A 72,089-nucleotide genomic window follows, 5' to 3' on the forward strand; every position below is an offset into this window, starting at 1 on the left:
GCCTGTTACTAATTGAGCTAACACACAAACATAGCAGGCAGCCAGCGCTGAAGAAGAAGGCACCGGACATCTGCAGAAGAACCGGGGTTCGCCGAGTCAACAGCGGAAGAGGGGAGAAGATGGAAGAAGCCCCCCGGAGAGCGGAGAAGCCCCCCCCGGAGAGCGGAAGAAGAAACCCCCCCCGGAGAGTGGAAGAAGACCCCCGGAGAGTGGAAGACCCCCGGAGAGTGGAAGAAGAAGCCCCCCTGGAAATAGAGCTAATAAAGAAGACAGGGGGGGCATCCGGAGCAGAATAATAAATTATTTTAAAAAGCCTTGTGTTGTGTGTTTACTAACTTTTACTTTTTGCCTCCAGGTGAATGGATAGGGGTACGATGTACCCCATATCCATTCACTTAGGGTGGGGGGCTGGTATCTGGGGGCCCCCTTATTAAAGGGGACTCCCAGATTCCGATAAGCCCCCGCCCGCAGACCCCGACAACCAACGGCAAGGGTTGTCGGGAAGAGGTCCTGTCCTCATCAACATGGGGACAGGGTGCTCTGGGGTGGGGGGGCCCGCAGTGCGCCCCCCTGCCCCAGAGCACCCAACCCCCCCATGTTGAGGGCATGCGGCCTGGCACGGCTCAGGAGGGGGGCGCTCGCTCGTCCCCACTCCCTTCCTGACCGGCCGGGTAGCGTGCTTTGGATACGGGTCTGGTATGGATTGTAGGGGGACCCCCTACGTCAATTTTTCGGCGTGGGGGGGTCTCCTTACAACCCATACCAGACCTAAGGGCCTGGTATGCTCCTGGGGGGGGAACCCATGCTGGTTTTTTGTTTGAAAATTGGCATGGAGTTCTCCCTCTCAGGAATGCATGCTGAGCGACGCTGTCATTTTTTTTTATAATTATTTGTTTTCCCGGCGCGTCTTTTTTTTTTCACCCGTCGCAACTTTAGTGTCCCGTCGAAATTCTCAAAGCCGCCCGGCGTTAATTACGTTCGCGCGCTGCACGTCGGGAAAATGACGTCACACGCATGCGCAGTACGGCCGGCGCGGGAGCGCGCCTCATTTAAATTTTAAACGCCCCCAGGAGAGGAGGACCGCCTTACGACGGCGGCACTTAAGTTACACGGCGTGTAATTTCTAGGTAAGTGCTTTGACGATCAGGCACTTAGGTAGAAATTTTAAGTCGGTGTAACTTAACTGCTGAAATTTAAGTTACGCAGCTTTTTTGAGAATTTGGCCCTTAGTGCCTTAACCACTTAAGGACTGCCTAACGCCGATATACGTCAGCAGAATGGCACCGCTGGGCACAATCATGTACCTGTACATGATTGTATAAAGCCCAGCGGTGAGTCGCGGGCGCGCGCCCGCGACCCGGTTCGAAGCTCCGTGACAACGGCCGTGGGACTCGCGGACCCGATCCCTGCTGGAGTCCCGGGATCGGTCCCCGGAGCTGAAGAACGGGAAGAGCTGTGTGTAGACACAGCTTCCCCGTTCTTCACTGTGGCGGCATCATCGATCGTGTGATCCCTTTTATAGGGGGACACAATTGATGATGTCACACCTACAGCCACACCCCCCTACAGTTGTAAACACACTTCAGGTCACACATAACCCCATCAGCGCCCCCTGTGGTTAACTCCCAAACTGCAATTGTCATTTTCACAATAAACAATGCATTTTAAATGCATTTTTTGCTGTGAAAATGACAATGGTCCCAAAAATGTGTCAAAATTGTCCGAAGTGTCCGCCATAATGTCGCAGTCATGAAAAAAATTGCTGATCGCCGCCATTAGTAGTAAAAAAAATTTTTTTTATAAAAATGCAATAAAACTATCCCCTATTTTGTAAACGCTATAAATTTTGCGCAAACCAACTGATAAACGCTTATTGCGATTTTTTTTACCAAAAATAGGTAGAAGAATACGTATCGGACTAAACTGAGGAAATTTGTTTTTTTTATTGTTTTTTGGGGGATATTTATTATAGCAAAAAGTAAAAAATATTTCATTTTTTCCAAAATCGTCGCTCTATTTTTGTTTATAGCGCAAAAAATTAAAACCGCAGAGGTGATCAAATACCACCAAAAGAAAGCTCTATTTGTGGGAAAAAAAGGACGACAATTTTGTTTGGGAGCCACATCACACGACTGTGCAATTGTCAGTTAAAGCGAACGCAGTGCCGAATCGCAAAAAGGGGCCTGGTCTTTTACCTGCATTTTGGTCCGGGTCTTAAGTAGTTAATGAAAATTAATTTAGCTTGAAGATTACAGTAAGTTAGAAATTCAATGTCAATCTATCGTATTTGTGAACCTAATGTTAATATCTGCAATGTATTTTTTGGATTGTTATAAACTAAACTCAGGTAATACATTAGTAATAGGGATAAGCCAAACACACCCAGGTTTGGCTTGTGGAGGTTTGGGCAAACATCAATAGATGCTGAATTCAAACACTATTGAAGCTAATCAGAGACAAATCAGTTTTTTCTATATGTCACTATAGGTGTGGCTATACATATAAAGAAAATACACATAGAGTGCCCCCCCCCCAAGTCCATACCAGACCCTTCAGGTCTGGAGTGGATTTTAGGGCGTTCTCATGCAAAACAACACAAACATTACATAGCGTCCCACCAAAATCTATATCAGACCCTTCAGATCTTGCATGGCATATTACAGTATATTCATTTTTCATAAAACTGTGATACATCATGTTAAGCAATTCATTGTTTTTATATGGTGGCCTTGTGGGTCACATGATCTGCTCTATTAAAAGCATGGGGTTATAATTCTTACCCTTGATGAAGTGTTTTAGTTGGGTTGCTCTTGCCGCTATATGTGCAGTTTCTAATAAAACATAATGTAATTTTCAGCTGTCCTCCATTTGTTCCTCTATATGGTCGATGGTAAGCAGTAGTTTCCTTTTACTTCAGGCCTGTTGGTTAAATAAGGAATCAAAGAAGGGACATTTACATGTAAATTTGCATATATATTTACTGTTTTGTGAATGTACTCCAGCAACGGAGCATTTACTTTAATCCTCTATCATCATTTCCATATCTGTCTCTAATTTTATCGTATGTCCGTGTTTCGTCTTTATCCTTATGCCTTGCTCACACTCTGCATTTCTGGGTCAGAGCACAAGCCCTGACTGTTTGGAAATCAATATCAGTAAAGCCATGTTGGGAATTCTCAGTTCTCTAAATGCTATATTTTTTTTTTTTTTACTGCCATGGGGACTTCCGCATACATGCTATAGTAAATTGATTTTTTTTCCTTAAAATTCTCAGTAAAAAAAAAGCTAACACAATGATGTAATGCTTAGTGTAAAAAGAAAATACTGTTCTGTTATCCAGAAATACATAACAGAATTTAAAAACCTGTGTAAAACACCTTTATTTGTATGTGTATATATTTTGTGTTGATCTTATCCGAATAATTACTGCTACTACAACTACTACTACTATCATTACTGTTCTGTTTATGATAGTTGTGAATGTTACTAAAGCTGAAGTTGCGCTCAAAAAAGTCCTACACGTTTGGTCACAACACTTACCAGTAATGAAGCTTGTTTCACTTTGTACAGGCAGCTGGATCCTGGAGAAATCTTCCCTGCATAGATGCTTGTCCTCTTCCTTTCTCTGAACTTCCAGCACTGCAGTGGTTAACAGTTTTGGGTCCTCAGGCAGAAGAGCAGTACACACTGTGTGATCTGATGGAGACGTGCTTCCTCCTTCTGGATTAAGAAAGCTTAAAATCTTTTTTTATTAATTACACTGCTTTGAACAGTATCTTTGAGTAGGAGAGAGAATCCTGTGATTGATCAGACTCTTCACTTTCACAGATCATGTTACAATCAATGTAATCAATGAAAGAACTTTTCTCAATGGAAGTGGAGGATTGAGAGAGTGTGTGCCTGTCAGATCAAATGTACTGCTGTCTACTTAAAGTTGTTAACCATTGCATACCTCCCAACTTTTGAACTTTAGAATGAGGGACACTTAAAAGAGGACGTGACCGATGGCTCGCTACATGCACTGCGGCAAAAGTGGGTGTGGTGCCTCACTGCCCATGAATGCAGCTTCACTGTGCCCATGAATGCAGCCTTACTGTGCCCATGAATGCAGCCTCACTGCCCCCAAAAAAGTCTCACTGCCCATCAATGCAGCCTCACTGTGTCCATCAAATGCAGCTTTACTGTGCTCATGAATGCGCACTCACCATTGCCTGGATCACACACACACAGCGGGCATCTTACACTGTATGTCATGGAGCTGGGTCTGTGTGTGTTTGGCGGCACTGAAACAAGGTCCCGCCTCCTACACCAGCTTGCATGATAGGCAGAACCCTGATTGAATGAGTGTTCCATCGAGACTATCACACGAGCCAGTGTAGGAGGCGGGACCTTGTTACAGTGCTGCCGAACACACACAGACCCAGCTCCGTGACACACATCGGGAGATGCCCGCTGTGTGCGACACACAAGACTCAGATCTGGCCACACCTGGAGTATGCCATCCAGTTCTGGGCTCCAGTTCTCTTGAAGGATGTGCTGGAAATGGAGTGAGTACAGAAGGGTAACAAAGGTAATACAGGGACTAGATAATCTTAGTTATGAAGAGAGATTACAAGCATTGAACTTATTCTCTCTGGAGATGAGACGTTTGAGAGGGGATATGATTACAATGTACAAATACCGTACCCCACAATAGGGATACAACTTTTCCGTGAAAGGGCATTTAAAAAGACTCACGGGCATTCACCAAAATTAGGGGAAAGGCGATTTAACTGCAAACTGCGTAGAGGGTTCTTTACGGTAAGAGTGGTAAGAATGTGGAATTCTCTTCCACAAGCAGTGGTTTCAGCAGGGAGCATCGATAATTAAAAACAACTATTAGGCTCCAAAACGACCATAACATACAGGGATATACTGTACAATGTAATATTGACATAAAAAGCGCACACACACACACTGGTTGAACTTGATAGACTTGTGTCTTTTTTTAACCTTACCAATTACGTAACTATGTAACTATATGCAACTTGGGACATCCTTTATTACAGGTAAGTGATATTACTAAAACTGTAGGATTTTCTTTTCTTTTTTTTTTGTAGTTAAATGTTATCTTTAGAGTAAAATTCAGCTTCAAATGATCATAATGTAGCTTGTCCTCCTCTAGTGCTGACAGCTCTGCACTCTCTGTCGCTTTTTCATCATTGCTGCTGCCAGTGACAGCCAACCATTAGGGCGCAGGGGCGCCGCCCCCCTAATCCATTCATCCAGCACTTAATCGACATGGAGTTGGACGCATGGATTTCAATGTTTTTCTTTTTAAGCACATGATTAGAGCCTGAGGCTCTAATTGGCTTACAAGAAGGGTGAGCTTGGGGTGCAGAGCATTGCATCCTGAGCCCACCCAGTTGTATGACAATAGCAAATTAATATTTTCTATTGTCTTCCTGATTCCTCCCGTCCAATCAGAAAGCGGTTTCTGAGACCCGATTGGCCAGGGAATTAACTGCAGAGATAAAACGATAATTCTCCCACTCTTCTCCTCCCAGCTGAACAGGACCCACTTCCTGTTCAACCGGGAGGAAAAGCCCAGACTCTTCCCTTGAGTACTCTCAATCTCATGCTGCCTGGGACCAGCAGTCAGGGGAACCGGGTGAACCTAGCTGCTAAGGTAAGGCCTCTGACCGCTGCCTCCTTCCTGTCCATCTCCTGCCACTGGCTGCTGCCATATTCTCTGATTTCTCTTCAAGACTTAAAGTGGAGGTTAACCCAAAAACCTTTTTTTTTTAACATTAGATTGAGGCTCGTTTTGTCAAGGGGAATCGGTGTTTTTTTTTTACAATCAAAGCCGTACTTACCGTTTTAGAGCTAGATCTTCTCCGCCGCTTCCGTGTATGGTCTTCGGGACTGGCCGTTCCTATTTGATTGACAGGCTTCCGACGGTCGCATACATCGCGTCACGAGTAGCCGAAAGAAGCCGAACCGCTTAAATGGGGTTGGTTTACTAAAACCGGAGAGGGCAAAATCTGGTGCAGCTGTACATAGAAACCAGTCAGCTTCCAGTTTTTTGTGAAAGCTTAATTGGGAACAAGCTGAAGTTAGAAGCTGATTGGCTACCATGCACAGCTGCATCAGATTTTGCACTCTCCAGTTTTATCAAATCAAGCCTCCTTTCAATAAGCAGCCAGAAATCATCCAACTATTTTGCATGTGCACTGGAGTTATATTATCTTGGTACTCGAGATGATACGACACTGAATTCTTCAGCATCTTTCAACTGTCAAGAGTGTATTTCACAATGTACTTAAATTTTTTTTTTGAACAAACAGTAAAATTAGGTTTTTGGTAGAAAGACTTTATGCGTAAGCACTTAGCACATAGTGTGAAAAAGGTTTCTTTGTTGTTGTTCAGCTGTTAGTGCTTTTTATCTGGTTATTAAACCTCCAATTGAGCAGAAAGCACTGTGAACCCACCTAACTGTTACTTAGGCCTGATTCACACATGTGCAGGTTGCAGTTTGCATATTGCAGGTGCATTTTGAGTTTTTTTCAATACACATCTTTAAACCAATGAAGTCTATGGAACCAAAAACCAGAAAAAAAAACGCTGGCCCTTTCCATAAAATGCACAGATGTGAACACCATCCATAGCAAACCATGTTAAATGGACTGTAGTGTGTTTCTGCAAAACTGAAAATGCACTTAAAAAAGCATAGGTGTGATCCAGGCTTAACTTAGAAAATGGTCCAAACAGGCAAATTCCAGAATCAGAGTGTTTCTTCTGGAATAATGGATAGGAAAGATGGCTTCCTTGGAGGGAAACAACACTACAACACTATAGTTTAAGGTAAAACACCTGACACCAGAACCAATAACGTATATTTATGTGAAAATACATACACTGTGTGTAGTCTATTGACTATGCAAAGACTGTACCATAGTGCTGTTAGTCTAATATGTTTAAAAAACGAAGCCTATGTTTAGTTAGGATTACAGAAGTTTTTATATATATATATATATATATATATATATATATATATATATATATATATATATATATATATATATATATATATATATATATATATTTGACTCAGATAAAATATTATAACAAGACACAGTTTTTTGTAAAGTGACAAGTTTGAAGTTGTAAAGTTTCCTCAGCTTTTTGTTTCATAATTTGTCCCTCATTATTACTTGCCAGTCACTTACAAAACTAATAATTTATTAGTTATATGATAACTTAATTTGCATTTTATTATTAAAAACTCTTTATTGTTTTAGCCCTTAAATTAACTGCAAATCCTTGAGTAGGAAATATGTATTAGAAGCTACAGCTATTTTATTAATATTTTGCTCCACTAATCTTTTATAAAACCATGTAGAAACTCTAAATGAGTTTGAAGAACACTATTAATTGTCGTTCTATTTTAGCATGAGAAGGTTTATTTAGTGCTAAAGAAACTCAGTTTCCAATTAATGAATAATACTAGCAAATGTGCATCTGTTCATGAACAGGTTAATTTAGACTGAATGGGTTTTGGCCTCTGAGTGATTCGTAACACACTAGCATGCGTTTTATGTCCAATTAGATTTTTTTTAGGAAGAATACATACTATTTTAGTACTCACCAGATAATACATGGTGCCAGCCAGATTAAAATGTCTCCATCTCACTGGGTAGATTTTGGACAACAAGTTTTCAAACTTTTACATATTTTTTTCAACTTTCCCTTTCCCAAAGACCCTTGTTTTGCATCCCTCCATCTCTAACACCCCTTACTCACTAAACTTTAAACAACTAACTAACAATGTATGTGCTGTTGGCGGCCAAACAAACCAGTGCTAATGTTGCACCCTCTAATGTGCTAGAAGTGTAAATAGTTTTTTTTGTAGGTACATTTTTAGGCTTGGCTGGCAGCCAAACCTGTGTATGTTTTTTTCTGGATCAGGGTTAAAGTGACTCGGGAGGGCTGGGGGATTCACAGGCAGCATCACTAAGACCTCCCACTTATTTCTAGAATGTTCTGGAAAAATAGGGGAGAGGTGAGGTGGAGCTGCCTGGAGTATTCTGAGGGCCCTGACCAATCCCCAACTTGGATTAGCAGAGGACAGGCTTCCTCAAATACTCAGGGTCAGCCCAGCTGGGGAGGAGTTGTTCGGGTGGAAGCTGGAGATGGAGTTTTAGGCTGTCGGTAGCCTTTGAGGGAGCTCCCCAGTCTGGGGGGTAGTGGCCTTGGGTCTGGGCTCAGGTGCGGACAGGACCTTTTTAATACCGACAGAGGTGTCCTGCACAGGAGGCATGGAAGCAAAGAGAGGACAGCAGGAGAACACTGTCAGACAAATCTTCGGGAGGAACAACAAGTTGCAGTCAAGAGAGCTGGTAAATGACACACAGTCAGGAGGAATGGGAGGCATGCCTGAGAGGACTGGGAGCAAGCAGTCTGGGATGGGTGCAGAGCTAGTAAGGAGAACTGTGGTGGCATGGGCAGTGGAAAGAGGCATCTGCAGCCAGGAGGCTTGGCAGGGCCTGAAGAGGTGGTACTGGGATTAGTAGCACTAGGACTACCATTTTTGCTACACCATAGGGGCCTGCGGTCCTTGCCTGCAAAGGGCCTTTTTGCTTTGGGCCTGGCTTTGTCACATACACAGTAGTGACTAAAAGATATTGGGGGATGCACAGGTATGCAGAGGGCACAGTGGGGTGTTTTTACATTTTAATGTGGGGGGTGCCAGATATAGGATCCGCCCTTGGTGCCAAATGCTCTAGGTATGCCCCTGGTCACAGAAAAATACCAGGTAATGAATATTGACTGTAGATCTTGTATTGCTCACTTGCTAGGTACAGGCTTTACCTGTGGGTGAGTTCTCTTCTATGGCTGCACTGTATCCGATGCATACTCCTCCCAGAGATGGTTGTGGGTCAGACACTCCGTGTTTCTCATTCTGGCCTGGGAATGTACTAATGGGTACTCAAATACTTAATTAATATTGCCTTATTCGAATATGTTTATGCATAATAAGAACGTGTATTTTTGATGCATATGTTTGTATTTGACTATTTGCAATCACACATTAATTATGATACATCTTCCAGTACCAATAAGACCCCTGAAGAAGCTGGTGGTGAAATGCGTAGTGATCCATTGGTAATGGTACATTGATTCAGTTGTTTGGCCCTGTACATGGAAGATTACTGTATATTTATCTCTCCAGTCACTTAGTTACTATAGTTATGGGCCATCTGAATATGTTTCTCTGTACAGCTATACTATTAGCCATTTGATACATAGGAGATTTCTGTATCTATGCACACTTCTTCCTGATATGTTTTTATGCCATTTTTTATATGTTGTTATAATAAATGTTGTATTTTATACATACATGAGTACTCTTTTCCTACTTGGGGTTATAGTGACAACTGTTAAAGTCCTACACTATCTTTGCCCTCTTTGATTCCCGTATTATTTTGGATGTGGTGCCACACATGACGGGTTATGTCTTTGCATTCCTTAAGTGGAGGATAGCAGTTTACAAGATAATGTATTATTGTCCCATATCTTTGGAGAATGTTTGACAGGGTTTGAAACTCACTGTCTTTGATAGGGTGGGAGCCAAAGAATAGTAGCAACAGCGATTGACGTTGTAGACTATGCTTTAATGCTTACCAAAAAAGGGAAGGGAAAAGCAGAAGGGTTTATAAGGAAAAGAGGAGAGAGAAGGGAAGGACTAAACATTTGTAATAAACTTTACAGGCTGAGATTAACAGTTCCACAAGAACACATATTTTAGCTGGAGCTCTTAAAAAAAACATCCCATAAAAGTATTTTGTAATAAAAAAAAAAATTCCTCCCTCTGACTGGTGTAATGATACTACTTCAACAGTACATTTCTGGTACCATTGTCTGCAACCGTGGTGGCAGTTTTGTACAGTATTAATGTACGGTATCTGATTTTCAGGAATCCAATATGTAATTCATGGCTCTTTTAAGTATTCCCCTATTTGTGTTATTATATGGCAAGGTTTGCATTAAAGCATTTTCTGCATATGTTTAGCAAAGAAAGGTCATGTAGTTCGTCCTTTTCAGCACTTCGCTCCTTATGTGTTGCTCACACTTTATTTCACACCTTTCCTCCAGAGCTCTAATGAAGTACTTAATCTCCCCTCTCAGCCTGCAATGCACCTCAATTCTCGCTATAAAGAAGGCTGTTAAATAACTTTATTTGTTATTTACCAGCTCCAATTGGAAATTAATTGCCTTTTGATTAATGAGCGTTTCAAACGAACACTGAAGCTGTCAGGGGATGCAGTGGGAGCGAGAGTGAGATGAAGTAAAGAGAGATGAAAGGGGACAATAGTAAGCACAAGATAGAAAAATCAATATTATGAAAAAGGGGAGCTTAGGGTCAGAGTGAAAAAAATAGATATATATGGAGTAATGGGATAAATGTACTAAGAAAAAAATCAAAAATGAACGAATAAAGAGGGAAGATTTTATACATTTCTTCACCAAGTTAGTAATAATGAAAATTCCAGATAATGATTATATAATGTTTTCTAAAATGACGCTTAAAAATAAACTATAGTATTTTGTCAGCTTTATATATTTAGGCCCAGATCCACAAAGAAATTACGCCGGCGTATCTATTGATACGCCGCGTAATTTCTACGATGCCCCGTCGTATCTTTGTTTTGTATCCACAAAACAAGATATGACTGAATGTGGGCTCGATCCGACTGGCGTACGTATTAGTACGCCGTCGGATCTAAGGTGCATATTTACGCTGGCCGCTAAGTGGCGTTTCCATTGATTTCCGCGTTGAGTATGCAAATTAGCTAGATACGCCAATCCACAAACGTACGTCCGCCCGGCGCATTTTTTTACATAGTTTATGTAAGGCTTTTTTCGGCATAACGTTACCCCTGCTCTATGAGGCGTACGCAATGTTAAGTATGGACGTCGGGCCAGCGTTGAATTTTCCGTTGTTTACGTTGTTTGCGTAAAACGTTCGCGAATAGGGCTTTCCGTAAATTACGTTCACGTCGAAAGCATTGACTATTTGCGACGTGATTTCGAGCATGCGCACTGGGATACCCCCACGGAAAATACGCTGTAAGTTACGGCGGCGTGTTGTATCTGAGATATGCTACGCCGAACTTATAGATGCGCCAAGATACGTGGATCTGGCCCTTAGTGTATAGGTTTATATGATATTGTACATATTTGTTTATTTGTACATATTTATTTATCGGTATAAAGAGAAAAGGAGAAATTCTTGATATCTACAGATTTTTTCTTTACTATCAAAGGAAAACTGACCCAAAATAGTAAACAAAAAAAAGGAAATTAAGCTGTATATTTCTTGCTACTATCATAACCTTCCATCAAAGAGCAACCCAAATAAAATGTTCCTGCTGCTGACGTTCAGAGCGATGCCACATATGTGTATGTTAGTTGTTGTTTGTACCCATAGTACAGCCCAAAATCAGTGCACATTTTGCTTTTTTCTTTACCCTACCTAAGACACACAGATACTGACACTAATGTATACATTACACACGATCCGGCTTTTGCCCAGCCAAATCACATCGGAATTCTGACGGAATTCCATGGGAGTAAAATATAACATGTTCTATATCTAAAGTCCGACGGAATTCATCGGAATATCTGATGAAAAAACTCAGATGTGGCTACACACGATCGGAATATCCGATGGAAAAAGTCAGACAGACTTTTTCAATCACAAATTCCGATGGTGTGTACAAGGCATAACGGACACTGATACTAATTTTAAAAGAAAAAACAAATCCTGTCCAAACCAATACTGACCCTGACATTGGATGGCGTGATCACGTGGTAAAGGGCCGCTGTCATTGGCCCTTTACCCCGATTCGGGACACGCCGAGTCTGGGACACCTGACGGTTACGGACATTCCCGGGTGCACGATTCTGTGAGGACATCATAGTACGCTCTCCCAGAGTTATCCGACCGCGATGTAGCCGTCATTCATCTATGGCCTGGTCGGCAGGTGGTTAAAGCCCCAGGGTAATGTAAATTTATATGTATAGATTTAGAGATGGATGCACATGACCACTAATGATGCTCCAGATCACAATTTTTATTTTTATATGTATATATTTCCAGGTGGAAATCACCTTTTCCCATTATGTGGTCTGCGGCACCTTATATGTCAATTACTTTGTGTTGACTTAATGTCATGCTTCAGCAACATGTTTTGCATAAGATATATATTTTCCATTTTTTTTTTTCATGTGGTACTTTTGGAGTCTTGAGGCTGGCTAAGGAGCTACAATGGGCATTGTGAGTTCTGCCTCTCCCAGGTTGTGGGGTTTGGGCAGGTTTTTGCCTTGGTGTTCATTGGCACCACACCTGTTGCAGCTACGTGAGGTGTTTTTTAGCACCACTCTACCTGACGGCATTCGCCGCTTGGGTGAAAACGCCCTCTCCCTTTCAGGTAGCACCTGTGCGACGATTGGAGGGACCCATTGATTTAGTCTTAGGTATAAGTAGCAGTGTTAGCTGGACTAAACTTCTTCTTTATCCTTTGGATCATTGTGGACACAGTTCTTTCTTTTTTATCCTTTGGGTCATTGTGGACACACTTTGGAGTACAGCCCCAGTATGTAGGACTATGAGGTATTAGCTTTTGCACATCTTAGAACACCTTTTGGGAAAATGTTCACATTGGTTTTATTTCATTACACTTTATTTTCTCCTCCTATCCTATTTTCTATCTTTATCTATGTGGGATGTGAGCTATACTAGCACACTATCTATCACACATCTTGTTTTGTTTCTTGTCTCTTTGACTCACTTAGTTGCCATCTGGCTACTAGTGTTGCTCACGAATATTCGCATTGCGAATATTCGACTCGAATATAGCATATTCGAGAAATCGCGCTATATTTCGAAATTCGCGGTGAATATTCGCAATTCCGAATATTCGATTTTTTACAATTTTTTTTTTGAACCAGATCACATCCTAGATATCTCCATCGACGTCTAAAAGCATTGCTGGTATCATTAGAGACCCTGGGCCGAGTAGCTGAAGCGTTCATTGAATTTTCCAGAAAGATCGCAATGCGATTATTCGGCAAACGCAATATCGCGCGATTACTTTCCTCGCCCCGATCTTCCGCATCAGAGCGATTTTTACAGTTTCATTTGTAAAACAGATCACATCCTAGTGATCTCCATAGACGTCTGAAAGCATTGCTGGTATGATTAGAGCCATTGGGCCGAGTAGCTGAAGCGATCATTTTATATTGCCGAATATTCGCAATGCGAATATTCGGCAATAGGAATATTGCGCGATTATTTGCTCCGCCCTTTTGCATCAGAGCCAATCAGAGTTCTCCTTCCACACTCGTCACAGGTTAGCAACCAATAGGAACCTGCCTGCATGGACATTATATAAGCTCACTCCCAGCACCATTTCATTGCAGATTCAGAAGCTGGCTATAGAGTGTGGAGGCTGTTTCTGTGTTCCTGGTTTCCTGTGTCTTTGTTCTTGATTGATTTAGATCATCACCAGCATTGCTATTTAGTGATTCCAGTGGATCTTTTCCAGTATATCAACTGCTTTTTTCAAAGCAATAGACCCAAGAGCTTTTTTCAAAGCTACGTTTTGTGCTGTTTTGTGCTGTTTTTTTCATTTGTGTTACTGTTTGATCCTGCAATCCTCCCTGTTCAGTGATATTTGCAAGAGATTTCAGAACACATTTTGCTGAGCTTTATAAAAGAGCTTTTCTAAAAGCTAAGTTTTGTTCATCTTGTGTTACTGTTAGATCTTGCAGGTTCGCTGTTCAGTGATATTTGATAGGCATCTCAGTTCACATTTTGTTTAGTTTTCCCTAAAGAGCTTTTATAAAAGCTAAGTTTTGTGTTCAGTTTAGTTAAATTTTGTGTAGTAAGTGTACACACTGTTAGTGTACATTTATTTCATCTAGCTTAGCTTAGTGTGTGTTTAGTGTCTGTGTTTTGTGTTTAAAAAAAAAAAAAAAAAAAAAAGTTAGTGTTTGTTTAGTGCTTTTTTTTTTTTCTTTAATTTTGTAGTCCTTGTCTGGTGTACTACTTTTCTTATAGTTTAGTAGCTGTCTGTGTACGTCTTTGTCTGCGTGCCTGTCTTGTAAAAAATACACAAAAACACATTTTGTTCACATTTACCCCCCCCAATAAAGTTTACCCCCCCCCACACACATATCAGCAATAATGAGCGGCATCCGTGGCCGTGGCAGCAGGGGTAGGGGAGTTACTCCCAGTGCTGGATCGCTGCCAGCACGGGGTACCTCTCGTGCCCCTACTAGTGGTAGAGGATCGGGTGCAAGGGGAGTACGCCTGATCCGGGAGTTCTTCCCATCGGGCAGCCGCCCGATATTGCCATCTCAGGCTCAAGTAGTGGTGGACTACATGGGGCACAGCAGTGCCACTGAGTCGTCGGTCCCGACTCACAGTAGTACCACCATTACACCGGTGCCTGTACTACCCCCCCCCAGCCCCCAAGAGTCCAGCATCTTACTGTTCGACAGCGACAGTGAGAGGGATCTCTTGGGGGAGGCCATGCATCAGGCAGACCTCCAGCTCTGTCCTGATGGTCAGGACCTTTTTGAAGGGATGGATGAGGAGGATGGGATACCTGCTGGCAGTATCCCAGAGACATCCCTTCAAACTGGTGCTGCTGTTTTGGTGCAGGAAACAGCAGCACCTAGTCAGACCCAGGCGTGGGTGAGGGGACAGCGGAGCCAGGCTAGAGGCTCCATGTCACGTGGTTCCCTCAGACCAACACATCTCAGCCCTTGGTCTGACATCTCTGGGGGCGAAGAGGGTGACCCATCATGGTTGCCATCTGACGCGTCGGCTCACTACGTCAGTGACGACGGGGAAGGTAGGCACCCTGGTGAAACGGTGCGCCAGGTCACCACCAGGGAGACCATCGTCAGGGTCTCCACTGGTGATGGCAGCAGGAGGTGTCAGGAGGAGGAGCAGCAGCAGCAGCAGCAGCAGCAGGCAGCTCCACCTGTGCGCACCGAGTCCCAGCAGGTGCAAGTAAGCGTCACCCCATCTGACAGGAGGGCGGTGCTGAAGTCACCTGTCTGGAATTTCTTTACCCTGGTGGCAGACAACCCTACCGTGGCCATCTGCCGGATTTGTAAAGTGAGGGTGAAGAGAGGGAAGTGTTTGGCTCGGGTGGGTACCACAGCCCTGAACCAGCACCTGAGGATAAACCACTGGGCGTTGTATGACGAGATGAAGCGTGGTGGTGGTAGCAGCGCCACCACCACAAGTGAGCAGGGTACAGCAGCCCCTGCCACATCTTCATCTCTTTCCAGCAGGTCATGCCCCCCCGCTCCCTCTAGTAGAGGTACTGGTACCGGCAGCCAGACCTCTACTTCCACAGCACCCTCCACGTCTGTGTCCCGCACTGCCGTCCGGCGCCAGGCGTCGATTTCAGACGCCTTTGACCGCACCACTCCCTTCCCCCCTGGAGACCGACGTGTGCGTTCCCTCAATGGGCTCCTGGCAAGGGTTATTGCCCAACATCTGCTGCCCTTCAACATAGTTGACAGCAACCCCTTCAGGCAGATGTTGGAGCAGGCCCAACCCCAATGGCGTGTCCCCAGCCGCCATTTCTTTGCCAGGACTGGTGTCCCTGCCCTACACCAGCACATTGTGCAGAATGTAACCCTGTCGCTGGATCACGCTGTCAGCGACAGGGTTCATCTGACAATGGATGGCTGGACCAGCAGGCATGGGCAGGGACGCTACATCAGCTTCACGGCCCATTGGGTTTCCCTCCGAGGCGTCGGTGAGGGATCGTCGGCAACCGATCTTGTGGTGCCGCCCCGGGGTGTCCAGGGGAGAACTGCTGGTCTCCCTCAAGCCACTGTCTCCGCAGCTGCTGAGCCTCCCAGCAAGCGCCCCCGTAGCTACTCAAGTGTGGGGCACGTGCGCTGTCAGGCCGTGCTCCAGCTTGTTAGTTTAGGGGACCGGAGACACACTGGAGAAGAAGTGCTGAAAGCACTTCAAGCTCAGGTCCAGAAGTGGCTGACACCCCGAAGGCTCCAGCCAGGTATGGTTGTCTGCGATAACGGCAGCAACCTACTCGCCGCCCTCCATGCTGGCAGTCTGACGCACGTGCCCTGTCTGGCACATGTCCTCAACCTGGTGGTGCAGAAGTTCCTGCGCACTTATCCAGGGTTGAGTGACATTGTGGCAAAGGCGCGTAGGATTGCCAGCCACTTCAGGCGCTCCCCAACCGCTACCGCGTCCCTGTCCAAATTGCAGCGGAAGTACAATCTGCCCCTTCACAGGCTGATTGTGGACAGTGTGACGCGGTGGAACTCCACCCTCCACATGCTGAAGAGGTTGTGGGAGCAGCAAAGGGCGGTGAGGGAGTACCTGATGGAACTAGGCACTGAGAGGGCTTCACCACAACTCCCTTTCATCGCCTGTGCGGAGTGGGGGCAGATAAACCAGGTCTGCCAAGTGTTGTCCTCCTTCGAGCAGGCGACCAAGATGGTCAGCAGTGAGCAAATTGGCCTCAATAGCGTGCTGCCAATACTGTTCATGCTGGAGAGGACACTAGATCGCCTGCTCGAGGCTGGGGAGAGTGCCTTGGTGGAGCAGGAGGAGTCAGCAATGCTCCACCGAGACCAGGGCCAGGACGAGGAGGAGGAGGAGGAGGATGATGATGAAGAGGAGGAGGAGGTGGTTGCTGGTGTCGTCCCGGAGTCAGGGCCTGGTCAGGAGGGAGAGCCGGTGTTGGGGGCACCGATAGTCCGGGGGTTGGGCATGTCTGAGTTTGACCAGCAGCGCCTCAGGGATGAAGAGTCGCACCTCATTCACCTGGCCAGCATTGAGGAGTCACAGCGGGCTGTGCTCTTCCCCATGGCTGCCCACATGCTGAGATGCCTCAGGAGGGACCCCCGGGTTAAGACCATCAAGACGAGGGATGATTTCTGGATGGCCACCCTTTTGGATCCCAGGTGCAAGGGGAAACTGGAGCAGTTCATCCCAGCCAGCCGGAGGCAGCACCGGATGGAGGAACTGCAGGCAGCCATTGTCAGACGGTTGGAGCAGGCAACTCCCCGGCCTCCAGTTGTCCCCCCTCATCTCACCCAGCAGGTGGCTGCACCCAGCTGCAGCCGAGCAGGGGACCTAATGGAAGAGATGAGGATGTTCTTCCAAACCGAGCGACCCAGTACCACCACCAGCAGCAGCAGCAGCAGTCACCACCAGCGGCTGGCCCACATGGTGGCAGACTACATGGCGTCCGTCGGTGCTTCTGACAGTATGAGCACCGACGACCCCATGGAGTACTGGGTTGCCAGATTGGACACCTGCCGCGAGCTCGCTCAGTATGCGCTGGAGTTATTGTCTTGCCCCCCCTCCAGCGTACTATCTGAGCGGACATTCAGCGCGGCAGGTGGGGTGGTCACGGACAAGAGGACCCGTCTGTCCACAGACTCCGTGGACAGACTCACATTCATAAAGATGAATGAGTCCTGGATCGGCAGTGACTTTCTGGCACCCGTCGTCGGTTCAGGGCGCTGAAGGGTCCCTTGCCATGCATTCCCTGATGAAGCCCCGGACCTGATGTATTTACAGTGCTGAATATAACTATTTCAACATCAGAGAAAATCAATGTTAATATTTGGTACAGTAGGCTTTCTTTGCAATTACAGCGGTCAAACATTTCTTGTAGTTTTACACCAGCTTTGCACACACTGGAGGAGGGATTTTGGCCCACTCCTCCACACAGATCTTCTCTACATCAGTCATGTTTCTGGGCTATCGCTGAGAAACACGGAGTTTGAGCTCCCTCCAAAGATTCTCTATTGGGTTTAGGTCTGGAGACTGGCTAGGCCACGCCAGAACCTTGATATGCTCCTTACAGAGCCAATCCTTGGTTATCCTGGCTGTGTGCTTTGGGTCATTCTCATGTTGGAAGACCCAGCCTCGACCCATCTTCAAAGCTCTAACTCAGGGAAGGAGGTTGTTGCCCAAAATCTTGCAATACATGGCCCCGGTCATCCTCTCCTTAATACAGTGCAGTCACCCTGTCCCATGTGCAGAAAAACACCACCAAAGCATGATGCTACCACCCCCATGCTTCACATTAGGGATGGCGTTCTTGGCATGGTACTCATCATTATTCTTCCTCCGAACACGGTTAGTGAAATTATGATCAAAAAATTATATTATAGTCTCATCTGACCACATGATTTTCTCCCATGACTCCTTTGGATCAGTCAAGACAATTATGTCAGCAGTTATTTCACACCCTATATACTCTTATTAAGACTGCTGTACATCATGGCAACTCCTGCCCATGTGATATGACTCTGTATCAACTACTACTGTTAATACTACTACTGCTGCTTCAGCTGCTGCTGCCGCCCAGTCAATACACCTATGTCAGCAGTTGTTTAACACTCTATATACTCTTATTCCTACTGCTGTTCATCATGGCACCTCCTGCCCATGTGATATGACTCTGTATCAACTACTACTGTTAATACTACTACTGCTGCTTCTGCTGCTGCTGCTGCCGCCCAGTCAATACACCTATGTCAGCAGTTATTTCACACTCTATATACTCTTATTAAGACTGCTGTACATCATGGCAACTCCTGCCCATGTGATATGACTCTGTATCAACTACTACTGTTAATACTACTACTGCTGCTTCTGCTGCTGCTGCCGCCCAGTCAATACACCTATGTCAGCAGTTATTTCACACTCTATATACTCTTATTAAGACTGCTGTACATCATGGCAACTCCTGCCCATGTGATATGACTCTGTATCAACTACTACTGTTAATACTACTACTGCTGCTTCAGCTGCTGCTGCCGCCCAGTCAATACACCTATGTCAGCAGTTGTTTAACACTCTATATACTCTTATTCCTACTGCTGTTCATCATGGCACCTCCTGCCCATGTGATATGACTCTGTATCAACTACTACTGTTAATACTACTACTACTGCTGCTTCTGCTGCTGCTGCTGCCGCCCAGTCAATACACCTATGTCAGCAGTTATTTCACACTCTATATACTCTTATTAAGACTGCTGTACATCATGGCAACTCCTGCCCATGTGATATGACTCTGTATCAACTACTACTGTTAATACTACTACTGCTGCTTCAGCTGCTGCTGCCGCCCAGTCAATACACCTATGTCAGCAGTTGTTTAACACTCTATATACTCTTATTAAGACTGCTGTACTTCATGGCAACTCCTGCCCATGTGATATGACTCTGTATCAACTACTACTGTTAATACTACTACTGCTGCTTCAGCTGCTGCTGCCGCCCAGTCAATACACCTATGTCAGCAGTTGTTTAACACTCTATATACTCTTATTCCTACTGCTGTTCATCATGGCACCTCCTGCCCATGTGATATGACTCTGTATCAACTACTACTGTTAATACTACTGCTGCTTCTGCTGCTGCTGCCCAGTCAAGACACCTATGTCAGCAGTTATTTGACACTCTATATACTCCTATTCCTACTGCTGTTCATCATGGCACCTCCTGCCCATGTGATATGACTCTGTATCAACTACTACTGTTAATACTACTACTGCTGCTTCTGCTGCCCAGTCAAGACACATATGTCAGCAGTTATTTCACACCCTATATACTCTTATTAAGACTGCTGTTCATCATGGCACCTCTTGCCCGAGTGATTTGACACTGTATTGTCAATGTCTACTACTACTATTACAGCTCAGTCAAGACACCTGTGTCCCAATTTTTTGGTACACTATTGACTACTATGACCACTACTGATGCTGTAAAGTATTCCCCAAGTGTTTTTATGCTATGTATTACTATTACCACTACTGCTTGTAAATCATGCCTGTGTGATACTTAGTGGGAATGCTTTAATAAGCATTCCTAGTATGGATACCCGTAAATGTATTAATCTTAATTAGTGTGAATGCTTTAATAAACATTTCCAGTATTGATATCCGTAAATTTAGTAATCTTATTATTCCTTACGTTTTTTGGTTCTGCGTAACTTCGGCATACTTTCAGCTATTGAGACCATTCAACTGTAAAAATGTTCGTCTCGTTCAGCTAATGATGGGACTTCTTCAAGTTTTTTTCTACTTTTTACACTTTTATAAATTTTAAGCTTTTAGACCCTTTTTTTAAACATTGAAGTCAATGAGAACATCCTTTTCCCCTTTGAATTCACATGCCATGCCAAAAGTTTCAGCTACTTCATACTTTCACTTACAGACACTGAAAAAACTTTAAAGCGGTCACAAAATATTTAGCTATCCGGCTATGACTTTTCAGATCGTTATCGTTTACAATTTTTTGGTGAAAACGCAATTTACGTTTTGCGAATTTTTCACAAAAATGCAATAGGTTATAATGTAATCCTATGGAGGGGATTTAGAGTCTGTCATGTGACCTTAACATTGGAGATCTTTGTAATTAAAAATATCTTTACAAAAAGGGGAAACAAATTGGTCTCACGCCCACAAGATCTACTTTTCATACACAATTTTTATATCAAAACGTAGCTATGCTTGTCTGGTTTATGGCAATGTGACCAATTCTGCGATACGTATTTTAGTTTTAATTATTGGAGCAACAGCCAGAAATTATGTCTCATAGACTCTCATGTGAAATTATCTAAAAAATGTTGCTGCAGAACTCACAAAGACGCTCTTTTCTAGACATGTGCACAGCAAAAATTTTCGTTTATTTCTGTTTCGTTTCTGTTCGTTTATCGTGATTCGTAACGAGTCGTAATTTCGTAAGACGTTAGTTATCGTATTCGTACTCTTTAGTATTTTCGTAACACTCTTTTTTCCGTTTCCGTTTTTTTTTGTTAGTTTATTTTTCGTTGAATCGAGATTCGTATTTTCGTTATGTTTTGTATTCTGCTTCGTTCGTATTTTTTGAATGAATTTATTTGTTTATTCGTTTTTACGTTGGTATATTTTTCGTTTTTTTAGATTCGTATTTACATTATATTTACCATCGTGCCGCATTCGTATTTTCGTAGGAAATAGATCTTCGTTGTTTTATCATCATTCGTATTTTCGTGTCTTGTTTCATTCGATTGTAAAAACGTGCTTTAGTAGATCTTAGTGCATTCGTAATTCAGTTAAAATACATTTTACGTTGATTCAACACACTACTCATTGTAATTTTGTAAATCTAACTTGGCTGCGATAGACTACTTGACGGTCTTACTGATACTGACTGATTATTACTTTCGTAAGATTGTTTGAGTAAATTTGTAATCGGGCCTTAATTCGTTATTTTACGCAATGTGTCAGAATTGCTCCGCTAACGCTGCTAATGTGTGTTGTAAATCATTCGTACTTTCGTAAGTACATCGCAGCAAATCTTAACCATTCGAAAATGTCATACTTTACTTTCGTTTTCGATGCGCGGCTTATAGCCTCCGCCCCTGGACTCCATTTTGAGACGGTGTATGAGTGCGTGGTTTGGCGAGGGAGGAACAGAGAGCAGGGCAGAGGTGGGCTTGTCGAATTTCGACTTGTTTTTGTGTGGTGGTTTCACTGGTTTGCTATCTTTTGGGCAATTAAAATCATGTATAGGAGTGAGAATGGACATGTGAGTGTTGAGACTGAGAGTGAGAATGTTGGTGTTAGTCAGTGTGTTGATGTGAGACTTGTTGGTGTGACTGAGAGTGAAGTGGAGGAGAGGTGTGGAGCAGATGAGATGAGTGTGGTGGAGGAGAGGCATGGAGGGGAGAAGAGGCATGGAGGGAAGAGGAGGCGTGGAGGGGAAGAGAGGAGTGGAGTGGAGGACAGGTGTGGAGGAGAGGAGAGGAGTAGAGTCGAGGAGAGGCATGGAGGGGAGAGTAGGCATGGAGGGAAGAGGAGGCATGGAGAGAAGAGGAGGCATGGAGAGAAGAGGAGGCATGGAGGGGAAGAGAGGAGTGGCGTGGAGGAGAGTAGTGGAGTGGAGGAGAGGAGCGTAGTGGAGGAAAGGCGTGGAGGAGAGAGGAGGCGTGAAAGGGAGGAGAGGAGGGTAGTGGAGGAAAGGCGTGGAGGAGAGAAGAGGCGTGAAAGGGAGGAGAGGAGGGTAGTGGAGGAAAGGCATGGAGGGGAGAGGAGGCGGGGAGGGGAGGATTGGTGTGGAGTGAAGCCGAGGCATGGAAGGGAATGTGGAGGTGTAGTGGAGCGGGAGCATGGCAAAGAAAGGAGACATGTGGCCCCTCCTATGTCAGATAGTGCGGACTCAGATGTGCAGCAGAACAAGCGAACCAAGAGACAGAAATCAAGGGGACCCATATATACCAAAGAGGAGAATGCTGCATTGGTTGCTGCAGTATCAAAAGAAAAAGTGACACTCTTCTGCCAATCCGTGCCAGCATCTGAGAAGTCAGCAGCCTGGGAACGAGTCCGGGACTCCGTGAATGCGGTCTCCAAGTTTCACAGGCCCACCAATGGCGTCAGACACAGGTAATTAATATTAAAATATTCTTTCACTCTTGTGTAAAAAATACACAGTTTTGTAGTCAATAACAAAAAAGTAACAGTTCAACGTAACCAAAAAATTTATTTGTCACAGCCACATGCTGAACAGTATACATATAACCATCACAATGTGAAAAGAAATGTGGTTTTCAAAAAACATTAATCTAAGTATTTGTTTTTTTATTAATGTAATTGTAATGTTTATGTACATTTGCAGGTTCTATGATTGTCGGGCAACGGTTACAAAGAAGATGCAGAGGCTTCGACTAGGACAAAACCGAGGAAAGCCTATCAAGTTGCGAGAGTGGGAGGCGGAGCTAAGAGATGTCCTTCTGGCAGAGGATGTCCCTGGATTCAGCAGCAGGGGTCAAAATCATAGAGCTGGTGGTGAGGAAAATTAAATATATCATTATAATTTATATATATTGCAGTTATAATATATTTGTAAAGCTATCTTATTGTTTATGATGACTACACATGTATGACTTTTATTTTTATTTTTTTACATTCATGTTTTCCAGATCAAGAAACATCATCCTTGGAAGGATCAGCTCCAACTCCAAGTACATCCTATCAACAACATTCTGGTGGTGAGTACCCAACACAAAGGATATCTAATGAACTGCTATTTACTACTTGGACCAAGTCACTGTGCCATGCAGACCGTCACAGTTGAGACAATTAGGTGCCGTTTCTGTCTCCCTGGCTACTCAGCTTTCACTATCACAGTCGAGAGCAGAAGGCTCGTTATGCACAGTGAGCCGAAAAAATAGCAATGCAAAATAGTGGGCAGCAATAGAGCAGCTGAAGAGAACTTTTTAAAATTAACCAGCAGGTGATTGGTTGGTTGCTATGCGGCCCTAACAAACAACATTATGCTGGATAACTTCAGCAACTTCTGCTCCACCCACTATAGTATTTATTGTGTCTACGGTTCTGTGTGCCCAAGCAAGGTAGCAAGGTCAGAGCTGTGGATGCTGAATTGTGACGGGGGCAGAGCTGCGTGGGGCTGTTAGGTGAAGGTGGGTCAAGTTGCAGGGTGGGACAGAGAACACAGCTGTTCACATGTGCTGTGAAGGTGGGTGAAATTTACCACTGTGAAGGGGGTTCAGATCAGAACATAATTGTGAAGGGGAAACTGTCATGTGAAGGTTCTGATCAGGTTCTGAAGGTTCTGAAGGTTACATCAGCTTCTGAGGAAGCTGATGTAAGAAATGTGATTTTTAAATCAAAAGGTGGGTATAGTAGTAGTATGTATGCACCCTTCCAAATTCAAACTTGCCTGCTTTCATTTTGTGACTAGATTTTGAGGGATGCCGAGAAAGGGGTGAGAGCTCCGCCAACAGCATAGTTTGAAAGGGAGTCCTTCTCTCATCGATCACAGGGGGGGAAGAGAGAGGAGAACACATCGATAACAGCTTTGATTTGACATTGCCGTGTTCCCCGCCGCTTGCTGCCACATACATCCCCTCCTCCGGGACTTTTATCCTGTCCAATCCCAGGACGGGCGATCTGTAAATTAAAGTTTCCTGGCCATGGGGCAGGGCTGTTTAGTAGCGGGAAAACATCAATTGAAATGAAAGCGTTTATCGCTCTTTACCTGCAGCACATGTAGGCTGCATGGTGGGCACAGGGTGCATTGGTGGGCACAGGCTACATAGGTGGGCACAGGCAGGCTTCATTGGTGGTTTTGGATAAAGTTGGTGTTAATATTTTTTTTTAATATTTTATTCTGCATAAAACAATTTTGTGTCATTTAATGAGATAATTTATGAGGGCGTGTTTAGGGGTTGAATTAGGGGTGGGGCAAGCTAAGGGTTGGGTGTGGCAACTAACTGTTGGCTAGTAACCCTTGAGGCCTGGCTAGTAGCTAATTTAGCCCTGGTACTATGTATATGGGGGTTGTAGTAAATGATATGTAGATACTTGATAGCATATTTTACATATATTTTGTTAATCTTAAAAATTGCCAGAAATGTAACATCTGTTTTAACACATCAGCAACTTCTGATTATATTTTACATTTCCTCAGTCCATTTTTGGTTGAATATTTGATTTCATAGTAGAAAATATTGTAGTTATACGACATATCTCAGGCAAAAATTGTAAATACAGCTGTTGACTTTTTCATGAACATTACCTTGACTCTTCACTCTTTCTTCCGTCTTTAACAGAAAGCTGCATTCAAGACCCTCCAGCATCGGCTTCTGGCAGGACCATTGCTCCTCCTCAGGGTAAGTGCATGATCTGGGAAGAAACAGGACACAGCACTAACTCCATTATCATCATGTACCCTATTTACACATAGGCATTTTCATGTAATACACCTAAAAGTTCAATTTAAAAATTCGTACAAAAATGACACCTCATACCTTTAGAACGTGAAAGTGAAAGGGACACTGTGATTTGAAGGGGGATTGATATATCAAGGAGGACTGCGCAAACTGTGGAAATAAATGAGAGTGGCTGTGATGTCAGAGATTCATTCCTATCACAAAGATTTTTTGCTGAACTCCACCGTGTTGAAATTTTTTTTCTGCCTTTGGTTCTTTTAATGATTTTGAATTTAGTAGCCCTTATTGAAAGGTGTTCAACAGCTCTTTTGCGCTTTTTTTTAAACTACCGTTAAGCCTATAATATCTATACATAATATCTCTATAACCTGTATGGTTTAGAAGATATTCGCCCTGCAAACCTAGCACGGCACACTAAATTACTTACAAGGTTATTAGCTCATAATGAGCTAGTATGCTGTGCATACTAGCTCATTATGCCTTTGCTTTACAGGTATTTTTTTATCTTTTAGTGGGTATAAAAGCGCTACAAAGGTTTTTGCAGTAGGATATCAAAAATACTACGATAATAAATTTAGAAGACATATGCCCTTTTTACCTGCAACCTACTGGGACCCTTTAAGAACTTTATCTTCAACATTATCTTCACTCTTTCTTCCGTCTTTAACAGAAAGCTGCATTCAAGACCCTCCAGCATCGGCTTCTGGCAGGACCATTGCTCCTCCTCAGGGTAAGTGCATGATCTGGGAAGAAACAGGACACAGCACTAACTCCATTATCATCATGTACCCTATTTACACATAGGCATTTTCATGTAATACACCTAAAAGTTCAATTTAAAAATTCGTACAAAAATGACACCTCATACCTTTAGAACGTGACTGTGAAAGGGACACTGTGATTTGAAGGGGGATTGATATATCAAGGAGGACTGCGCAAACTGTGGAAATAAATGAGAGTGGCTGTGATGTCAGAGATTCATTCCTATCACAAAGATTTTTTGCTGAACTCCACCGTGTTGAAATTTTTTTTCTGCCTTTGGTTCTTTTAATGATTTTGAATTTAGTAGCCCTTATTGAAAGGTGTTCAACAGCTCTTTTGCGCTTTTTTTTTAAACTACCGTTAAGCCTATAATATCTATACATAATATCTCTATAACCTGTATGGTTTAGAAGATATTCGCCCTGCAAACCTAGCACGGCACACTAAATTACTTACAAGGTTATTAGCTCATAATGAGCTAGTATGCTGTGCATACTAGCTCATTATGCCTTTGCTTTACAGGTATTTTTTTATCTTTTAGTGGGTATAAAAGCGCTACAAAGGTTTTTGCAGTAGGATATCAAAAATACTACGATAATAAATTTAGAAGACATATGCCCTTTTTACCTGCAACCTACTGGGACCCTTTAAGAACTTTATCTTCAACATTATCTTCACTCTTTCTTCCGTCTTTAACAGAAAGCTTTTCAGGAGTTAAATGTGCGTGTCATATGCTGATAAATATGTTATCTAATAAAGAAAAAAGATTTTCTGTTTAAGGCATTTTCTGTTTCTGCAATTTTTATATTGTATTTATTTACTTCTATAAAGGTTATTTTATTAAATAACCTTTTAAATTTTTTTAACTTTAGGATATAAATGCAATGTGTAGATTTACCTAAATAAGTTTAAATTGATTTTTTGTTTTCTCTCAATCATTAATACAACTTATCCCCCCTCCCCAACTCAATCTTTCATTTGCTCCATTATTCAATATTACTACTACATAAAAGTCTAATCTGAATAAATTCATTACTATGAACGCTTTCATCATTCATCAAACTTTGCCTATCTTATCTATTTCAGATCAGCAATACCACCCTGAGAGGAGAGTACAGTGCAGCCCGCACTCTCCTGTTCTTCTTTTGGAGAGGCTGGAGATTCAGCCAGAGATTACCCCTATCATTCCCCAGACTCCTGATTTCTCCCCCGGCCCAGAGGAGGAGCACAGAGGACAAGGTTCATTCATTCAGCCACCCCATGCCCTGATGCCACCTACTGCTGTACCGCCTTTCCCAACTGTGCAGGAGATCATTCTGAGGGAGCTTATAGAATTAAGGTGTGACAACCGAAAACTACAACGAAAGGTCAAAAGGCTTACCCGGCTTACCCATCAGTTGAGCAGGCAGCAAACTGAGAGTTTTGAAATAATTTTGGCCCGGGCAAGCCAACAACACAATTAGGCATTGGACAGAGTATATTTTGTTTACTTGAAGATATTTCCAGACACATTGCTCCAATGCCTGGGAGCTACGATGAACATATAACCAACAAAGACGTTTTGAAAAATGAAGGCTAGACCTTCCTCTGCCCATCTCATCGCAAATTATTATGCAGAATCGATCTTTTTACTGTTCCTTGATTTTGGTAGAAACGTTTTCTTATGCTGCCAAGTTACACCTACCCAGCATGTGTGTTTGTAATTTCTATGAAAATATTTTTTTTTTTGTGAATATAAAACTATTTTTGGTCTAATATTATTATTATTATTATTATTTATTTATATACATCATCACATTATCTGCTAAATTATTATGTATTCATTTCCCACACACAATAGTATTTTATTCCGAACTTCAAACTCTAAGGGCCAGATTCACAGAGTAGATACGACGGCGTATCTGCTGATTCGCCGTTGTATCTGTTGTTCTATCTATGCTATAGATAGCCATAAGATCCGACAGCTGTAATTGTTTTACACTGTCGGATCTTAAGATGCAATACCGCGGCCGCCGCTGGGGGGGAGTTTGCGTCGTAAACCAGCGCCGGGTATGCAAATTAGGAGTTACGGCGATCGACGGCGGTTTTTCGCGTTACATAGTTACATAGTTACATAGTTAGTCAGGTTGAAAAAAGACACAAGTCCATCCAGTTCAACCACAAAAAATAAAAAAACAAAAATAAAAAACACAGTAAAATCCTATACACCCAACTCCATTCCCACAGTTTCACGTCGCAAAGTTAGTCTTTTTTTTTTGGTGCCCTAACTTTAGTCAGCAAGCGTATTGCTGTCTAAAAGTATGGCCGTCGTTCCCGAGTTGAAATTTTAAAAATAACGTCGTTTGCGTAAGCCGTCCAGTAATACGGAATTACGCTACGCGCGTCGCCGTTCGAAAAAATTACGTCACGGCGCGCAATGCACGACGGGAGTTCGGAAACGGAGCATGCGCGGTAGGTCCGGCGCGGGAGCGCGCCTAATTTAAATGGCACACGCCCATTTAAATTGTCCCGCCTTGCGCCGGAGGCCGCCGGCGTAGGTTTGCATCGCAAGTGCAAGTACTTGCGATGAAAAATTGCGGCGGTGTAACGTAGATGATACGTTACGCCGCCGCTCTTCTATGTGAATCTGGCCCACACAGTCTACCTTAAACTATTCATTTATATTTTAATGTTTCCCCACTGTTAGTGGACACTGGACAGTAAAACAACACAGGAAGCAGGGGGGGGGGGATACTAACAGCAGTGGGAGTGTGGATACTGGAATAAGATAGCCAGGGTGAAAAATTATAGACCGAGGGGCTAGGGAGGTAGCGGAGGACAATATAAGTAGACATTAGGGAAAAACATGTATCCCACTATCACATCTTGTAAAGACACGTGGAGGCATTTTGCAATTTTGTATCTTCAAATGGTATGCAGCAGAGCTGAGTTAGGCAGAGAATGTACCCGATCGGCAGGGATGGACTGGGACAAAAATTTGGCCCTGGACTTCATCCAGACTGGCCCACTTTGACAGGACAACTCCCGCAACCCCCCCCCCCCCGGCCACCCAAGCCCCCTCTCCCCCTTCACTAGCCCCTAGCCGTTCTACTTTATTAGGCAGTACCACTGGGGAAGCTAGACATTATTTCACCCGGGGCAAAGAATCAGTTTGGTGCCCCCCCCCTTATGGGACAAGATTAGGCAGAAGTGAGAAACTCCCAGGCCATAGCTGTTAAATCAGCTGTCCGTCCCCTCCCCCATGCTCCTCTGTCGTCCCCCCTTGCTCCTCTGGTCCTCCCTCTGCTTCTTTGTTCCCCCCCAGGTGAGCGCTGTGGGTAGGGAGAGACAGAGGAGCTGAGGGGGGCGGCGGTCTGCTGTCACTGAAGCCGGCCCACTGAGCCATCGGTCCACCGGGAAACTCCCTGTAGTCCCAATGGCCAGTCCATCCCTGCCGATCGGTAAACTAATGAGAAAATATCTGCTTTCGCTGCAATGGAATTTTAATCACTATTCCAAAAGATAATACAGTTCCCAGTCTCCCTGTTCTTACCTTGCATGGAGCTGAGCAGCATTCAGATCCCTGGTGGTCAGAATGGAATCAAAATACCAGGGCCAAGATAAAGCATGAGTTTAGATTTGTAGCTCTGGGAAGTGTGGAGGTGATACACTGACAATGGCATAGAAGAAATTATTTCGATGTCAAAAAACCTAAAATAAGTAACACAACTGTATTCCATATATACATCAAAATAACATTTTTGCACATTATGCATTCCATGACACACACCAATATACTTACTCACACCCACTTAAAATATACATATACACAGTGACACACACTGACCCATAAAGACGACACACACTTTAACTGACAGACACACTGGCCAATAAATGAAGTGCCTTGTAAACAAAGCCAGACTGACCCAGACACTTAATCACAGAAAAACACAGACATACTCACATTGACCCTTAAACACACAGACTAACCCCATACTCACTCACACACAATGACAAATAAATGTGATTTATTTAAAAAAAAAAGTCATACAAGTATATCATTATAACATCCTAAGTGGGGTTTACTCTTAGTCTTAATACTTACTATGAAGTGCTGAAAAAACCTCATGTGTTTTTCTATTTGCTTCCTCCTCATCCACATCCAGGTCCAATGTTAGGCATGCATGTGAGACATGACGTCAGTAAATTGCAACTGCAAAAAAAGAGAGAGGGATATAAATTAGAAGAAATAATTAATGGAATGATGGAAGGTGAGTAGGGGAAAATTGATAAGCCACTCACGTGTTTAAGGGTGCCACAGGCAACATACTTAACCAGGATTAAATCCATAGTGTGGTGAGATGTCTTCCAAACGTGAACTGTAATATTTCTTCTTTGAGGGCAGGTGGCAGCAGTCTGCACTGCAGCAAGAGCACAGTAGGAGGAGAGCCCCAGTGTTTGTGGGAGTATTGCGAGCCGTGGAATTGTGGAGTAGGTTTCTTTATGGAATGGTAGCTTTTTTTTTTTTGTGGCTTAATTTCAGAGCCAAGGAGTCAAAACATTACTCCAAAAACGAATGAAAAATAAACAAACTAACCCCAGCTTGGGTTGATAAAATTCTTGCAAACGGTGGTAGTAGATATTGGATTTGTGAATGTAAACAAAAACTATTATTATTTATTAATTATTATTATTATTATTATTATTATTATTATTATTATTATTACCCTTATGCATAGATCTACTTCAATTCAAACGTTTGCAAGTTGTAAGATGTGATGGGAAATAATAAAATCAACAAAAACAAACATAGTGCATGTCAGGATTCAAAATAGATATATCAACAGAAATGAATAAATATATAGTACTTTTAGCTACCTGGAAGACTATATTAATGCTTACCTGTATGTAGGTGCTTGAAATACCTCCATTCATGGTTTAGGGGATAATTTAGAACGATCGTGCATTTTCTTAAGGTGGTCATGCCAGGACTGGCAGACCTGCGTGCATAGCATAGAAGCTGATTATGTAATACTCACCTGCGATCAAAGCCCCCGCTGCAGTGGCCGACACATCATCGGGCAGCAGCATGTAGGCCCGGAGTTACTTCGGGGTTTTGCGCTGTGATTGCCCAGAGACGCTAAACCTGCACGTTTAACAGCGGGATTACATGTCGCCAGCCGTTGTGTCGGCCACCGCAGCGAGGTTTTCGCCGATCAGTGGTATTACATAATGAGCTAGTATGCTATGCATACTAGCTCATTATGATATAGTATGCAGGTATTTGCCTTTGTCTTGCACGTATTTTATTTTTGTATTTTATTTAAAGTGGGCTTGCAACCACATTATTAAATATTTGTATTTCAAAAGCTAAAATCTCAAAGTTAGAGATTGAGAGCCTAACAAGCTAGGATCACCCTTACAGTATAAACTCTTTTTTCATGTTTACAACCTCTGAATTATTTGGGGGGGGGCCTGGGGTCAGGAAATTATAAAAAAAAATAGTAAATAAAATGTTGAGGTAATCAATGTTGCCCACCCAACAAAAAATAAATCTTTGAATTATATAGACTGTGGCTGATCACAGCTTCTCATGCTTGCTGTATCTACATTGTGATTGATACTTTATCGTATATTGTATTCATGTAACATTACTTTTGGTACATACAGTATATCATGACATGCACTATATTTGGTTTTGTTGTATTTATTTTTTGGCATCGCCATCTATACTTGGAACAGGTAAATTATTAACAATATCTTTATCGATTTGATAAACATAAGAACTTAAGAAGTAGTATAATTAGAATTATTCTGTTGTAAAGCTTAGTTCTGGGTAGCCCAGCTTTGGAAGATTGACTTTCAGAAATGCCATCTGCTCCATCAGCTGTGGGGCCAGCTGGGACCTCTGTGGGCACAGAATATTTCCTGTGATAGAAAATACACGCTCACTTTGCACAGAGGTCGGGGGGCAAGAAAGTAGCTCTTGTGCCACCACAGAAAGAGCAGGCCAAATACCCCTTTTCTCATCCCAATACTCTAATGGATCTGTAGTGGAGGCCAAATGGGGTTCAGACAAGTATAATTTAACATGATCTGACACAATGCTTCTTTTCATGGTGGGCATTTTTGTGGGTCCAACTAAAGTATGTAATGCCAAACTCCAAACGTCAGGTCTTCTAGTGGAATGCTCAGCAGTGGTTGTACTAATAACAGTAGGTGATGGTGGCACAATGTCACTATCAGGCTCCTCCTGATCTTCTTCCTCTTCACCCTCTGCCGGCCTAAACAATTTTCGGTGACTGTCAAAAACCCTCTGAATTAATAGATCCCTATAGGTGGTAAGGGAACTCTGAATTATTGCCATTTTTCCTTTAATGCGTGGATCGCACATAGAGGCAAGCATTAGCTCAGGGCATGCCTCTATGAGCTCGTTCATCCTTCTATTCAATTGTCCCCTCAGTCTCTTTATAATTGCAGCTACATCTTGAACTATGCCGCCAGGCAAGGGCTCGCTTTTGTTTAGAAAGCCATCCATCTTAGTGATAAGATAGATGTAGAGAGGGATTACTTGAGCCAGACTTGCATTCTCTAGGCTCAATTTTTCTGTTACATCTCGGAAGTGGCTAAGCACAGCCACCACCTGACTAATTATTTTCCACTCCTCCCTGCTTATTGGCCTTGCTACACCAATAACATGTTCATTTGACATGGCGTGTATTGGCTTTTGCTGTTCCATGATACGTTCGAGCATCTCCAAAGTGGAGTTCCAACGGGTGGCTACATCTACCTTCAAGCGGTGCTGTGGAACGCAAGCCTTACTCTGCTCAAGTCTGAGTATGTGACTGTCTTTCACACTACGATGAAAATGGGCTGCTATTTTTCTACAACTGTCTAAGATAGCAGACAATTTTGATGTTTCACTTTCATCGTCCAAAGCAGACTTCACAACGAGATGCAGGGCGTGTGCAGAGCAACGAATGCCAACAAATCTGCCATCTCGCACTGCCTTGAGCATGTTTGCTGCAGCATCAGTGACTATAAAGCCCATCTTTGCCCGTGTGCCTGACTCCTCCCCAAGCCACTGCGCCACCATTTTCTGAAGTGCACGTAAAATATTTACAGCAGTGTGCTGGTCGTCCATGACTTCAGCATGCAACAAGAATGTGCGTTGCCCATGCTCAGGAGGTTCTGCTGCCTTAGCACCTGTGCTTCTCATTCCTGCTTTTGGTTTGTTTGGTTGTGACTCCTTGGGCTGCCACCAGTGAGCCGTCAATGACAAAAAGGCATGTTGCCCACTGGGAGCGCTCCACAAGTCTGTAGTAAAATGGACAGACTGGCCAGCTGCTCTGCCCAGCTCCTCTTTCAGTAATCCAACACAGGAATTATATAAAGAGGGTACAATTTTCCTACTAAAGGTAGTACGGCAGGGGAGAACATAGTGAGGTGCAACCACCTTCATGAGGTTTTTAAATGTATGTCCTTCAACTATATTAAAGGGTGCTCCCCCAACTGCTATAAGTTCCCCTATCAGACGGGTGATTTTAAGGGACTGTTGACGAGACATACCCCTTGATTGGAAACTGGGAAATTGTTGCAGCGTGGGCTGCTGTAAAGGAATGGGGCGACATGTGTCAACTACACAAGAAGTCCCTTCATCTTCCTGCCCCTTGTTGAGCCTTTTGGGGTTAATGGCAGCAGTAGTGTTGCTGCTTCCTCTCTTTTTACTAGGTGGAGCTGCAACTCCACTTTCTTCTCTCAGCAGCACCGGTGTATGGTGTGCACGGAAATGGTAATTCATCCCGGCATTGGTTAAATGGGCTATGTCTCTCCCACGGCTCACTTCCCTGCCACATAATTTGCATTTCACCATGCGCCCGTCACCAACAGTAACAAAATGTTCCCATATTTTTGATCTGCGGTTCCCAGTGGCCGGTGAGGATTGTTTTACAATTGCCTCTGGCTGATGGGTATGTGCAGCTTCCGTGTCTTTGGAGGAATTTGGTGGACTAACAATGGTGGCAGTTGCACTACTTGGATATGAAAGACATTTAGGCAAAACAACTAAGCCTGAAGAGGTTTGTAATGGTGCAGGCAATTTTTTTTTTGAAGGTGAGGAGTCGGGAAATAACAGAGGGGACTCAGGGGCAGAGGAGTAAGGACTCATAGATATAATATCCTCATGAATTTGGTTTACAAGTTGTGCATTATCCTCTATATTAAAATCTAAATCAATTCCTTCAAGGTCAAGGCCTTCAAGGGTCAGACTCTCAGGTAATTCTACTTTAGCAGCATCCTGTTCTGCCAGGTGCCTACTTGGATTAGGATTAGATACTGAACTATGAGAATGAAAAAAGATGCTGCTATTATCTGTTTCCAATATATTGTGTGCTGTTTTTACATCTGGAGGCTGAGCAATTTGCTCCTCCTCAAGCTGTAAAATTTCAAGTTTTGGCTGCCTAAAATTATGGACACTAGCAACAACCTTTGCAGGAACTGCCCGTGACCGGCATGTCTTGTAAAAAACATCTGGGGTTACAGTTGGCCTATATTCAGAAGTTGTTGTTGCTGTGTCACACTCAACTTTTTCCTCTGTTGCTTTCCTCATGGTGAGAATGTGAGAATAAGTGGGAAAAGTACAAAAATTTTTTATATTAGAAATATTATTATTGTGTTTTTTTTCAGAAAAAAATACAAATGATAATGTATTCTGAAAAATAAAGGTATTGAGGACGGAGTATGATTGTTGATTTATCAGGCCTTACACAATTGGTCAGGATTAAAATGCAACAAAGCTCTACTAATCAACTTCTACCACCACCATTTATATCTTAGTAGAGTACTGGCTGCTGCCTGGGCTGGCCTAGTACTAGACTATAATGGCACTGGTGGCTATGCTAAAGTAAAAAAAATATATAGGCAAGATAATAAAACACAGTCCTACACTGTCTCACAAAAGGGGAAAAAATAACTGCAGAAAATATGAGAAAAAATGAATAGTAATCAGTGAGCACTGCATAATAAGTATAAATGTATAATTTCTAAGTGTCACCAATGAGTGAGTCACTGAGTCACAAATCCAACACCACACACACCCTGTCTAGAATGCAGTCTGACGTAGGAGAAAACTAAAATATGTCAGAGATATTTACAATTACAAATCTAGGAATGAGAATCTAGAGTATGCTTAAGAAGTTCTCTATAACAACTACAAATTAGCTCTAAGATCCACAAAACCGGTGCAACCTACCCAAAGACACCCTATCTGGACTCTGGATGGAATGAAATGCAGTCTAGCCTAGAAAAAGACACAAGGTCAAGGAGCCACTAGATAATGAGAAAGAAGCTCATTGGGGGAAGGAACAAACCTCTTCAGGGGAAGGGACAGGGCTTAGTGGCTATTGGTCAATGTCCAGAAGTATTTTAGGAGAAACGAAACTGAAATTACCTTATTTATTAAAATTCGTTGTTTTCATTTACGTTTTACGAAGATTCGTAAGTTATTTTTCGTTAGATTCGATTTTCGTATTTTATTCTTTGTTCGGCATTTTAGTTGTTTTCATTTCGTTATTCGACTATTAGTAATAGTAAGTTTGCATTTTCGTTTATTTTTTCGTAATTATGATTTTATGGGGGGTGTTCGGTGTTTTCGTTAATTCTGTGTTTTCGTTCATTTTTTCTTTCGTTGTTTCTGCTTTTTTACATTTAACAGTTTCGTATATTCGTTGTTTTCCATATTCGTTAACTAGGGAAATATCGTTATTCGTTATAATTTTAGCTAAGCCGTTCGTTCATTCGTTGGTTACCGAATCAACGAAAATAACGAAAAATAACGGAAAACGTATTCGTAACTTAAAAAACTGCACATGTCTACTCTTTTCTAAATCGCAGACATGGCCACATTTTTAAGTTTATCTACATAAATTTCATATCGATGCGTTTACAAGGGCCGTGTATTTCAAACGGTGTAGTCGTTGTATCAATTGCATGTACGTTTGAGGATTTATTAAGCTTTGTTTGGAGGCTTAAATCATGTATTAGATCTGTGAATTAAAAGCGTTTGTAATGTTATTTCTTTCCATAAATAACTTTCCTGACCTCAGTGCAATATTCCTCCTCACTGACCTGGGGGGGAGGGGAAACCTATTGAGGGGGGAGGGGCGACCAGGAAGTCAGCATACTCTATACTTTGCAGATAGAGAAAGAAGCTGTGTGTCCTAAAGATAGTGTAGTGGTTATGGTGAATGTCTTTGGCAAGGGGCTCACCAATTAAGCTATTCAGCATTCCCACTCGCATTTTCCTCAGGAAATGCATTGTCTAGTTATATTATATTTTAATACTCCTGCTGCTGCCTCCATGCTGAGTAAAGCTTCATGACCTCTCTGGCACAGCGGATCCACCAACAGCCTCCGCTACAAGCTACCAGACCGGACTACCAGACCGGATCTAAACAGCAAGTGTAACTATAACAATGAACCTTATGTTAAACCCTGTTTTGCGGCATTTATACTGCAACCATTGGGCTGACTGCAAGAGCTCATCTGCATTCTCTCTCTTTCTTGCTCTCCCTCTCTCTCTCTCTTTGTATATATATATATATTGTTGCTTTTGTTATGTTCATTTTTCAACAGTTTATTTTGTGTTCGTCGTGTCTGTGTCGTGTGCTTTAGTTTGTCCTAGGTTAATGTTAAATAAAATAATAGTATAAAATGTTTTTGCTTATTATGAAGTTAAATGTGTTGATGTTGATTTGTTTGATGTGAAGTTAGATGTGTTGAAAAACCTACAACTCTATCTCAAAAAGAAATGAAACATTTCCAAAAAATAAGTTTTTTTAATACAAAAATAAATTTAAATATAGCTCTCAATCCGTTTCTGAATGCGGTGCATTTCCGCAATCTGACCCGATAGCTGCTGCTCTAGCAGAGCATTTTGTTGGGTGAGGTAGCTCATCTTCCGCTGGTTTTGAAGGATCTTCTGGTGCGTCTTTTCGATGAGTCTGTTTTGCCTCCTCATATCTCTTGATGCTTTTAGGATATAATAAAAAAACATTTGGATTTCAAATAACGTTACCAAATAAATAAATATTTTTTTTTGCTTATTAATCAATCATTATCATGTGTATACACTTGTTATGTGTCTAACACATCCCGGGAGTGCAGAATTATTAGGCAAATGAGTATTTGGACCACATCATCCTCTTTATGCATGTTGTCTTACTCCAAGCTGTATAGGCTCGAAAGCCTACTACAGATTAGGCATATTAGGTAATGTACATCTCTGTAATGAGAAGGTGTGTGGTCTAATGACATCAACACTCTATATCAGGTGTGCATAATTATTAGTCAATTTCCTTTTCTTTGGCAAAATTGGCCAAAAGAAGGATTTGACAGACTCTGAAAAGTCCAAAATAGAGAGATATCTAGCAGAGGGATGCAGCACTCTTAAAGTTGCAAAGCTTCTGAAGCGTGATCATCAAACAAAAGAAGCGTGTGGAAAAACAAAGGTGCAAAATAACTGCCCATGAACTGAGAAAAGTTAAGCGTGCAGCTGCCAAGATGCCACTTGCCACAAGATTGGCCATATTTCAGAGCTGCAACATCACTGGGGTGCCCAAAAGCACAAGGTGTGCAATACCCAGAGACATGGCCAAGGTAAGAAAGGCTGAAAGACGATGACCACTGAACAAGACACACAAGCTGCAACGTCAAGACTGTGCCAATAAATATCTCAAGAAAGATTTTTCTAAGGTTTTATGGACTGCTGAAATGAGAGTGAGTCTTGATGGGCCAGATGGAAGAGCCCGTGGCTGGATTGGTAAAGGGCAGGGAGCTCCAGTCCAACTCAGACGCCAGCAAGGTGGTGGTGGAGTACTGGTTTGGGCTGGTATCATCAAAGATGAGCTTGTGGGGCCTTTTCGGATTGAGGATGGAGTCAAGCTCAACTCCCAGTCCTACTGCCAGATTATGGAAGAGACCTTCTTCAAGCAGTGGTACAGGAAAAAGTCACCATCCTTCAAGAAAAACATGATTTTCATGCAGGACAATGCTCCATCACACGTGTCAAAGTACTCCACAGCGTGGCTGGCAAGAAAGGGTATTAAATAAAAAAAAGTAATGACATGGCCTCCTTGTTCACCTGATCTGAACCCCATTGAGAACCTGTGGTCCATCATCAAATGTGGGATTTACAAGGAGGGAAAACAGTACACCTCTCTGAACAGTGTCTGGGAGGCTGTGGTTGCTGCTGCACGCAATGTTGATGGTGAACAGATCAAAACACTGACAGAATCCATGGATGTCAGGCTTTTGAGTGTCCTTGCAAAGAAAGGTGGCTATATTGGTCACTGATTTGTTTTTGTTTTGTTTTTAAATGTCAGAAATGTGTATTTGTGAATGTTGAGATGTTATATTGGTTTCACTGTTAAAAATAAATCATTGAAATGGCTATCTATTTATTTTTTGGTTAAGTTGCCTAATAATTCTGCACAGTAATAGTAGTCACCTGCACACACAGATATCCCCCGAAAATAACTAACACTAAAAACAAACTAAAAACTACTTCCAAAAAAATTCAGCTTTGATATTAATGAGTTTTTGGGGTTCATTGAGAACATGGTTGTTGTTCAATAATAAAATGAATCCTCAAAAAATACAACTTGCCTAATAATTATGCACTACCTGTATACTTCTAGCATCAATACCATATTATGGTTCTACAATCTGACAGGTGCGCTTTATATGTTGTCCATTTTTATATCTACATTTTGTTGTTGAAATGTTATTAATCATTGTGCACATATTTACCTTACTGAATGAGGCTCACAGGACCGCTCTCTTCCTCCTGCTCTTCTGCTTGAGAAGTTGGGGTGGTGGGGGGGGGAAGCTCCTCAGCTTGCTCCTCAACAGGAGCTGGGGTTGGGGAGTGGGAGGGCCCTGGCTGCTCCTCCTCATGCATCTCCTCCTCTGCCGCATCCTCCTCTGCCGCATCCTCCTCCTCCTCCTCATCGGCCTGGCGCCTTCTGCGCTTGGCGCGGACAACTGGCATTGGAGCTCCTATAATAACACAATGTTCATATATTATAAAAATGTTTTCTAATGACGTATGCAAATTCTGTGTACTCTGCTGTATTGTATATGAATACAAATTGATTTATATAGACAGTTAACCAATGGGACAATGTTATATTAAAGGGTCTTGTGGGCACTACAGGGGACTGAGCGTGAGCTGGGATGCAACCATGTTAAAATGAGCTGTTTTTGTCTACTTTGTTTTGTTCAGACCATCTCATGTTAAAAAAAGGGCCTGATGGAGCACACGGGATTACTATAACAACCCCACTCCTAACACAGGAATTTAGTGGTAATCTATATATATAAAACTCAACGTGTGTGTGTGCATAAATGTATGTATGTATGTATGTATGTATGTATGTATGTATGTTCCAGCATCACGTACAAACGGCTAAAGATATTTATATGAAACTTGGCACACAGGTTACTTATATGTCAGCCACAAACATAGGATAGGTGGTTTAAACCTTACCCACCCCCACTTGCCATGGTCGGGGTTTTTCTTTAAAGTCCCATGCAAAGCAATGGGAAAATTATGTTCCCACATAACTTCTGTGTTCCTGTCTGCTGTCCCATGTCTTTTTTCAACAGTACTATGAATACCTTGGCTGGTGGTGATATATGTTAGCACAACATGGCATCTTGGTTAACAACATCTGACCTTACATGAATTACATATGACCTTACATAACTGTCACCAAAGGAGCTGCGGTGGCTCCACGCGATTGCCACTGCACTGACAAGTGATTCACCTCTGCAGCTAGGGGTTCGGATCCCGCTCTCGGCTACCTGTGAATTGAGTTTGGTGGTCTCAGCCCCGCCCCTGGTGGGTGTGCTATGCGAGGTTGGGTTGGGAGGACCCCCTCACACCCGCCATTGCCAACCGGGGCATGGAGAAAGGTGGCAGATTGCCTCTGGGGGAGGCCTCCCAACTCCTGCAGGCCGGCTCCTCTCTCTTTCGAGTTCACACACAAAATACACTTTTTAAAAAAAAAACATAACTGTCAACAATAACTTACCTGGATGATATTTAGCCCGAAGACGTCTGACCTGATCCATTTGGCGCCTCTTCAGGTCAGACCACTTCTTCACAATTGCATTGTGGTCGTGTTGGCCGCCAAAGTCAGCGATTAGGGCGCTGACCACAGCCCTTTTCTCTGGCTGCCTCCGCAGCTTATCGTATCCTGTTTCCAGGAACTTCTGCAAGATGAAGAACAAAGTATATTGTAATACTTCTGTTGACAGCCTTATGGATATATGACGTAAATGTATGCTATTCAACAATTGGAAGCATTCTCGCCTTATTAATCAATGACAGGGGTAACATGACAGATTTTATATCCTGCCATTTCGGTCGCCACCTTTTTTGCATAAATATAGCAGCCATTATCATTTGCATAATTATGAATATATTATTAACAACACAGGATACACGTATAGGGGAGATATGCGTTGCTAACTCTTTTCCCTGTCAGGAGCCTAACGCCCCGGGGGTCAGAGACGGGACCTTTTCGGAGGGCCACTGACGTATGTACCCGTCGCAGTTTTTTGTGATGTCACTCTTTAGGTGTGTGCACATTTTTCACTGCATCCGGGTGGAGTTTTTGGGTTGTGTTTTGCACGCCACAGGCTTTTCAACAGGAAAAAAACAGCTGGAGGCAGAATGGTTGCAAAACACTACGGGTTTGTTACCTAACTCTGGGTTTCAAGACCAGTCCACCTCCAGCTGTTGCAAAACTACTACTCCCATCAGCCACGGTCTGTCAGTGCATGCTAAGAATTTTACTTTTGCTGCATCTAGGGTGCCACAGTTTAGAGACCCGTGCATAAAGGCCTGAAAAACGGGGGCCTGCAGAACTTACAATACTAGAAGTGCCAGCATTCCCAGGCATGCTGGAAGTTGTAGTTCTGCAACATCTAAAGGGCAATATGTATTCGAACGTCCTTGGGCCTTGAGGACACTGAAGTCAGGACGTTCGCATACGTCCTATGTCCAAAAAAATGTTAAATTCATTATGCTAAATAACAAGGAAAAGTGCCTAAATACACATTTGCCAACCAGGGTGTCTGCAGCTGTCCAGGCATGCTGGGACTTGTAGTTTTGGAAAAGCAGGAGACACATTTTTTGTGAAATACTAATATCTGATCATATATACTAACTTTTAAACTAGACTGAAATGCAGTTGAAGATAATGAAATAACAGTGGTCGAAATACTTACACAAATCAGCAAATTTTCCTCAGATACAGTGAAATTACTTCCAACCATCTTGCTCTGCGATTGCGTTGCGATCAAAAAGTTGGAAACTGGCAAGGGTCCAGGAAATGGTCGCGTGTTGTTCGCGTGTTGATTGCGCTGCTTGGACCGAGATGGGTCCATATGGCTTCGGCTGTATGGACCACAGTAACTCTTTTCCCTGTCAGGAGCCTAACGCCCCGGGGGGTCAGAGACGGGACCTTTTCGGAGGACCACTGACGTATGCAACCGCCGCAGTTTTTTGTGATGTCAGTCTTTAGGTGTGTGCAAATTTTTTCTTGCACCGGGTGGAGTTTTTGGGTTGTGTTTTGCACGCCACAGGCTTTTCAACAGGAAAAAAACAGCTGGAGGCAGGATGGTTGCAAAACACTACGGGTTTGTTACCTAACTCTGGGTTTCAAGACCAGTCCACCTCCAGCTGTTGCAAAACTACTACTCCCATCAGCCACGGTCTGTCAGTGCATGCTAAGAATTTTACTTTTGCTGCATCTAGGGTGCCACAGTTTAGAGACCCGTGCATAAAGGCCTGAAAAACGGGGGCCTGCAGAACTTACAATACTAGAAGTGCCAGCATTCCCAGGCATGCTGGAAGTTGTAGTTCTGCAACATCTAAAGGGCAATATGTATTCGAACGTCCTTGGGCCTTGAGGACACTGAAGTCAGGACGTTCGCATACGTCCTATGTCCAATAAAATGTTAAATTCATTATGCTAAATAACAAGGAAAAGTGCCTAAATACACATTTGCCAACCAGGGTGTCTGCAGCTGTCCAGGCATGCTGGGACTTGTAGTTTTGTAAAAGCAGGAGACACATTTTTTGTGAAATACTAATATCTGATCATATATACTAACTTTTAAACTAGACTAAAATGCAGTTGAAGATGATGAAATAACAGTGGTCAAAATACTTACACAAATCAGCAACTTTTCCTCAGACTTAGTGAAATTGCTTCCAACCATGTTGCTGTGTGATTGCGCTGCGATCATAAGTTGGAAACTGGCAAGGCTCCAGGAAATGGTCGCGTGTTGTTCGCGCAATTGCGCATGCGCGATCGAAAAATCGCAATCGCAATATGTTTTTTGGTTAAAATATCATACATATTCGATTTCAGAGTGCTGCTACAGCAGTTTTCGAAATATCTGCAATCAATTTCGCATTCGCATGTTGCGATATTTCGATAAAATATCAGGAATATTCTGAGCCAATCAGAGCGCTCCTCCAGCATATCTCGAAATTGCGCAATAAATATCGCATTCGCATGTTGCGATATTTCGATAAAATATCACGAATATTCTGAGCCAATCAGAGCGCTCCTCCAGCATATCTCGAAATTCCGCAATAAATATCGCATTCGCATGTTGCGATATTTCGATAAAATATCACGAATATTCTGAGCCAATCAGAGCGCTCCTCCAGCATATCTCGAAATTCCGCAATAAATATCGCATTCGCATGTTGCGATATTTCGATAAAATATCACGAATATTCTGAGCCAATCAGAGCGCTCCTCCAGCATATCTCGAAATTCCGCAATAAATATCGCATTCGCATGTTGCGATATTTCGATAAAATATCACGAATATTCTAAGCCAATCAGAGCGCTCCTACCGCAGTTATTAAAAAATCGCAATTATTTTCGCATTCGCAATAGCGAAAAATCGCAATCAATTAATTTCGATAAAATATCACGAATATTCGAATTTAGCGAATATATCTCGAATATTCGAATATATATTCGAGATATATCGCGAAATCGAATATGGCATATTCTGCTCAACACTACTGGCTACACATGACCTATTAATATTATCATACATTTATTTTATTCTATTATGTACACTCAAATTCTATTATGTACCCACAACTTCTAGGATTGCTGTGGGTCATCACATTATGTGGATTTACACTTTCCTTGATGTCAGTCTGCCTCTATCTGCATTTTTGGTCCCCATTGGTCACACTGACACAGTTTCTGGGATAGACGTCCACATGAGCCTTCAATGCTCATGTTCAATTTTGAGTTGATCTGTAAGTAGTAGGGAGGGATATCCTATTAATAGTTAGAAACCTTCTTTTCTGAGTAACATTTTCAAAATATTCTATTAATAATTTATTCTCTGCAACAATAATGCGTTTATACCTGGACTTCATATTTTAATGTATTTTACACCATGAATGAATGCATTGCAATCTATCTATGTGGATATTGTACATATATTACTTATCAGCTCTATAGCATTATATATTTTCAATTGTAATTTGCTGTTCTCAGAATCGTATATACATTTGTAATCATGTGCATTGAAAATTGTATTACTTTAATGTCATGTGCTTTATTTAAAGTCCCATGGTAATGTAAACTTGTATCAGTTAAGACAATCATTAGGCAATTTGTTTTGTTCTCAGTTTTCCTAACACAATGGCGCCTACTCATGAAAGGCAATATACATAAAAAAAGTTAGCTCTTTTTGGTGCATAATTTTGAGAACACATTCATCAACTGTTTTACACTCAATTTATGTAGGATTAAAATTAATTTGTCATAGTATGAAAACAGGAGACCAATGATTACGGTGATCTTGATGAGTAAATGTGCCATGTTAAAGCTTACTATAGGAGTTAAATGACCCTGACAATGTCTCTACATCTATTATACAATATTTGCACATATACTTTATGATCAGGGCTAGATTGAGCTTGGTATTCATAGTCACAGATGCCAATCCACCCACACCCTTTCATCTTTTGTTTTTTCTCTTGATTACATTTCGAAAGGTGCACACCACCCAAATACATTTTCTTACATTACTGTGTGTAACAGTTACAGAGGAATGAATCCTTTTTTCCGCTTTTTTTTTAAATTAGCTTTACCAGGCAGGTGAATTTAAAGGATCTGTTTAAAAAGTAAAAGGTGGAACCTGGTAAGCCGAGTCAACTCCTGGCTTCTTTGATGTCCAAGAGACTACAACAGTTTTACTGTCTATTTGAGAGTTGTCAGTGTTCCTATCTACCTGTGCATGCACTAGAAACTTCAGCTGCATTTTTCATAGTATATATATAAAAACATATCCAACAGGGACAGTTGGGCCCCCTTATAATAGTATACTAGGCAAGGTAGATGAGCACACCAAGGAAGCTAACCAATATAGTGCCTAAGGACTTGTTTTCATTTGCTTTAAAATGTGGCGTTGGACACACTTTTTTAAAGTGCTCTGAATGCCAATCAAAAACACGTCACTAAAAAAAAATAGTAAGCTTACAGTCCTGTTTACATGTTTCTTTGCTTCGCTTCAAAAATGATACCCCATGTTGCTTTCGTGTTGCATCAAAGTGCCTCCAGAGCCTCCATATAAATCTATGACAAAGCTTGCAGCGTTTGAAAGGCTTTTATTCAGCTTTAGCTTTGCTTTGTTTTGGAGGTATCGGAGGTATGAGATTTCCTAGGTGCAGCAGTCACTTCCAGTTCATATGTATATATTCTGAAAGTGTCTGTTGCAGATGTCACATCTGGTGGGCAGCATGGTGCAGCAGGAAGGTAAGCAGGGTCCGGACTGGAGTGAGGCAGCTAGCAGACAGCACACATGATGTGAAACATGGGAACACTATAGTTAAAGGTGAGCAGGGACCAGAGAAGGAGGACTGAATGGCAGAGGATCCCCAGAGCTGGAGGACTGGAGCAGGAGAAACTGTCACACGTGGTGCGCAGTGTGGGAGCAATAGAGTGGGAGGAGAGCAGGGACCAGAGAGAGAGAAAAAAGGATCAACAAACCAGCGGATCAGCAGAGCTGGGGGTGACTACTGAACACAGAATCAGCAGAGCTGGGGGTTACTACTGAGTGAGGAGATCAGCAATCCTGGGGATACTAATGAGTGGGGCATCAGCAGAGCTGGAAGAACTACTGAGCAGGAGATATGCTTAACAAGGGTACTAATAAGCTGGGGATCTACGGAACAAGGGTACTAGTGAGCTATAGATCTGCTGCAGAGGAGTAAAACTGAGCCAGGGATCTGCTGAGTGTGGGTACTACTGAGCTGGGGTTCTATTGGGCCCCTTTAAAATAAATAGAAAATCAGAATACACAGGGTATTTGCCAAGCTTCATTATGGCTCGTTTACACTTGCTTTAAAATGTGGCATTGGACATGTTTTTTTTTAAGCACTATAAATGCCAATCAAAGCAGGATGCACTGGTAAACCAACAAGCAAACTGAAAATATTTTGTCAGTAGTCACTTCCGGTTCATGTGTATGTATTCTGGAAGTGTCTGGTGCAGCCATCACATCTGGTGTGCAGTTTGGAGCAGCAGGAAGGTCAGTGGGGTCTGGACTGGACCAACTAGCAGATGGCACAAGTGGTGTGCAACATAGTAATGCTATAGCAGAAGGTGAGTGGGGGAGCAGGAGAAACTAGCAATGTCACATGTGTTGTGCAGCTTCTGAGCAATATAGCAGGGGGTGAGCAGGAACCAGAGAGAAAAGAGGATAAGCAAACCAGACGATCAGCATAGCTTGGGGTTACTACTGAGTGGGGGATCAGCAGAGCCGGGGGTTACTACTGAGGGGGAAATCAACAGAGCTGGGGATTACTGCAGAGCAGGGGATCTGCTGAACAAGGGTACTAATAATCTGTGGATCTGCTGAATGAAGATACAAATGAGCTGGGGATCTGCTGAACAGGGTACTAAAAAACTGGGGATCTACAGAGTGAGGGGATCTACTGAGCTGGGGGACTGAAGAGCCCCTTTAAAACAAATCTAAAATCAAGAAATATAGGACTCATTTACACTTGTGTCAACTTCAACACACATTAAAGGCGCCTAATGCCCCGAACACACGATCGGACCTTTGTCTGATCAAAATCACATCAGAATTCTGATGCTTCGGTGGTCTTTTGATGATTGTTCGGTGGTCCTTTGATGATGCTTCAGTGGTGCTTCGATGATGCTTCGGTGGTGCTTTATTGAAGCTTCAATGAAGCTTTGCAAATGCCCTGTGTGTGTGTTGGTATCTCATACCTGCAATTTCTTCAAAACAAAGTGAAGGTAAAGCTGAATTAAAGCCTCTCAAAAGCTGCAGGTTATTCAAGCGAGCTTTGTCATAGACTTCTATGAAAATCTTTGAAGCACCACTAAAGAGACATTGGGTATAATTTTTGAAGCAAAGCAAAACAAAGCAAACGAAAGGTGAACACAGGACCTTAAGCCAACCATTTTATTTAGTGACAGGAGCTTTGACTGGCATTCAGTGAGCTTTAAAAAAGCCTGTCCGAAGCCATGTTTTGAAGCAAGTGTACACAAGCCCACACAGGGCATTTGGCCAGCTTAATTAAAGCTTAAAAAAAACATCATCGGCGCATCATCGAACCATCACTGAGCCTGTGATCAAAAACACATCAGAAAAGCTTGTTGAAGCAGTAGGTGCTTTAAAGCGGGGGTTCACCCAAAAAAAATGTTTTAACATTACATTCAGCCGAGTTGTCAGAATGACAATCGGCTGTTTTTTTTAATTTTATCCCCGTACATACCGTATTTTCACCGCCGCTTCCGGGTATGTCTTCTGCGGGACTGGGCGTTCCTAATTGATTGACAGGCTTCCGACCGTCGCATACTGTGCGTCACGAGTTGCCGAAAGAAGCCGAACGTCGGTGCGCAGGCGCCGTATAGAGCCGACTCGCAGTCCGGCCCAGTCCCGCAGAAGACATACCAGGAAGCGGCGGTAAAAATATGGTATGTACAGGGATAAAATAAAAAAAAAACAGCCGATTGTCATTCTGACAACTCGGCTGAATGTAATGTTAAACATTTTTTTTTGGGTGAACCCCCGCTTTAATGTATGTTAAAGTCGAAGCAAGTGTACATGAGCCCTAAATAAAATATTATTAGGTGGTGAAATGTCAGATCTGGATGGTAAGATAATTTAACAGACTAATACAGATAGTAGAGGGTTGTGCTTTGGATGACATGTAACCAACCATAGCAAAGGAGGAACAAAGATATCATGAAGTATAATACTATATCTAGTGACTCTTTCGAGTTGAATTATGAACAGCATCCGCCAACCTACTTCCTCTTGCAGGATGTGAGTACATACACTGCCTGCATTTAAAAATGAAACATCTAATAATGTATCAAATGTTGCAATGTTGCAAAGAAGATCATGCAACTTTTTTTAAATGTTAATTCTTTATTAATAAATACGGGATGCCTATACCAAGTTATACAGCGTGTACCAGGTACTGTAGCTAGAAATCACCAGCTGAGAGATTCACATTTATTTTGTCAGGTACCACATGGAAAATAACAGACATACCTACATTCTAGGCATTCTCCACTTATATTGCTATACACAAGCAGGAGTCAACAGTCTGCAACATGTCGTAACATGGTCTTCCACGGTCTTTCAAATTGTACCAAAAGTGCCAGAGAGGGTTAAAAAAGAAAAGGGGTGTGGGGGTCATGCAACTTCATTGTTTTTGTATCATGACTCCCATTAATGTGCAAAAGAGACTACTAAACCAAATATATTACGGTAGAAAACTAGAGCATCACATAAAATCAATGACTCATAAAAATCAATGTTTCTCATTACAATATCAATATACATATATTTCACTTTTCAATTATTTAAGCGTTATTTATTTGATCTTTTATATGTAATGTTTATTGAAGTCTTGAGCAAAAAAACATCTACTTGTATATCAATACATGAATGTGGGTTATTCAGTAAAGCTGTACAAAATAACCCATATCAATCAAGTTTAAGATCACTGTAGATTAGTAAAATGGGGTTTCAGTTTGGTTGCCATAAATATCTGATACAGAGAGGGGGGACCTCTGTTTTGTTTATAAAAACATACTATACAACAAAGGAATAATGGAAAGGCGTAGCATTTTGATTACATTTCCAGCTTTGTTATATGGCCTCTGGCTAAATATATGTTGGAATTCCAATAGTCTTGTCTCTTACACTACATAACCTAGTAGAGTTATATAATATTATTGCTTCTTCAGGCAACAGAATAGAAAGAAATGTAACTTATCTGTTATATGCATTTTAATTCATCTAAATATTACATGACTATGCATTTAGCTATAGTCATTGTCCATTCAGTGTCATTACAGTAAGGTCCTAACAGTATTTTAAAGTATAACAGGGCCAGATTTACCATTAAAACAGAGGTGAAAGGGAAGCCACTTTTTTCCTGTATCATTGTTAGCAATTTTTTTTCTCATCATCGCAAGCAAAAGTAATCTCACATGAGGTTTTTGCACAAAATCACAATATTTTATGACAGGTTAGAATTCGGAACACAAACAGTAAATGTCTTGTGTAAAAGTGAAGAACTTAGCTGAGGGGTGTTAAGTAGGGTCATTGGCCAGATGCAGATGCGCAAAGTCTACTTTGGCATAGGGTGGGCATATTCACATTGGGGGCTGAGATTGTTTAGAGTTTGCAACCATACTTTTCAAAGGGGCCTTGACAAGGCAGTTTGGGTCACGTATATTTGCTACTGTAAAAAAAATAATCCCTGGTCTTAAATTCTTTAAAACAGTATTCTGTGCTGACTGGCTGGATTGAGTTGCTGAGGATTTTTTTTTATGTTTCATTTGTGCATTTATTTGACATTTTCTCATATAGTTTTCATTTATTTAGCTTTTGGTGTAAAAATAAAAACCATATTGATTTCCTGCAAGAAAGCCTTTGCATTGTTACCTTAGCTTCACTATTTTAACCCTGGTTCTGGCAGCGAGCTATGCACACTATGTTAACATGTATAGTCTTAAGCCCTGTACACACGATCAGATATTTGATGGAATCTAATCCAATAGATTTTTTCGTCGGATATCCGATGAAGCTGGCTTGCCTACACACCATCGGTCAAAAATCTGACCGTGTCCAAATGCGGTGACGTAAAACACTACGACGTGCTGAGAAAAATGAAGTTCAATGCTTCAGAGCATGCGTCGACTTGATTCTGAGCATGCGTGGATTTTTAACCGATGAACTTCCACACAGACGATCGTTTTTTTCTATCGTTTTTTTATCCATAGGAAATTTTTAAAACATGTTCTATTTTTTTTCAGCGATGGAAAACAAACCGATGGGGCCCACATGATCGGTTTGTCCGATGAAAACGGGTTATCGGTCCATTTTCATCAGACAAACCGATCGTGTGTACTGGGCTTTACTGTACCAATGATAATATCTAGAAATTTAAGGCAGATGACAGTGAGCAATTGATATTCAGTACAATATAGCTGCTTGAGCAGAACAGAGTCAGTAATTACACACCCGGAAAGATGGGTTATACTGTTGCTGTTCTTACTGCACACATATAATGTTTATATCCAAACCAGCCATTCCCACTTAAGATGCTTATTTTTTTTTCTTCCTTGAAAGGCTCACTAGATGAATTTTCTCCACTAGAACAGGCTGGGATCTGAAGCAGCATTAGAGAGCCATATGCTGTTGTTTGAGAAGTAAATGAATGCCATAAATTATCTGTTTAATAATTTATAGCAAGCGTTGCCAGCTTGCTATGGTTATAACCCCACTCTAGAAATTTTTGCATGCTGGGATGAAGAGCATACCATCCTTCGAGCACAGCTTTCGGTTCTTTACAGAAAACATGTGTATTGTTATTATTTTTAAATTCACCTTAACCGTCTGCTGTCTTTTGCATTTTTTGTAAGTGGTTTATTGGGATTTCAAAATAGCTCTATAACTCATATAATGTACCCTTTATTATTACAACAGTAAGGCAAGTATTGGCACTACTACATAAGATATGATGCTGTTTAGCTTATGCTAATAATTGTATGATGGCTCATGAATGGGTAATTTAATCTGAATGGTTTTTGACCTCTATCAGGCAAAATTTTAGTTGGTGATACATTATTTAGTCATGTACATCATCAAACTAGAATTCAACTAAAACTCGCAGCCTCTAATATTCTGTCTCACTCAAACTGACCATGTGGAACAAAGAACGTAAACTGATTTTAGAGCTAGAGGCCAAAAGAAGCATAGGGTGGTTACTGAACAAAAAACACTGGGAGATAAGGCAAAGCTGCAGAGGTTCATGGATTTCTAGGGAAGACCTAACAGGTATGATAGAGGAGGCAGAACAGCAACTAGTTGGAGACCAGGGGGGCATTAAAAGAAGATAGAAGTTGATCATGGTATCAGGTAGAAAAGAGGCACAAGAGTAGATGATCATGGATATACAATATGAATTTTACAAAAGTGAAAAAGAGATATTGAGGAATAAAAACATGATCATGGACTAGGGGAATAGCAAATAAACAGGGTGGAAATGATTGTGGACAGGGTATAGTGTGCATGCTATCCTCTGTCCATGCTCATTTCCCCCGCTTCCTTGCTGTTCCCTTGGGAGAGTGAGAGTGAGTTATACTGAGGGTAAAAGGGAGAGAGAATCAGCCAATGATTGTTTTACTCAAGAAGAGGATGCAAAGAAGTAATTGGTCATGGAGTGTAGGCAGGTGCAGTCTATTTTTTCTAATGCAGGTGGTGCTTGTCCACAGCAAAAATGCAGATGGGGAGGAAGTCGAGAGAAACCTAGTTCCTCTATGGTTTCCTCAGTCACATGGAGGAAGCTATGTGATAGGACGTTGGCCCCCATGTGACTTTGGCGCCCAACTTGGGTCAGGCAAAGTCTATTTAAGACCTCTATTTAAGACCTCAACTCCCAAATTTGGTGTGCATTTTTTAAGTGGCTAGAGTAGAGACAGGTCACCCATCTGACAGGCACAGAGCTTTGAGCCAAGGAAAGTGCCAGCAGCGCTGCTGATAAGGCAGTACAACCGGTCCTGTTTTAAGGGGCCAACCCTGTCAGCTCCACGGGGGGGGTGTACTTATATTTTCCTGGGCCCCATCAGGTAAACAGAGGATCCCAGGAGGTGAGGGTAGTGGAGGATCTTTTTCTTCCTTTTTGGGGAGCATGTACATCATTCCATCCTGCATGTAGCCTGGCTACTCAATTAGTCCCGGCTGCTGCTGCTCATTGCCTTCCCTGGCAGAGTGATACTATGATTCTTCACGTAGTGCAGCTCTGTCTGCATCATTTGCACCCAGGGGGTCCGGCTTTGGTAATCTGTACTTCCTCTCCAGCAGAAAAAACCCTCCTATGGTCTCAGCTCCTGGAAGTATCTTCACAGCTTTGCAATTCCCTGCACACACCAGCAGTAGAGAAGCTACCCCATACAGGATCCAATTGGTTGAGGCCTGGCGGAGGCGGGGCTTGTGAATGTTAGTATACAGAGAAAGCTGATCAGACTTTCTCACGGCTGTCCTTGCTGATCTACACTGTCCACAATGAACATATGACTGCTCACACTGATTTCTGCACTACTTACACATCCAATACTGAATCACAAATTCCTCAGATTGTTCAATAGATGGGGAGCACTGTGATAGATGTTCAATGATTTCCAGCCCATCCACAGTCCAACCGACATCTATATCTGTCTGATCCTCTCTACATCCTATCCGTCAGTTGGTGATCAGTAAGTGATTATTTATCCACTGTCCCATTATGTATCATCTATACATCATCGGCTTCCCCCTATATATAATTTATACACCGTCCACATGCCCCTATATATCATCTATACACGCTCCACATCCCCCAACATCCCCCTATTTAACATGCTTTGGAAGACAGAGGAGGTATCTGGGGTCTAATAGACACCAGATTTCTCCATAAAGAGGACCTGTCATGGCCCATGCTATCACAAGGTATGTTGTTCATCCCTTGTGATAGCAATAAAAGAGAGAAAAAAATGTAGAGAAGCAGTGTAATTTAAAAAAAATAAAAAATAAAAAAAAAAGGTAAAAGAATGTTAAACTGCCCCAGCTCCTCCGTTCAAATGCACAATTGTAAACAAGCACATTGGTCCTGCACACATATAGAGACGACAGCAAACCTGCATTTTGTTTTGAGGTAGGGCTAGGGGTGAGGTTGAGGGCAGGGATGAAGGGTGCCCCTTCACATAGGCTGTACGGAGCCACATGATTTCTATGTCAACTCTCAGGAAGGTCTCCCCTTTGGGTACAGACCAGCCAGGCTGCACTCCTCTCAACATGGCAGACACTGTTGACACCTCTAGCTCTCCAGTCTACTGTCCCATCACTGTTACACCAAGTGTGATTGTTCCTTCATGGTCAGGTTGCCTTCCCGCCAAGCCTGTTGTGTATTGCTGAACCTTTGCTACAATATAAGAGGTGTGTCTAAAAGGTTTGGTGAATGGTATCAGAGAACAAACAAGGCAGAAGATACAAACAAATTACCTTTGTTGGCCTTCAAAATAATTACCATCCTTCACAACACACTTTTGGCAATGTTCATAAAGCTTCTGGATACTGTCAGCGGAAGTCTCTTTAGGAATTGATCGCAGAACAGCTGTCACACATTCTTGGATTGCCACCACACACACAAAACATTGTCTTGACCTTGGACTTTTGCAGGCGACCCATTTTGGATTGTGGGGAAGACGGTGAATGCCATTTTTCATAAATTGCCACTTGGATTCAGGATCGACCCGATAGGACCAGGTCTCATTCCCTTTGATAATGGTTCTCAGAAAGTATAGATCCTGGTCACACCTAGTAATGAAATCTCCCAAGATTTCCATCTGTTTTGTTTTCTGTTCGTCTGTCAGCATGTGCGGCACAAACAGGGAACAGATCTGGCTATGGTATGCACAGTGTCTTTGCTAATGCCCAACTACTTCATCATCAATCACAGAGTCAGTTTTCGATCTTGTGCCAGCATTTGTCACACCCACTTGATTACTTGATCATGTCTGGGATTCTGCTTGTCGACAGACCCAAACGTGGCTCATCCTCAGTCGTTTCCTTATCATTGCGAAAGTGTTTGAACCAGTCGTAAAAAAAAATTCTGCTCCATCCCATACACTTGCATAAACATTTTGTGCGTCCCTGTCACAGTTTTCCCCTATTTGTAGAAGAACGTGATGTTCACTTGTTGCTCCATTGCAATGTGACCCTACCTTTTACACTGACTACGTTTGACAGCCCGCAGCGGGTTTACCCTGATTGTCACGTGTACTCTGCACTAGACACGTGAACTACTAATTCGTAAATTAGAAAATTCTAAATTTGTAAATTTGAAAATTCGTAAATTCTAAATTTGTAAATTCGAAAATACGAAATTTCAAAAATACAAAACCCCAAATCTAAATAATAACTAATTAACTAAAAATAACTAACTATTAAATTTTAGGTATTAGAATTTCCTTTCAAATTTGGGTGTTAGTGAAAGTAACAAATACCAATTTATCTGAAGTTACGAATTATCTGAAATAAAGAATTCCGCATCTAAACAAATGGAACGGAACAAAATATGAAATGTTCCATTTGTTTAGATACGGCATTCTTTATTACGTATAATTCGTAACTTTGGATACATTTATATTAGTTACATTCGCTAACAGCCAAATTTGAATGAAAATTCCAATACCTATAATTTAATAGTTAGTAATAGTTAAGTTATTATTATCTAGTTATTATTTCAGAGTTTCGAATTTTCAGTTTTTGAATTCTCTGATTCTAGTTCTTTTTTTCGGATTTTCGTTCTTTTGAATTTTTGGATTTTCATTCTTATTTTTTGATTTCCGCATTTCCGAATTTTAGAATTTGGAACTTCTGAATTTTCGGATTTTGAATCTCCAAATTTCCGAAATTTAGAATTTTTGGATTTTTGAATTTTCTTAATGTCCGAATGCCACCGTCACTTGCCACAAGATGCAGTGTGTCACTTGCCACCATTACTTGCCAACGTCGCTTGCCACCAGATGCAGTGTGTCACTTTCTACCTTCGCCTGCCACCAGATGCAGCTTGTCACTTGCTACCAGATGCAATTTTCTTTATAAGCAGAGGTGAGCAGAGGAGAGCAGTATGCGCTGCCTGTGTCTCCCCGGGGATCAGCACTGTCCCGCCCATTAAATCCCACATCCTCCTGTGTGGTGCTGCAGGATCGGCACTGTTAGTTGTTACCTGGCATTTGGGTGAGCTTTCATGGAAATCTTCGGCTCAAGCTTGGCGCTCGGCTTGCTTTCCCCTTATTGATTTACTGAGCCGGCACATGCACAGTAGCTAAAGGGACAGGAGGGATCCGATTGGTTGGGAACCCCTGGTTTAGAGGTTTGTCTGTTTGGTAAGCTATTTGCATTTATAAAGGTGGTGGAGCACTGTGGACCACCAGATGTGGTTGAAATATTTCACAAGCACCAGTTTGAATAATTTATGACCTGAAAAAAATGTATGCAATTTTTAAATTATTTATGGAATTACTATAGAACTTTGGGTGTATGAGATTTATTTATATTATCAGTTCACTTATGAATGTGTTCATGTGTTTTCAGACCATTGTATCACTTAATGGATTTGTTTGCTTTTATTTTGATATACATGAAAGATACTTTATATTTGTAATGTAGTTATTTATAGTCATGTGCATTCGTTTTCATCCGAATGCATTTTCGTCCTAATTTTGAGTATTTTCGTTTTTATTTTAACAAATGAAAACGAACGTGCAGAATACGAAATCCGAAAGATCCGACATAAAAAATGCTTTATTTTCGTTTTCGTTGCTACAACATTTTGATATAGATAGGAGATTCGACAAGACGCTGACAAATGGCAATCTGTGTCTATCGAACCTGCGGTCGAATGTGCCTAACCTTAACTCTATTATTCCAAGATTATTCTACATAGAGAGGAAAGATTCCACAAGAGAAAAACTGAGCAGGCAGTTGCTTACTCAGTATAGAATAGGACTTTGTGGAGAAAGTATGTCTGTTTATAGGTAAGCATATAGAACACAAATTTTTTAAGAATATACAAAATGTATTCATATAAATACAGTACAAAAAATGACAGTCATAAAATCACTTAGGCCATTGATGAATGCTGGTAACAAGATAACTAGATGATAGTGATGCTGGAAACCAACATGTTTCGCAATTGTGTGTCGTCAGGGTGCCATATCCATCTATCTTTGTATCTACCTAATCACATAAAACAGAACATATATCATTAGTATCAATCTACAATCAAGTTTATTCAATTCATTGTATTTATGACATTTGGTATTATACATTTCTGCTCACCCAGTCTATGCAGTTCCAGAGAGACCAGAAATATCACCTATACAACTGTCCATAAACATGGCCGATCAACAGGGATTCATACATACGGTGGGGGCCAGAACCACCAAATTCTTGTGAAGCTGTTGGACTGTGCTGATGATAATGGAGTTTGTGGGAACAGGATCTATAGAATTGGGTATAATATATTACTTTCCATGACTGAATACTAAAGAGTACTGATATGTACAGTATACAAAGGAAAGCAAAGAACTTATCCATTGTATATAGAGAAAAGCTGATATTGCCTGTAAATATATACCTACTATTTCAGTATCTAAAATCCCACAGATTTTCTCCAAAAGTAAAACACGGACCTACACACGTGCAGTCAGAAGGGGCCAATAGTAACTCCGCCACTGCAACACTAAAAAATCAAATATATATGGCGTTGTAAATAAATATAACCGCATATAGCCAATACCTATCTTCACTAGTATGCTAGTTGGTATAGTATATATATATCAGGAGGATAAATATCCATTAATACATTAAAGTGAAACAGGAGTAAAGGGTAGTAACTATTACCTATTGCTAGATGTGGCAAAAGGGATAGCCTTAGTGTCCTAGTGTGTCATGGATATGCAATAAAGTCTGGCAGCTTACCTGTCTCCATCTGTTCATTAGAGGCCTGACTCTGTTCTGGTTGCCTTTTTATCACCTCCCCTTCCTGTATGGCCTCACCCAGGCCATCCCAGGAAGTCTATATTAACTGTTGCACTACAGGTCTGCAGTGCTGTTCAACCATGTTGTTAGCTTAAAGGGTCACTAAAGGAATACTTTTTTTAAGCTAAATAGCTTCCTTTACCTTACTGCACTCCTGGTTTCATGTCCTCATTGTTCGTTTTTGCTCTGATGTTGCTGTAATTCTGCTCTGTTCTGGACACTTCCTGGTTGTCTGTTTCCTGATCACCACAGTACTGGGAGATTCTAGTTTCGTTTTCCTAACCATCACTCTCTATGGCTCTGTCCAGCACAGAGGCATTAAATTGCATGCAAAAACTAAGCTAGCTGCAAAAACGAAAGTGAAACTAGAGGCACATTATATGATTGATTTTTTATCTATTTTTAATAGTTTTTAAAAGGAATCCGTTAACTATTATGTCTCTATACCCTGTAAACAGTCATTTCAGCAAAAACATTTTTTTCCTTTAGTGACCCTTTAAGTTCCTGTCTGCAGTGTGCTACGATTACCTTCCTGTGTACCATTTTTGGCTCGTCCCATACTTCTCCTGTTTGCCTGTGACCCTGACCTTTTGCCTGTCCCTCGGTTACCCTTGTCTGCCTGTAGCCCTGACCTCGGCTTACCCATCACTATCGCTTGTCCTGCTTACTGCTTCCCCTCTCTCCCTTCGGAGCGTGACCTAGAGGATCCCAGGGGTCGCGACCTGCATCCAGCTGCGGCGAAGGCCATCCTCACCACTAGAGGCTCTGGTGAACACAAAGCTGGGTCTTAGACTCCGCGCCCTGGGGAATCTTGGGTTCACGCTTCCTCTCTGATAGCAGCAATCGGCTATAGGGTTCACTAACCTGTAGTGCATCCCTGATCCCAACAGGGTGCACTTGTCACCTGGCCACAGGTGACCTGACATAGTGTCTCCCTTCTTGCTGGCGTTGATGTATGGTGTGGTCCGCAGGACGCCTGTGTCGGCTGGCTGTCGGCACTTGCGTCTTAAAAAGCCTGGTCCCACCCAGAAGTGAAGAGTCATGATTGACCCCTGACAGCACTTCTGGTGCGGGTGTCCCTATCATGGCGCATGCGCAATAGGACCAAGAAGGCGGTCACAATGTGTGGGCGCCACGTCCTGCATGATGAATGCGGAACAGGTTAGAGAAGGAAAAGAAAATCCCTCTCTCCAAAGGGACACTCGAACAGCTCCACTTGGTGGTAGGAATCCCGTAATACACCCACAATAGATGGACAGCTGCACAGCTGTGGGTGTATTACGGGATTCCTACCACCAAGTGGAGCTGTTTGAGTGTGGGACGTGGCGCCTGCACATTATGACAGCCTTCTTGGTCCTATTGCGCATGCGCCGTGATAGGGACACCCGCACCGGAAGTGCTGTCAGGGGTCAACCGTGACCCTTCACTTCCGGGTGGGACCAGGCTTTTTAAGATGCAAGTGCCGACAGCCAGCCGACACCGGCATCCTGTGGACCACACCATACATCAACGCCAGCAAGAAGGGAGATATTAGGACACTAAGGCTATCCCTTTTGCCACATCTAGCAATAGGTAATAGTTACTACCCTTTACTCCTGTTTCACTTTAATATATTATTGGATATTTATCCTCCTGATATATATGTACTATACCAACTAGCATACTAGTGAAGATAGGTATTGGCTATATGCGGTTATATTTATTTTCAAACGCCATACATATTTGATTTTTTAGTGTTACAGTGGTGGCGTTACTATTGGCCCCTTCTGAATGCACGTGTGTAGGTCCATGTTTTACTTTTGGAGAAAATCTGTGGGATTTTAGATACTGAAGGTAGGTATATATTTACAGTCAATATCAGCTTTTCTCTATGTACAATGGATACGTTCTTTGCTTTCCCTTGTATACATTACATATCAGTACTCTTTAGTATTCAGTCATGGAAAGTAATATATTATACCCAATTCTATAGATCCTGTCCCCACAAACTCCATTATCATCAGCACGGTCCAACAGCTTCACAGGATTTCGGTGGTTCTGACCCCCACCGTATGTATGGATCCCTGTTGATCGGCCATGTTTATGGACAGTTGTATAGGTGATATTTCTGGTCTCTCTGGAACTGCATAGACTGGGTGAGCAGAAATGTATAATACCAAATGTCATAAATACAATGAATTGAATAAACTTGATTGTAGATTGATACTAGAATAAAGATAAGGGATAAATTGGGACTTTGAGTGAGGCTGCAGACAAGGTGCGGGTAATACAAAAGGTACATATTTAATATTCATAATGGTGCAAAACATGTATCAACATACAGAAACCATGTAAATGAAAACATACATATCAAATAAATGACAATACTTCATATTGTAAACACATAATATAAGTGCATATGAAGTAAGAGCAACAGGGGTACGGCAGTGCCTAGCCAGATGCCACATGCTAGTCTGCATGGAATAATGAATGCATAAAATGAATATATGTACAGATGGCATGTTAACAGTAATGTCGGAATGGTCAAATAAGTGAAGAACTGGTAAAAGGCATATAAAGTATCAAATAAAATATCATGGGGGTACATATAGCATCCATGCTAGCCCTAAAATATCATGGGGGTACATATAGCATCCATGCTAGCCCGACGCGTTTCGTGTCTTGTGACACTCCTCAGGGGCGGATGCTTGAATAATCTAGGGAGAATATATAAAGATTTGTTAAGATAAAGCATAATTAATGAGCTAATAACCAGTAGAAGGTGGATAAATGTCCACCTAGGGTACTCACATGGAATCTAGGTATATGATTGGGACATGTATGGAGCCACGGCCAGGAAATGTCTGCCCCGGGAGCTGAGAAGGCATGGCAGCGCACACAGGGCAGGGGCAGCAAGGAAAGCCCCCCAAACAAGGTAGCACAGGATCAAGTGTGCATATACAGCGTAGGAAAAAACCACAAGAAATAGCCCAATGGAGCCTAGAAAAAATGTAAATAAATATGTAAATAGATAATGGAGCCAGTAAAAGGACAGCCCACCCAAAACATATGGGTAGGAAAAATCACCTAGTAGTGGCGTCCAGGGCTCCTAGGCATCCGGAGGGAAAAATGGTGTGGTATGACCTGTCAAGCTCAGTAAGCGAGAAGGCACTGTGAGAGGGTGAGGACCTTCCCGACGCTCCTCCCGGTTTTGCGTCTCGCCCACGTGACGCTGACGGCATGATAGCTTACACCTATAGGGCGGCTATATAAAGGTCCTCCCCCTCTCCCAGTGCCTTCTCGCTTACTGAGCTTGACAGGTCATACCACACCATTTTTCCCTCCGGATGCCTAGGAGCCCTGGACGCCACTACTAGTTGATTTTTCCTACCCATATGTTTTGGGTGGGCTGTCCTTTTACTGGCTCCATTATCTATTAACATATTTATTTACATTTTTTCTAGGCTCCATTGGGCTATTTCTTGTGGTTTTTTCCTACGCTGTATATGCACACTTGATCCTGTGCTACCTTGTTTGGGGAGCTTTCCTTGCTGCCCCTGCCCTGTGTGCGCTGCCATGCCTTCTCAGCTCCCGGGGCAGACATTTCCTGGCCGTGGCTCCATACATGTCGCAATCATATACCTAGATTCCATGTGAGTACCCTAGGTGGACATTTATCCACCTTCTACTGGTTATTAGCTCATTAATTATGCTTTATCTTAACAAATCTTTATATATTCTCCCTAGATTATTCAAGCATCCGCCCCTGAGGAGTGTCACAAGACACGAAACGCGTCGGGCTAGCATGGATGCTAAATGTACCCCCATGATATTTTAGGTCTAGCATGGATGCTATATGTACCCCCATGATATTTTATTTGATACTTTATATGCCTTTTACCAGTTCTTCACTTATTTGACCATTCCGCCATTACTGTTAACATGCCATCTGTACATATATTCATTTTATGCATTCATTATTCCATGCAGACTAGCATGTGGCATCTGGCTAGGCACTGCCGTACCCCTGTTGCTCTTACTTCATATGCACTTATATTATGTGTTTACAATATGAAGTATTGTCATTTATTTGATATGTATGTTTTCATTTACATGGTTTCTGTATGTTGATACATGTTTTGCACCATTATGAATATTAAATATGTACCTTTTGTATTACCCGCACCTTGTCTGCAGCCTCACTCAAAGTCCCAATTTATCCATTATCTTTATTCTCTGAACCAGGGATGGAGGTGCTATACCCATACACCTCATTTAAAGTCCCAATTTTCCCTCCCCTTTTTAGATTGATACTAATGATATACAGTATGTTCTGTTTTATGTGATTAGATACAAAGATAGATGGATGCCGCACCCTGACGACGCACAATTGCGAAACATGTCGGGTTTCCAGCATCACTATCTTCTAGTTATCTTGTTACCAGCATTCATCAATGTCATTTTTTATACTGTATTTATATGAATACATTTTGTATTTTCTTAAACAATTTGTGTTCTATATGCTTACCTATAAACAGACATACTTTCTCAACAAAGTCCTATTCTATACTGAGTAAGCAACTGTCTGCTCAGTTTTTCTCTTTTCTTTTAACAATCCAAGGACTGGAGTATCTTGTCTGTTCTGGAAACTGTCCAAATACACTTTTCAAATATAGGAAAGATTCAACATTATAGACATAGTGTTGGTGTAGACCATGGGGTCTCCGAACATTTTAAACAAAGGGCCGGTTTATTGTCCTTCAGACTTTAGGAGGGCCGCATTGTGGCCAGCAGGAGTAGAAATTCTAGCATCAGTGGAAGTATAGATCACCACTTTTGGTATTGGGGCCGGGGGGGGGGAATAGTGCTCCACTATTGTTATCCTAGGGAAGAATAGAGCTCTCATTTGTGTCGGTGGGAGAAATGGTGCTGCATTTTTGGTGTCAGATGGCAAAATAGTGTATTGTATCAGTGGGAGGAAGAGTGCCCCAAGGGCCGGGTAAAGGCGAGCAAAGGGCCACATCTGGCCCTCGGGCCGCAGTTTGGAGACCACTGGTGTAGACCATTCCACATGAATGACAAAGATTCGACGAAGCAGCGAAAAACATACAAACGTTGAATCTGTCATTGAAAGCTTATGGTGTTTGTTGAAAGTTCTAAGAAGATTCGACACACAGCTAAACTGTACTATGGTCAAATGCTCGGCCCATAAGCTATAGAAGAATTCAAATGTTGGTTGACTAGTAATAATAATGTATTAATATAATTACTAGTCATACAACATTAGAATTCTTCTATAGCTTGTAGGCGGAACATTCGACCGGAAATGTATGATTCGATGTACAGTTTTGCTGCTCCGCCTAATCTTCTTAGAACATTCGACAGACACCATAAGCCTTCAATGACAGATTCAACCTTAATTAATTCGGATTTACGGACTAATGCATTTAACGAAACAAAATAAATAAAAACAAATTTCGGGAGTAACTAAATAAATTTATTTTTCGGACGAAAACAAAATTCTGAAACAAAATATTTCAGTGAGCACATGTCTAGTTATTTATACAATTATGCATTTGAGCACTTAAATCTAATCATTTTTTTAGCACTCCCTGTGTACACAGTGTGGATAGTAGTTTAATGTAGTTAGTTTATATTGCTGGCAGTCTCTGAGGTCTGAGTCTCTGTCACCTCTCCCTGGCTTCTGGAATCTTCCCAAAGTTTCTAGAACTTAGAGGGTGGAGGGACAGAGACAGAAAACATGAATATTTATCGGGTCTCCACCAATCCCTGTGTGAGGATGACCCAGAAGGCCAGAGCCTGGCCATATGAAGAGAGAGTCCAGGATTCAGAGCCCTGGACGGGACCCCTGTGCTGGGGGGCTCTGCCTCCAGGCAGAAGGTGCAAGTGAGACAGTGAGCTGGGACAGAGAGGAAGCAGAGAGAGGAAACCATCACTCCCCTTCAGCCTCAACCAGGCTTGGTTAAGACACTCTGGAAGCAAGTGGGACCCGTTGAGCAGGAGGCCTGTGCCACATATGCCACAGAAGTTACAAGGGACTGAGTGAGTAACCCCTACTTATCCAACCCCCAAAGCCTATAGGTGAGATGTAGCCAGGTGTAATACCCAGCTAGTGTTCTGAAGGGACAGTATGCAGCTAACCTTCACCCCTGCTTGTCTAATCTGAAACTTGGAGCCAGGTGTTGTGGCAGTTTTGTGGTGAAGAATAAAATACCTGCACACAGTATTGGAGTTGAACCTTGTTTTTCCAGTAGGACCGTACAGCTATTCCAACGGGAGTACAATCTGAAAATGTATGGATAAACATCAGACAGTTACAAGTTGTGCTCAAAGTTCTTCTTTAAACTGAGTTTTGGGCATCCCATACTATCCTGACCCCATCCAAGTTACTTTCCCTAATAAGTTAACAAAACAAAAGCCTTTGAACTGGTTTTCTGACTGCCATTTGTTTGTGGAAAATGCTTGTTGCCTGGCTGCGCCGACAAAGGAGGAGCCAAAATCCAGCAGCCCCTAAGGGAGTGAGTGCTACATTTTTATGAATAATCATTTGATTTATTTACATTCCTAGGAAACATACATACAGAAAGGATAATATTGGGGAGAATTAGGAGTCAGAATGCCAGAGACAGTAGAACATTAAATCAGTGGGAAGGCAGCAGCAAGTAGGTTCAGGTCCCAGAAATACCTCCCCCATTTTCACCCACCCCCTGCCGTCTGACCAATCATGATAATATTTAAGTAAGCTAAGAAACTGAAGTGTGGAAACTTATGGCCTTGGCCCCTTTATTTTGGTTTTAAAACAAATATAATAACCTTTAAACTTTGTTGTACAATACCTTCAACATTAAACACACAGACCAATACCACCATTAAATCTTTAACCAAACCACCTGCCCAGTTATTCAAGTAATTGTATCAACCACCAGGTACCATCATACTGTAAACACCGTCCACCCACACATTACCCCAATAAAGTTAGAGCTGTGACAAAAGGAAGGAGGGAGAGGAGATGGCAGCTTGATTGAAGATTCAGATTAAGGTACCAGACCAAAGATGTTGGAAACTATGAGAAAAACACTTCATCCCTATTGGTTGCTTAATTTACAGTCAAATGTTGCTTCTAAGCAAACTGCTTAGAACTGCTAAATTTCCCAGAATCAAAGCAGCAAGGATCTTATGCCAATAGATGTTTATGTGCCTTCCTATCAGTAACCAGGATGTGAGATGGGGAAGGAGCCACAGGACCTGAAAAGATAAACAGAGAAAGCCTTCAGGAATATTCTTTACCTTTTATTGCACTAATTCAATTAAACCTGTTGACCATTTAAGACAATCCTGGAAGTAAAATGAGGGGTCAATTGGTTAGTTCTGTGATCCCACAAGGGGATTAGAAAGTCATGTGTGTAGTGCTGATTGCAGCAGATGGTAATGTGGAAAGAGAGTGGAATGTGGTGTAAACAGACACATGCCTTAGTGCACTGTTGTGTGGATAGTGGGGTAAGACCTGTATAAAAAGCTGCTCTTGCCAGTAAGGAGAGACTTGCATATTGCATAGTTTAGATTTTGTGGCATTGTCTGTAACAGAAACTAGACAAGAACGTGGAGAAAGAAGTACAACACAGCTGAGTGCAGAGTGTTTAGTGTTGTGCATGGGCTCTATGTACTAAAACAATGTGTGTTGCAAAGTACAGTGCAGTAGTGCAGACATTTTAGAAAGGGTTGCATCTACAAAGTGGTGAGTGGTGGACTAACAAATATTTTGAGTGGTTCATAACAGCATCATTAACTTACAAAATCAGAAACTTTTTTTTTTCATTTTGGATAGAGGAAGGGAGGGTTATAACCCCTGTCGGTTTCTTTTTTGCCATCTGTGTCTCATTGGGGAGATTTCCCTTCACTTCCTGTCCCATAGCCAAACAGGAAGTGAGCGGCAATCTCTGCAAATTAAGGGAATTCCTTGGCCACCAGAACTAGTGTCCCCATTGGAAGATTTCCCCTCTATTACTTTTCTGGGGACAATTTGGGGATTTTATTTTACCTTAACTTTTAAACAGGACACATTGAGAAGGTTAATCTCCCTAATGGGAGCACAGACAGCAATACAAACTGACAGGTGTTCAAATCCATCTCCACTCTATCCAAAACTAAAAATAAAGTTTTGCCTTATAGTTATACTTTATGTTTATTAACAAATGTGCCTCTCATCAACTTTGTAAGAGACTGCTAAGAGAATCGAATCTATCATTTAGCAGTTTGCAAGAGATTACAAGGACTATTGAATTTTGTGAGCCTAAGCCTAGCATATTGATAACCAAGAGTCTGCATCAGTTAATGCTTTTTCTTCTTCTTTTATCATGCATGACCATCTATCTGATTCTGTTAAAATGCAGGCTAACATGCTTATAACCACATACCTATTTAGTTGAGCCGACCAAAGCCTTCATTTTCTTACACTGCTATGTGAGGAAGCTTGCACAGCAAAGACGTTTATAAATTACAACCCACTATTAGCAGATGATAATACGTCAGTGGATATGGGAGTTATGTATGATTCTGAATTTATTTTTAGAATTCTGCCCTCTTATACAAACAGCCCATTTTTGTAACAGAATTCACAGTATTCACTGACTCTATACCATCACGTCAGCTGAAGATATCATTGGAGCTATAATAAAATAACAGTATGAGTGAGCGCTTTAAGAATAGAAGACAGCAGCTAGCACAAAAAAAAGGTGATCAGCCAACCTTACATCCAAAATATGTAAAGTTACAGTGCAGCACTTTAAATATTATAAACCAACACTCCAACAATAAGTACAAGTGTATAGTGGTAAAAAAAGAAATACAACTAAACAAACTACAGGTAAATTAAAACAATACTACTTTATATCATCTACAACTTCTGTTTGCTGACGACATTCAATTTGTTAATTCTGCAGCTGGTGATAGGGTGATTCAGAAATACCTAAAGTCACTGGACAAAAAATTACAGCCATATATAGCTAGATTCATAGAGAGTTACCCCGGCGTATCAGTAGATACGCCGTCGTAACTCTGAATCTACGCCGGCGTTAATTTAAGCGTATTCTGGAAACCAGGTACGCTTAAATTAGGCTAAGATACGAGCGGCGTAAGTCTCCTACGCCATCGTATCTTAAAGTGTAATTTTTAGGCTGGCCCCTAGGTGGCGCTTCCGTTGAGTTCGGCGTAGAATATGTAAATGACTAGATACGCCAATTCACGAACATACGTGCGCCCGTCGCATTAAAGATACGCCGTTTCCGTAAGAGATACGCCGCATAAAGATAAAGCTGCCCCCTAGGAGGCGTAGTCAATGTTAAGTATGGCCGTCGTTCCCACATTGAAATTTGAAAATTTTACGTCGTTTTCGTAAGTCTTCCGTGAATGGGGCTGGACGTAATTTACGTTCACGTCGAAACAAATACGTCCTTGCGGTGTACTTTGGAGCAATGCACACTGGGATATGTACACGGACGGCGCATGCGCCTGTTCGTAAAAAACGTCAATCACGTCGGGTCACGAGTAATTAACATAAAACACGCCCCCCATCCTCATTTGAATTAGGCTTACGCCGGCCGCATTTACGTTACGCCGCCGTAAGTTAGGAGGCAAGTACTTTGTGAATACAGTACTTGCCTCTCTGACTTAAGGCGGCGTAGCGTAAATATGATACGCTACGCCGACTTAAAGTTGCATCCAGCTAATAGTCACTTTCAAAAACGGGTGCATTCCAGTCACAAGGAAGTAGCGGTGTGTTGGTTTGAGGTGGAGGCGAACAGCATTTACTTGCTTACATACCTGTATGGATGCTATGGACGGCGCGTCTATTTAACACCTATTGTATAACACTGTGTCGATTCTGTGGATGTCGTGAACGTTTTGGAAATAAACAAGAGAAACAGAATTACACTATTGTGAGCTTTATTCTCTTCTATAAACCTGGAACATCCAAGGAGATCCAGAGAGCCAGTCTGGGAGATCGAGTGCAGTGCTGCTGCTATGGGAGAGGAGTGAATATACTGCTTGTCACACTGAGTGGAGTGATAATTAGCGCTGCTTTAGTAAACCACAGGACTTGAATAGACTTTTTATTTTACTATTTTTGTTTTACAAATACATACATTTTGGTGATATCCCCAGCAAAATATATGTAAACAATATGAATCCTTTAAAAAGGTGCTTGTAGTGCAAATTGGTTCCAAAAAACACATACTTCAGTCTTCTTCCTCCAAAAGTGCATGCAAATTTTCCCAAGGTGAGTAAATATTCCACTCTGTCACCAGCAGTGTGCCAAACCACCACCTCCTATAAGCTCTCACCAGATACATGGGATATTAAGGCATGCAGATCTCAAATCCTGCATTACCAGGTATTTAACCATTGGGTGTGGTTGTAAATGGGGTTCACTCGGAACAGAGACCAGTCACTAGTGGTATACCACCAGGCTCTGTACTGGGTCATGTTCTATATAATCTATGTGTAAAGCCCTGTACACACGATCGGTTTGTCTGATGAAAACGATGGACCTTTTTCATCGGAGGAACCGATCGTGCGTGGGCCCGATCGATTTTTTATCCATCGGTGAAAAAAAATAGAACCTGTTTTAAATTTTTCTTATGGTTAAAAAAACGATAGAAAAAAAAAAAAATCCACGCATGCTTAGAATCAAGTTGACGCATGCTCGGAAGCATTGAACTTCATTTTTCTCTGCAAGTTGTAGTGTTTTACGTCACCGCGTTGGACACGATCGGATTTTTAACCAATGGTGTGTAGGCAAGACTGATGAAAGTCAGCTTCATCGGATATCCGATGAAAAAATCCATCGGATTAGATTCCATCAGATATCCATTCGTGTGTACAGGGCTTAAGTGATATAACTAAAGGTTTGTTAAACTTGAGCAACGTATGCCTTTTTGCTGATGACTCAAATGTGTGTAATGGGGTTGTTCTCCCTGGAGGTGTCTGTAACATGGAACATGATTTGGCATTGTTGGAGGATTGGTCAAAGCAGTGGAGACTGCAGTTCAATGTTTCTAAATGTAAAATATTGCACCTAGGGAAAAAGATCAATATTGGGGGTACAGTGTTAGCCAGCACTATAGAAGAAAAGATGTGTGTGTACTTATTTCAGATGATTGCAAAATGAGCCAACAATCTGGCCAGTCAGTGAGAACAGCAAAAAGAATTGTAGGTTGCAACACTAGAGGCATCACCAGCAGGAGGAAGGAGGTTATGATTCCCCTATATACTGTAGATTTCTAGTAAAACCTAATTTAGAATACTGTGTCCAGTTTTGAAGACCTCACATACACAATGATATTGATAAACTAGACCGAGTCCAGAGACGGGTAACAAAAATTATGAGAGGTTTGGGGGATAAAACATATTGAGAACGACTTCAGGAACTTAATACAGTGTCTTGAAAAAATATTCATGCCCCTTGAAAGTTTTTTTACAAATAAATATGTGAAAAGTCAATACTTTGTAGAACCACTGTCAGGGACCTGCCAATAGGCTCCGACGTGCACGAATGCGCACGTATACCAATGTCCAAAACCAGCAGCAGCAGCTATCTGTTCCTGCGTGCCAAATGCGCGCGCATATGCGCCAAATGTGCGCGCACGTGCGTGACGGGAACGCGCACGTGCTCGTTAACGCGCAATTGGTGCCACTCTACCTTTAAAAAGCCAGCAGCTGCAGTGACACTTTGCTGTCTGATCTGCAGCGTTGTACCTGAAAACCTGTGACCTGTTGTACCTGTTACCCAAACCAACCTGGCTCTGTCTGACCATCTGAACCTCTCCAATCCGACCCCTGGCTTGCTCTGACTCTGCTCTGCTCTCCTGCCCACCGTTACCAGACCCTGTGCCTGAATCTGACCACGCTTGCACTTACAAGATTAACCACTTGATTACATGCTTGACCCTGATATCAGCTATTGTTCTGCATCTAACCTGGCTTGCTTCACCAGCTCCTGCAATCTCTATCCAGTACCTGTGCTGGCTCCAGAGACGCTGTCTCCTGCATCAGCCTGTCCCGAAAGACCACCAACCGTGCCGGACTGCTGTCATCACCAGACACTCCTACCTCGCTGCGCTCCCGAGCTTGTTGTTCCCACTCCAGCAGCTCCTGAGCCGGGGCTGTAAGAGAGGCCTCCTCCTGCAAACTAGGCTCTGGCTACAAGGTATGTTCCAGTACATAACAACCACCTTTCACTGCAATTCCACTGCAAGTCTTTTTGGGGATGTCTCTACCAGCTTTGCACATCTACAGAGTGAAATTTTTCCCCATTCTTCTTTGCAAAATAGCTCAAGCTCTGTCAGATTGGATAGAGAGCGTCTGTGAACAGCAATTTTCAAGTCTTGCCAAATATTCTCAATTGGATTTAGGTCTGGACTTTGACTGGGCCATTCTAACACATAAATATGCTTTGATCTAAACCATTCCATTGTAGCTCTGGCTGTATGTTTAGGGTTGTTGTCGTGCTGGAAGGTGAACTTCCGCCCCAGTCTCAAGTCTTTTGCAGATTCTAACACGTTCTCTTCTAAGATTTTCTTCTATTTGGCTTCATTCATCTTCCCACCAACTCTGACCAGCTTCACAGTGTGGATGGTGTGTTCAGGGTGATGTGCAGTCTTAGTTTCCTGCCACAGATAACAGCTTCAATGGGGTTCATTTTTCGGTTTAAAACTTTCCCGATGTATGAAAGTTTTGGTGCGAAATGAACAAGGGGTCGTTTGGCCCATACCTAATCAATATGCTGTTCTGTTCTATACTTAAAATGTATTTAAAAACAAAAAAAGGGTTTGTTCGTTTTTATTGCTGTCTAGGTCCCCAGTGAGAAACAATTTAAACTGGTGAGTTATCTCCTTCAAACATAGAGGTGAAATTTTCTAATTGGAGACATTTTGACAACTGCTTAACCACTTAAGACCCAGACCTTTAGGCAGCTAAAGGACCCGGCCAGGTTTTGCGATTCGGCACTGCGTTGCTTTAACAGACAATTGCGCGGTCGTGCGACGTGGCTCCCAAACAAAATTGGCGTCCTTTTTTTCCCACAAACAGAGCTTTCTTTCGGTGGTATTTGATTACCTCTGCGACAATTTTGAAAAAAATTCAATATTTTTTACTTGTTGCTATAATAAATATCCCCCAAAAATATATAAAAAAACATTTTTTTCCTCAGTTTAGGCCGATACGTATTCTTCTACATATTTTTGGTAAAAAAAAAATCTCAATAAGCGTTTATCGGTTGGTTTGCGCAAAATTTATAGCGTTTTTTTTACTACTAATGGCGGCGATCAGCGATTTTTTTCGTGACTGCAACATTATGGCGGACACTTAGGACAATTTTGACACAATTTTGGGACCATTGTAATTTTCACAGCAAAAGATGCATTTAAAATGCATTGTTTACTGTGAAAATGACAATTGCAGTTTGGAAGTAAACCACAAGGGGGCGCTGAAGGGGTTATGTATGACCTAATATGTGTTTCTAACTGTAGGGGGGTGTGGCTGTAGGTGTGACGTCATCGATTGTGTATCCCTATAAAAGGGATCACACGATCGATGACGCCGCCACAGTGAAGAACGGGGAAGCTGTGTTCACACACAGCTCTCCCTGTTCTTCAGCTCCGGGGACCAATCGTGGGACTCCAGTGGCGATCGGGTCCGCGGGTCCTGCGGTCCCCGGAGCTTCGGACCAAGACGCGGGAGCGCGACCCATGGCTGGGCACGTACCTGTATGTGCATGTGCCCAGCCGTGCCATTCTGCCAAAGTAAATGTGCAGGAGGCGGTCCTTAAGCGGTTAAGAAGGGATTTAAAATTTGTTGTTACCTCAACTAATTACATTCCCAATATGTGCCTGCTATACCATGTACTTATATGAAAAAGTATCCTCTTCTCTCTGTATTGCTTCCTTTGTGTGAGATCCCTGGTGTTCCTGCCAGCCCCTCTGCTTTCATAATAAAAAAAAAACTGGTCACACTAGAAAAAAGAATACACCGTGGTAAGGTCTCTAGCTATTCTGGGAACAACTCAGCCTGCTCTCCTTCAATGATAAATCTTGTCCTGAGCCCCCCCCCCGCACAGCCTTTCACTGGGAAGATGAGTGAACGATTGCTTCTCCCCCCCAGCTATTATGCTATTTCTATTTTAAACTGAATGGGCTGTTTTACAAGGTAATCATCTACAGTCACTTTAACCTCACTTTGGAGATATTTCTTCTCAATTCTTGTGATGTCTATGGAACAGCAAGTAAAAGTTTTCCTCCCTAGTGGACAGCAAAAAACAAGGGCTTTAGATATGCCCTACTTCATTCAATTACAAAAAAAAATCGTACATATGTTATTTATGTAAGTAAGTTGAAGGATACACTTAGTTTGAGGACAGTCATAGAACAAATGCTGCATTACAGAAATGTGATATTACAGAACTAAGGGATTATCAGGAACAATCAGACTGAGACATAACATTTTGCAAAAATTACACCACAATGGTAAAAATGGTATAGATCAGTAAACGTAGTCAAAACATAAGTCAGAGATTATAAGCCAAAGCGGATAGTCAAACAAGCCATTAATCAGGAAACCAGAGATCCACGTATTCGGAGGCAGAAGAACAGGATCAGGAACCAGTAGGGACGTCAGCCGGGCAAAGTCTTTTACAGGAACACAGCAGAGAATATCCAGATATGTTGATAAGGTGAAAACATAAAAGGAATGAACAAGATAGTTTAAATAACCAGAAGCGACGGGCTGTAGGCAGGGCCGACTAGTAGGAAATGATCACCAAGTAAGCCACTGTGGAACTAAGAGTGCTAACAATTATCTGAAAGCTGAGCAGCCTGAGTACAGAAAAAGAAGCTGCTGAGAGCCCAGCCATTAATGTACCCCCTCCTCAACAACCCCTCCCCCTCCCCTCCCCCTCGGAGGGGCACCAAGTTTGAGAGGAAAACGTCTATGGAAAGCACGGAGGATAGGAGCATGTTCGTCCGAGGATAAGACCCAAGAGCGTTCCTCCGGACCATACCCTTTCCAATGAACCAGGTACTGTATGCGCCCATGGAACCTATGGGAGTCAATGACAGATTGTGTCTCATACTCCTCATTGTTTTCAACCTGAACAGGATGAGGATGTGGTACCAAGGTGTTGAAGCAGTTGCACACCAAAGGATTTAATAAGGAAACGTGTAATATATTTGAAATATGCATGCTGGATAGAAGGTCTTTTCCTATGGAAAATACAGAAAGGCCCAATATACCGCGGTGCCAGTTTCATTGAGGTAACATGGATTCAGAGGTTATGAGATGACAGCCAGACCCTGTCCCCAACTTGGTAGGAAGGCACAGGTAGGCGTGAGCCATCAGCATGGAGTCTGTACCTATCACTGGCACATCACAAGGACTCTTGGCCCTGCACCCAAGTGGAATAGGGTTTACAGAGATGCTCCTCTAATGCATGAATCTTTTTAGGAACAAATGTGTCAGGCAACATGGATGTCTGGATACCATAATTCACCATAAAATGAGACAATCAGGAAGCAGAATTGATGGCACTATTGTGAGCAAACTCCGCCCAGGGTAAGAGGTCTGACTAGTTGTTATGATGGTCAGAAATATAGCAACGTATGAACTGCTCCAAGATTTGTTTAGATCGTTCTGCGGCCTCAATGGGCTGCTGGCGGTACGCTGAGGAGAAGGAAAGCTGAATTCCCAACTGTGCACAAAAGGCTTGCCAAAACCTGGACACAAACTGGCTACCTCTATCTGAGATGTTAACCTTGGATAGCCCATGTAACTGAAAGATCTCCCAAACGAAAATGGATGCCAGTTCTTTGGATGTGGGCAATTTCTTAAGTGGAATACAATGAGACATCTTCGAGAACCCGTCAACCACAATGAAAATAATGTGTTGCCATGGGAGTTGGGTAACTCCACAATAAAATCCAAGACCTCTCTCCATTTGGCATAGGTTGTAGGAGGCCCATTGGAAGGTGTTGTGGCGCTTTACTCTGAGCACACACAGAACTAGAGGCTACGAAGGCAGTTACACCAACGTGGAGACTACGTCACCAGAAAAGATGAGAAATAGACCAGAAGAGTTGATTCTTCCCTGGGTGACCAGCTGCCTTGGGAGAATGGCATGTCTGGAACAAAGTAGTGTTGAGAATCTGGGGGACAAAGCAGCGGTCACAATGCTATTCAGAAGGATCTGAGCAGCAAGAATTCTGTCACCCAAAGTTGAAGTGAGACTAGTGCGAATGATGGCTAAAATGCGATCGGGAGGTATCACAGGAGTAGAAACTGACTCCATCTTGGAGGAGGAGGAAAACTGTTGTGACAA

General features: G+C 42.3%; 1 protein-coding gene and 1 long non-coding RNA gene across 5 annotated transcripts; one reads left to right on the forward strand and one right to left on the reverse strand.

Moving 5' to 3' along the window:
• Positions 1-22,100: 22,100 nt before the first annotated feature.
• LOC120926646 lies at positions 22,101-27,313 on the forward strand. Its single transcript, XM_040336771.1, has 5 exons — positions 22,101-22,487; positions 22,720-22,889; positions 23,024-23,092; positions 24,677-24,736; positions 26,645-27,313. Exons 1-5 carry the CDS (start codon positions 22,246-22,248, stop codon positions 27,019-27,021), a joined length of 918 nt encoding a protein of 305 aa, XP_040192705.1. The 5' UTR covers positions 22,101-22,245; the 3' UTR covers positions 27,022-27,313.
• LOC120926648 lies at positions 22,559-30,169 on the reverse strand. Of its 4 annotated transcripts, XR_005746973.1 has the most exons (7): positions 29,840-30,168; positions 29,643-29,750; positions 29,091-29,248; positions 26,186-26,308; positions 25,665-25,736; positions 24,643-24,749; positions 22,559-22,883 (listed from the first exon to the last, which is right to left on the reverse strand). It is a non-coding gene; the product is annotated as an uncharacterized LOC120926648 (long non-coding RNA). The 4 variants fall into 4 exon arrangements; XR_005746971.1 differs by having other exon boundaries at positions 29,643-30,168; XR_005746974.1 differs by lacking the exon at positions 26,186-26,308 and having other exon boundaries at positions 29,643-30,169.
• Between the last annotated feature and the right edge of the window lie 41,920 nt (positions 30,170-72,089).

Source organism: Rana temporaria, chromosome 2, assembly GCF_905171775.1.
Source record: "Rana temporaria chromosome 2, aRanTem1.1, whole genome shotgun sequence".
NCBI classification, from domain to species: Eukaryota; Metazoa; Chordata; class Amphibia; order Anura; family Ranidae; genus Rana; species Rana temporaria.

What these genes read in the sequence shown, in the direction of transcription:
- LOC120926646 (XM_040336771.1), top strand. Translation starts at nt 22,246, where the DNA reads ATGTCAGATAGTGCGGACTCAGATGTGCAGCAGAACAAGCGAACCAAG. An exon ending in TCAAAATCATAGAGCTGGTG is followed by an intron (nt 22,890 to 23,023) that starts GTGAGGAAAATT and finishes CATGTTTTCCAG; the next exon opens with ATCAAGAAACATCATCCTTG. An exon ending in CTATCAACAACATTCTGGTG is followed by an intron (nt 23,093 to 24,676) that starts GTGAGTACCCAA and finishes CGTCTTTAACAG; the next exon opens with AAAGCTGCATTCAAGACCCT.